The 72,089-nt window shown below is 43.2% G+C and overlaps 3 protein-coding genes across 4 annotated transcripts; all 3 read left to right on the top strand.

Moving 5' to 3' along the window:
- Positions 1 to 44,304: 44,304 nt before the first annotated feature.
- On the top strand, positions 44,305 to 48,417 carry LOC147611222 (uncharacterized). Its single transcript, XM_086785356.1, has 10 exons — positions 44,305 to 44,583; positions 44,669 to 44,899; positions 45,034 to 45,261; positions 45,321 to 45,598; positions 45,952 to 46,134; positions 46,285 to 46,397; positions 46,491 to 46,543; positions 46,640 to 47,101; positions 47,351 to 47,441; positions 48,125 to 48,417. Exons 1-10 carry the CDS (start codon positions 44,305 to 44,307, stop codon positions 48,415 to 48,417), a joined length of 2,211 nt encoding a protein of 736 aa, XP_086641482.1.
- An 11,288-nt stretch (positions 48,418 to 59,705) lies between these two features.
- LOC147611220 (uncharacterized) lies at positions 59,706 to 66,403 on the top strand. Of its 2 annotated transcripts, XM_086785888.1 has the most exons (3): positions 59,706 to 64,463; positions 64,636 to 64,715; positions 64,820 to 66,403. In XM_086785888.1, the coding sequence occupies exon 1, from the start codon at positions 62,179 to 62,181 to the stop codon at positions 63,307 to 63,309; it is 1,131 nt and encodes a 376-aa protein (XP_086642014.1). In that variant the 5' UTR covers positions 59,706 to 62,178; the 3' UTR covers positions 63,310 to 64,463; positions 64,636 to 64,715; positions 64,820 to 66,403. The 2 variants fall into 2 exon arrangements, with proteins under 2 accessions (XP_086642014.1, XP_086642013.1); XM_086785887.1 differs by having other exon boundaries at positions 59,706 to 64,715.
- Positions 64,884 to 65,744, top strand: LOC147611221 (AT-rich interactive domain-containing protein 2-like). Its single transcript, XM_086785355.1, has one exon. The coding sequence runs from the start codon at positions 64,884 to 64,886 to the stop codon at positions 65,742 to 65,744; it is 861 nt and encodes a 286-aa protein (XP_086641481.1).
- Positions 66,404 to 72,089: the final 5,686 nt, after the last annotated feature.

Genomic DNA, 72,089 nt, shown 5'->3' with positions numbered 1-72,089 from the left:
AGTCCAACAACTCTAATCGAAGACCGAAGATGCAAAGAAAGCACAAAAGAAGAACATCAAATGCTAGTACTGTGAAACCTTCGGACACATTGCTAAAGACTGCTGTAACTAGGCACTGCATTGATTACCTGCTTTTCCTACCAAAATTTCAAATCTACACTTGTGAAATCTGTACAAAATAGGATCAATACAAGCATTTCTTCGCTATGAACATCGAGATTGCCAAATTCCAAATACCCGTGCAGCACACCACAAGGGTCTAGGACAACATGCCGCACTGGACCCCCCCTAGGTTCTTTATTCACGATCAAAGTTCAGCTTTACGACATTCTTGTGTGAGCGTAATCATCTCAATAATGCACAGCCTCAAAGTACGTGAGGAAGATAAGTCTCATCCTCATTCATTTTTAGCCTAAGATTACATGTCGCAATCCTAGACTACATTCTACTCCTAACCTACCACCTAAGCTTAGCTAGGTCTCATTTAATCCTTGGACCTAGTTAGCTCCGGTCTATGTGTATGCAGCTCCTAGGTAGGTACCACCATGTGGCATGTAGGTAGCTCCGGTAGGCTCCATGAAGCTGGGGATAGTGAACCTTCTTGTATACCTGCACATTTAATCCTTGCACCAAGACATGGGACCCACTAAATGTTAGCTCTTTTTGCATGCAAATAAAATATTCATTTCTTTGACTAATCCTAGTGACTTGTGAGCATCCCCATTGCCCACATGCGTGCACACAACATAAACATATACTGGTGGGTCAATCCAACTCCATTGACCAAGGTCAAATCCCTTTGACCAAGATCAATGTCTCTTGACCGAAGTCAATACTGGGTTCTCAGGTGACCGAAGCCAATCACACAACTATCTTGAGGGCACTTTTGAGACTACAACGTTACGTGTTGGTGGGTGAGATTTTGAACTTAAGACGGGTGTGCACTCGTGTCGGATTTTTTTTTGGGCGTAATGATTGCCACACTCGTGCAATAATGGCATACAATTTGTTAAAATTCTTAGTTCTAAACACGACCGAGCTCGACACATGTCATTAGATGCATTTACTCCATGAGCATCCATGTCACAACCACTATGTATTTTGTCAAAAGCCTCCTTGTTCTGAACTCCACAGAGCTCTTCACCTATTAGTACATGAATACTAGAGAGGTTGACACACGTCGCTACATGCATTTTGTTATTCTCATGCCAACTCTTTAAGCACCATCACCTAGTCTAACCCTTGGGCTGGTTCCCGTATTCTCCCGAGTTTTTGGAATTGCTACTGCCAATCCACTGGGCCGGTAGTCTCATTTAATATAATCTGGTTCCTTGGATTTAATCCACTGGGGTCCGATTTCCCTTCACTTGGATTCCTCCAAGTTCCTTTAGGACAAAGTCAGTGCTTTGACTAAGTCCTTTCACAAAATCTTTGGTTGATTAATTAAATTCTTAATTAACAACTACCTAGGTCTCTAATCCTGAGTCAAGTCCCTGACTGGAATCTGCCCTTCTTTGACCATTAAATAATGCATTGATTCAAATCAAACTTTGATCAACTTTATTAATCCAATAATTAATTATAAGTGGTGACATCCCCTCCGCTTCTAATCAATTGTCCTCAACAAGCTTCCTTATAGATGTCCAAGATCTCTAGATGGTCAGACAACATGTCTGCATCCATCCACTTGGCATGTAATGCCGAATAGTTCTAAAATTTTACAAGGTATCTGTAAAATTTCCTACCTTGGGAGCCCTTATGTACAGTATGGTACACAATTTGTTTTGGTTGGAGGATCTCCTCCAAATCTTCCACCACTGGTGGATCTTCCAGAACCGGTTCCATTGGTTTTGGTCCTAGTACTTCTTGAGAAGACTCACATGAAAGGCATTGTGAATCCTCCAGCGATCTAGCAACTCCAATCGGAAGGATCCTGGATTTATCTCATGTATGACTTTGAATGGCCCATAGTACCGGGGGAATAGTTTAGCATACGCCTTTTCTTTACCCTTCATCTTGCGGAGCCTTGTCTTCTCAAACCTTAGAAGTACCCACTCTCCAACTTTGAGGTCAAGCTGCCTTCTATGTTGATCTGCAGCTTCCTTTTGCTTTAACTGAGACCTCTCTATGGTTGTCCGTACCTGGCTGAAAGCTGTCTCGAGATCTCTGACATACTCATCAGCTGCAAAAATCTCATCCTTTGTCCGAAGGATTGGGGGTAAAATTACTTTTCCATAGATGACCTCAAATGGAGCTTTTCGTGTGGAGCTAGGCAGTGTATTATTATAGGCAAACTCCACCAATGGGAGATACTTTTCCCACTTAGTTTTTGCTCAGCCACGTAACATTTAAGCAAATCCAATATAGTGGAATTTGCTATCTCACTTTGACCATCTGTTTGAGGATGAAATGAAGAAGAAAAATTCAACTTCGTCCCCAAGTTGTCAAACAAAGCTCTCTAGAATAGGCTGGTCATTTTGGGATCACGGTCACTTACAATGACTTAGGCATCCCATGGTGCTTAAATATCTGTGCAATAAACACCCTTGCCATATGATCTACCTTAATTGTCTTTTTATTTCTAGAATGAAATGAGCTTGCTTACTGAAGCGATCAATAACAGTCCATATCCCATCATTCCCGTTTTTCAATCTTGGCAGATCAAACACGAAGTCCATTGCTATACTTTCCCACAGTGCCTTCTAGTACTGGGAGTGGCATCAAAAGACCAGGTGTCTTATGCCTATCATACTTGACCTTTTGACAAGTTAGGCATTCTGTGACAAACTAATACAAATCTTTTCGCATTCTTGGCCAAAAGAAGTATCTTTCCAAAGCTTGGGTGGTTGAGGCAATCCCTCTGTGTCTTGCATAGGGTGGTGCATGACATTCTTCCATGATTTTCTGCCTTAACCCTCGGGTGATGCATAGGCAATCAGCTTTCATGAGATATCCATCTTTCATGGAGTACTGACTAGAGGACTGTCCCTCAAGCATTTGCTGGAAAATTTCCCCAAAGTTTGGATCCTTTGCATATTGGGACTGCATATCTTGTAAGTCTTGATGATAGGCAATAGTGACATTATGCACTTGAGGTCTCCTAGACAGAGCATCTGTTGCCTTGTTCTCTACTCCAGGTACATACACAATCTGAAAATGAAACATGGACAGCAAATTTGCCCATTTAAAGTGCTTTTCAGATAGCTTTGTCTGTGTCAGAAAGTACCAGAGACTTTGGTGATCCATCTTAACAACAAAATCAGCTCCCAAAAGGTCATGTTTCCAATTGGTGAGACCATGGATCACAGCCAATAATTCTTTTTCATAGACCCCTAAATGTAATTCTGCATCACGGGGCCTTCTGCTGTCGTATGCTACCACATGCCCATCCTACTGGAGCACTGCTCCAATGCTGTCCCCGCATGCATCACATTCAACAACAAAGGGCTTGTATAGATCAGGAACCACTAAAATTGGTCCCATGGTAAGCTTTTCTTTTAGGCTACTGAAAGCCGCTTGACCCCCCATGTAAAAGTGACATTCTTTTTCATTAAATCATGTAGAGGGGCAACTAAGGCTGTGAAATGTCGGAGAAACCCTCTGTAGTAGGAGCATAAGCCCAAAAAGCTCCGTACTTCATGCACTAATAGCAGTTCTGGCCATTCTTTTATGGCCTGGATTTTAGCAGGATCCATTGTAACTCCTTGCTTGGAAATAATGTGGCCCAGATAATGGACCTCTCCCAGGAAGAACTCACTCTTCTTTCCATTTATGAATGCTGATTTTTACGCAGCTCTTCGAATACCATGGCTAAATGCTCTCGGTGTTCTTCTTGTGACTTTGAGAAGACAATAATGTCGTCAAAGAATGTGCCAGCAAAGTGTCTATATGGCCTGAATATTCGATCCATCATCCTGTTAAAAGTAGCAGAGGGGCAATTGACAACCCGAAAGGCATCACTAAATATTCATACAAGCAAATGGTGGTCCTAAAAGCTGTCTTATACACATTCTGTGGCTGTATTCTTATCTGAGGATATCCGCTCTTCAAGTCTATCCTGCTAAAGACTGAGGCTCCCCCCAATTTATCCAATACATCATCTATGCGAGAAATGGGAAACCTATTCTTGATGGTCATCTTGTTCAAAGCGTGATAATCCACGCACATCCTGAATGAACCATCTTTCTTCTGCACCAAAAGTACAGGTGAACAAAAAGGTGAGAAACTGGGCTGAATCAGCCCTTTGGACAGCCAATCCTGCACCTGATTCATAATTTCTTCCCTCTGAGTAGCACTGACTCTATAGGGTGGTCAGTTTGGCGGCTCACTCCCTGGCATTAGATCTATCATATGATCTTCTAGCTTCTCTAGAGGTAGCTGGTTTGGTATTGCTTCAAAGAAGCAATCCTTAAAATTATTCAAAAACTAAAAATTATTTTCATCATGCACATTAAAGTCAGCATGTACATCTAGCATTGTATCCCTTACAAAAACCATGTACGCGGAAAGTGCAGATTTTATTTCTTTTCCAACAGAGTTATCTAATATAATGGGAATGGTTTCCCCTTTGTTCTTTTCCAATATCTTTCGGGGTTTTACCCTTATGTACAAACTGCAATGCTGTATTTGGAAAAGTTAATTGTACACTGTGGCAGTGAAACCACGGTATCCCTAAGACTACATCATGATGCTTCAGAGGTGACACAAAGAAGTCCTGATCTACATAGTTTTGTACATGAAGCCTCAGCTTCCCAATAAGTGGGGTGATCGGCACAGGGTCTCCATGGAACATCTGATCAGCCTCCAAGGCCCTGCACAATTCTTCCACTTTGATCCCAAGTCATATGGCCAAGTCTTCAGATATAAAATTATCGGAAGCCCCTTGGTCAAAGAAGATAAGCGCTGGCTGGTCTCTAACTTTGCCTCATGCTAGACACATTTCCCTCTCTTCTGGATTTTTATTGCATCCCAAAATATTTGGGACTCCTACAGCCTTGCTAGGTGGCTCTGGTGGCTTTTCTACCTCTTTCCCCTTCAATGTTGAAGTCCTTTCAGGACATTGGGCAACCACATGCCCTTCTAGCCCACATCGGAAGCATTTGCCCTCCTTCCTGAATATGGCAATCTGCTCTGGAGTAAACCTGGATCTACCCTTAGATCCTCTTGGTGGTAGTGGGTTTCCCCTCGGCTTTCAAGGATGAAACCCTTTCCTTTCACCCTTAGTATCTGTCTCTTTTGACTTCTTCCGAGGATGTGGAAGAAGTAGACGAGGATGAAGTACTGAATGAGGAGCTGGAATTGGAGGAAGATGATGAAGTTTTAGGCTTCTTGTGATGTTTCTTCTTTGCATGCTTGTCAAGGGTTCTTCCTCTTTTCCAACTTTTAACGTCTTGCTGTACTTCCGCTTGTACCGGAGATCTTGGGACATCCTGAGCTATAATTGGGGCCTCCTCTTGGGCAAATAGATGCTGCAACCGAGGATCTTTCCTGAAGGCCTCCATTTGTTGCATCATTTCCCTGATAGTTTATGTCTAAAGCACCAATCCAAGATTGGCCTTCGAGTGCTAGTTCCAAGAAGGGGGCTTTACACTCGGAGAGAGAGAGACCACTTCGAGAGGGAGGAAAGGGGGATTGGGAAATGGGGCAATGCTGCATGAGAGGACTCCAACGGGGAAGAAGGGAGGTGGGGATATGGGTGAGAGTACTCCTAGTTTAGCACGATTAGTGATGAAGGGATTTCTACACATTAAAGTCTGTATTATCAGGCTTGCTCATTCATCTATGTATGCACAAGGGAGGAGAGACAAAGCGGGAGAGTATAACCACACTAATAGGTCCCCTGTATTAATTTTATGGTGTGGTATAGATAGAGCATATGTCGCTTAAGTGTTGAATGGGACGTAGCAAGTTGGTTTAATTGAGGCATGGAATTAATTTCAAGCCTGTCATTATAGTGTTGTTTTCTTAGAGATCTCCAATGACTGCTCTAGGTTTGATATAGGTCATGCAATTCAAAAACTTAGCGATGTTGTAAAGAGGCAACTTTACTTTTTTTCGATATTCATGCTTAGCTGTATCTGTTACGAATATTACATGTTCTTGTCAATGTCATATTCGATTGGCTTCTTTGAAGTAAGTAGAAAGTCTTCTATTTCCAACGATTCTAGCTATCAAGCTTTCACATTGCAAAACTGATTGATCAGTCGTAAACTAAGCATTCTCTATTGGTGATTAATGCAATATATGGTGGATTGAATTTGTGAACCTCAAACATCCTATTTGTAATTTGGTTTCTCCAAGTAAAGATGATTGGTAGTAGTAAAGAGAAAGTTCTTTGTGCACTTTTTGTTTTATTAGCATTAATACTTAGTAAGTCGATCATAAACTTTATTGAAAATTATTAAGAGTATGTGATTAAAAGTTGATTATTTTGCTTATCAGGCACACATAATTCAAGTTGGCTGGTTCGACAAAGAGGAGGGGTTTTGGTACCTGCTAAGAGAACCCAAGTTCTTGTCTTTGTGTGTACCTTCTATCCCAACGCCTCAGGGGGACACACACACACACACGTAGAGAAGTAGACGTATATTATTGTCCATAGGGGGCAACAGACCCATGGGACTAGAGAGAGAGAGAGAGAGAGAGAGAGAGTTTATTAAAGTTTTTAGGAGACCGTGAAGGTCTATAAGATTAAAGGTGACTGATACAATGGACATGACGGTCGTGGTCTCAAAACGGACTATCCAGACCGTGTCTACCCAAAATATATATATATATATATTTATATATATCTATATATGTATGTATGTATGTATGTATGATGGACGGTGGGTCTAGTCTTGATACTGATACTGATCTTGATACAAAATACAAAATACAAAAAGTGTGTGCACATAATAATAATATATACTTGGTTGATCCAAAGTCAACCCATTTTGACCAAGGTCAAACCTCTTTGACTGAGGTCAAAGACCTTTGACCGAGGTCAATTCCTTTGACCGAAGTCACACCGAGTTTCTGGATGATTTAACATCAATCCCTTGGGCCGGTTCCCATTAACTTTTCCGGATTTCTGGATTTAACCACTTGGGCCGGGCCCCATTCTTGTTCTTCTGGATTTCCTGGAATTTCAACCACTAGGGTCCAGTGCCCCCCTTTTTATTTTCTTCTCCGGATTTCTGGAATCAAACCACTTGGGTCCGGGTCCCATGCCTTTTTCTTCTGGATTTCCTGGAATTTATTCCACTTGGGTCCAGTGCCCCACTCTTGGAATCCTCCAAGTTGTTTTTAACTTTGACCGGGTCACTTTTGCCTTTGACCGAGTCACTAGCACATTAAATGTGCTGCTTGGGAATCCTCCCCTTTTATACTTAGAATCCTCTAAGTCTTTCGGAATCCTCCGAATTCTCTGACTTTAATAAAATCATTAATTAAAAGTCAACATTACTTTGACCATTTAAAAGTATCCTTTGATTGAAGTCAAACTTAGTCAAAACTTGGTCAAACCACTTTATTAACCTTGGGATATCAATAAATGGTGACAGATAGAACTATCCATGTACATCCATATGTCTATAAATCTATAAAAATTTATCAATAGATAGCTAGATATCAATGATTCTCTGGTGTTGAACAGGGGTGCGTAAAAGCCATGATGGAGGGCTGTCCTCTAGAAGTCTGTCGTCGCTAAAGTCGGCGCGAGATGACTCAGCGTCGAACTAGTGCCACAAAGACCCTGGTCGGTCAGGTGTCGGAACTAGAGAAGAAAGCAGGTATGTCCGTGCGCAGAAAAGTGAATCAGTCCGCTGTCTCATCTAGCGAGGCTCTGGCTCTCAATCCCGTGTACGACACCGGGTCAGTTGGGGTGTTGGATCTGGTAGTCGGAAGAAGTTGGTGATGGGCCTCTAAGCAGGATCTGGCTGCCCCGACTGGTCACGCAATTGAGCACGCATGAGTGTGGCTCGATATTGAGTCATCTCATGTAGGAAGGCGGCGAGACATCGCTGGTCTGGGTAAAGTAGGAGCCGCGTAAGAGGTCCAAACCCGTCGCGGAAGAGGCAGTGGTATTGACCTCGGATGGCATAGTAGATGGGGCATATGGTGGTGAAATGCTCCTCGGACTCAATCTCCTGTAGATCACAAAAGGTACAAATGCGACCCTCTCGTGGAATGCCCTCTGCTCATCCGCTCTCGATGCGTAGTCGATGTGAGGAGACCCTGAACTGACCAAGAGAAATCCAAAGTGCATGAGGCAAATGTAGTTGTATGTATCCTGGCGGAATGATGAATCCCTTTGGTGAGATCTGGAGACAAGGTGTGCGGTAAAACTCGAGCTTCACTGGAAGCTTAAGGGGGGGCCAACCATGTCCTAAACCAATTGGAACCAATGCGGACACATCCTGTCACCCTCTCATATAAAGCCACTACAGCCCATATAACCTCCTGTCCATAACCCAAATCCTGGAGTCGTCTGATGAGTCGGGCGCGTGGTACTGTGTCAAATGCCTTGTGGAAGTCTACAAAACAGCAATAGACTCTCTGTCTCGTGTGTCTAGCCTCCTCAATGATGTATTAACGTCGTCAAAAAGAGCGCGACAAGAGATCTCATACAAGCCACATGGGGCTGAAACTGAAATCATTGATTAATAAAGTTTGACCAAGTTTGACTTTAGTCAATGCATGAAATGTATGGTCAAAGTGGGCTGATTCCAGTCAAGGATTTGACTTGGGAATCCGAGAGCCCAGTGGGTTGTTTAATTATGGATTTAATTAATCAACTGGAAGAGAAACATATGGACAGGGTCAAAGTACTGGCCTAGTCAAGCTGGACTTGGAGGATTCCGAGTCAAGGGGAACCGGAACCCCTGTGGGTTAAGTCCAAAGAACCGGAAGAATGGGACTACCGGCCCAAGGGACTGACAATGGTCATGCCTGAAACGCGGAAGAACATGGGACTACCGGCCCACAGGATTGACATTGGTCATGCCTGAAATGCGGAAGAACATGGGACTACCGGCCCACAGGATTGACATTGGTCATGCCTGAAACGCGGAAGAATATGGGAACCGGCCCAAGGGTTGTACTTCGGTCAACCAGGAATCCGGCGTTGACTTCGGTCAAAGGACATTGATCATGAGGATTCAGATCAATGAGAGTTGGATTGACCCAGCAGTATATGTTTTATGTTGTGTGTACACACATGTGGTCAGTGGGGACGCCCACACGTGACTAAGATTTGTCAAAGAAAAGAATTGTTTTATTTGCATGCAAATGAATGGCTAACATTCAACGGGTGCCATGATTGGTGCTAGCTTAAATGTGCAGGTACCAGGTAGGGTTGGATTACCCTCTTGTACATGGAAGTTGCTGGCGATATTTAGGTGCCAGGCGACGGCGCCTAGCTAGGGGCCGCGCACCCCTAGGGCCGAGACTAGCTAGAGACGGCTTTAATTTTAAAAGCCTAGCTAGCCTTTGAGGATAGACTTTGACTAAAGTTGAGCAATAGAGAATTGCCATGTAATATCATTCTAATTGTAATGTCTATTGTGACTTATCTTCACATAGAGAACTCTACCTGTGCATTATGGATGATCTAACTCTCCCACAGGCTACTTTGTAACTGAACTGAGTTTTCAAGTGGAATAAAAACTTTCGGGGGGGTCCAGCCAACGCGTTGCTCTGGGCCTCAGTCGGGTGTTGAGAGAGGGAGAGAAAAATCTACATTTCAACAGTACTTTCAATTCAGCAGACTGTTTCTCTAGCATGCAACTATGGATGCTTGTGCTCACAATGATGTTGCAGAGATTTCACAGGTGCAGGTATAATGGGGGCAATGATGGTGGTAGATTAGAAAGCAGGTAATACAGGGGAAAGCCCCGTCCCTCGTCTTACAGTGGCATCAGAGCAAGGTCTGCACCTTCTCTGAAAGGTGCATAGATCAAGTGTAAAATACCTGCACAAGAGATGCCTGCAAATGCTGTGGGAAAAGGGGTAAGCAATAGATGCTATCTGTGAATCAGTAATTGCTGGGAACAAATGACAGTAAGGCAGAAAGACTGTGAACAGTCAGCTGCACTTGAGAAAATACCCAGAGTCAAAGGCATGAAGTACTAATTGCATAAGAGCTGCCCAGAAATCAATTGCATACGTGTGTAAATACAGAGAATGTGGAAGATGTTTGGAAAGCAGTCGATGTGATTTCCTGTCAGGGGCAGATCAATATGCCTGGAAGTGTTTGAGCTAAGAACAATAAACGATTACTGTTGGAAGTGTTCTGACAGATGCTTGAGCAAGTTTGAATTCGGGTGAGGCAGACTGGGAGAGAACCTGCCGTGAGCTTGTGTCCTGAATTGATAACGTAAATTGGATCTGGGATAATTCGCGAGTTGATAAAATTGGATACCCCTAGAAGAAGACTGAATACCCACGCCGGATGGAACGAAGGGAATATTGAAAAGCTTGTCGCGATGCAATGATAAATTTATGCTCGCGATTTGTAGACAATCGGAAGGAGTTTCCAAAGAAGTGCCCACGAAGTGAAAAACTCTTCGCGACTGTCAAACAGAGATAGTGGTATCCAAGAATTGATCATCGCGATGGAGACGACAAGCGGAAATTGCTTAAATGAATAGTGCGAGCTGAAAACTCAGGCAGAAATTTGATTTGGAGTAGAATCTATCGTTCGCGACACCGATTATGTGTTGAGAATTCAGAACCCTTAACCTTTGACAAAGGGGAAAAGTGACTGTCACAATACACAGACGATATTGAAACAGCTTCGCGCTGTCGTCTTGCTTATAAAAATGCTCTCGTGATTGATTAGTCTGCGCCGGAATTCCCAACGTGGAACAGGCTGACTACTTGACGACCGAGTTTCCCCCGGTTAGAAGCTGTGAAATGAAGAACTCTATTAATCGATGCTCGCGTCAGGCATGAATATCCACCGAAACGATTTGTGAAGTGGCCCGTGTTAAACTGTGACAGTCGCGAAGAAAGAAATTTGATCGCGGCTTTTGGGCAAAGCAAGACCAATTCTAATTAATGATTCATTAGTACAGAGTCGATCACAGTCTTTCACTCTGTTGGAAGAAATCTAAATTGGCCGCGTGCTGGAATTCGGTCACGAAGGAACGTCAGCTTCTATTTTAGATTTGCACCATCTTCTCCACAGAAATAAAAATCAAAATCGTGGAACTGTCACGATCCAACCAAGTCCAAGACTGATAGAAAATTCTTGGAGGAGAAAAGATGAGGCGAAAAGCCCCTGGTGATGGAATTACCTATCTGCACAACTGCCCGCCTAAGCTATACAGTATATTCTGATTACAAAAAAAAAAGAAGCAGAGAAAAGCTCCTCGTTGAAAGGGTGATCATTATAATCACAATTAGAAATTACTGTCAAAAAGATACCTTTGGCCAACTTAGTCCTTACCTGAATGTACCTACTGGTACTGTGTACAGCTTGCATAGAGACACAGGGAAGACAAATAATTGTGAAATCCATAAAAGAAAACCAGTAACTGCACTACTACTGTCAGGGGTATTATCCTTGTGTTACAGCCTGCATATGCCTGTATTCAGTGGATAAACAAAAAAAGTATAGTTTATTAAAAAGAGGGAAAAAGAAACGGTTTTGTGAAATCTACACAAAAAGGTATAGTCCTTCAAAAGTACAGTCAGAAAGTATAGTTACAGTAAAAAGGATGGCCGGGAAAGACAAGGGTAAACAAATGCCTAGTCAGGGTGCTCCTGCTGCACCAGAGGTGGACCCACAGATGCCAATGGAGCTGGAACAAAGAGTGAAAGAAATGATGCAACAAATGGAAACCTTCAGGAGGGATCTGAGGTTACAACACCTGTTTGTCCAAGGAGAGGCTTCAAGTACCGCCTATGATGTGCCTAGGCCACCTGTGCAAGTGGAAGCACAGCCTGAGTCCAGCAGAAAAAAGGAAAAGAGGGTCCCGTGCTCGGACCAAGAAGAAGAAGAAGAACACGTGCGGACATTGATGGTGGACCTCCTGGTTAGGTGGATCCGCACGTCTACACTTGGCACGTCGGTGGTTATCATGACTCTCACATGACCACTGACTCATCACTTATCATATTTGGTTTGTTACACCTATCTACAGCTGTGGCATAGTTATAGCACCAGTCGACTAGTATAGTCGGTTATGCACTATTTGACCTAGTAGGTCACTTTCCTTTATGTTGTATCTTATCTATACTTTGTGTACATTGTAAAGTGTGTGGAGGAAGAAGAAAAAACCAGCAAGATAACGTTTTGGCCTCCATCTCTCTTTGTGTGTTCTTGAGTGAGCTTCTCCTTGTGAGTATTGTGTGTGTTTGATGCAGCAGCTTGAGCAAGTCCCCCCACCATGCGATTCTTGACATGGTATCAGAGCCTCACCACTGAGAGAGGAGAAGCAAGGATTCGAGCGAGCAAGCAACGGGTAAAAAGCTCTCCCATGCTCCCCTATTTCTCATGATAGTGCCTGCGAAGGCACCCGAAGCAGGGCAGAGCAAAAATCTTAGATTGCAGTGAGATTTAGTGTGCAAGCAGAACGGTGTATATTCCGGGGGAGAGCTCGATAGGGCTTGTTGTCGTGTTTTTGGCCATTCGAGGCCATTTCAGGCCCCGTTTCAGACCTGCAAGGTTGTAGACAACAGTTTCAGGGTATGCTGGAATTTCGATCGTGTTGACCAGAAGTGTGTGCACAGGTTACAGATTTCGAATCTGTAAGTTCTGAGGTGTTTGTCAAGAAGCAAACACAAAGTATATGTGCAAACAAGTTGTAGTTTGTATGTATTTTTAAACAGTCAGTGAAAAAGACAATCTGGTGTATTGCTGTGCACTTCTAGTAAAAGGGTGCAGAAGACTTGCTTGTTGTTTGGTATCAGACTTTGGTATGATGGCAGATAACAGCGAAAACCCCATCATTGAGAAGCTGAAGTGAAGGAGAAGAAGCAAGGATTCGAGCGAGCAAGCAACGGGTAAAAAGCTCTCCCATTCTCCCCTATTTCTCTTGGATAGTGCCTGTGAAGGTACCCGAAGCAGGGTAGAGCAAAAATCTCAGATTGCAGTGAGATTTGGTGTGTAAGTAGAGCGGTGTATATTCCACGGGGGAACTCGTTAGGCCGTTTGAGGCCGTTTCAGGTGCCGTTTTGGACCCGCAAGGTTGTGGACAACAGTTTCAGGGTATGCTGCGATTTCGGTCGTGTTAACCAAAAGTGTATGCACAGGTTACAGATTTCGAATCTGTAAGTTTTGAGGTGTTTGTCAGGAAGCAAACACAAAGTATATCTGCAAACAGGTTGTAGTTTGCATGTATTTTTTGAACAGTCAGTGAAAAAGACTGTCTGGTGTTGCTGTGCACTTCTACTAAAAGGGTGCAGAAGACTTGCTTGCTGTTTGGTATCAGATTTTGGCATAATGGCAGATAACAGTGGAAACCCCATGATTGAGAAGCTGGACAAGAATAACTACCCATCTTGGAAGTTCCGTGTGACCAACTTCCTTATTGGGAAAGGCCTCTGTGAGTTTGTTTCAGGTGAAGAAAAGGAGCCGGAGCTGAGTGAACCTACGACTGCAGATGACCTAAAGGCATGGAAAGAGTGGAATGCGAAAGACAAGAAAGTGATGTATTGGCTATCTGCAATCATTGATAACACTATGTTGGGGCATATCAGAAATGCAGAAAGCTCACATGCAGCTTGGACCACGTTTGAAAATATGTTTTCTGTAAATACAAAGGCAAGGAAGATTCAGCTCAAGCAAGAGCTGAATACCTTGAAGAAAGGAACTTTGACTGTCAATGAGTATGTATTGAAAGTGAGGAGCATTGCAGATGCATTAGCAGCAATTGATGCAATGCCTGATGATGATGATTTGGTATCGTCTACCTTGGGTGGACTTAACAATGAAAAGGCTTGGAAGTCCTTTGTTACTTCTGTATATGTACGGAAGCCATTTCCAGACTTTGATGAGTTGATCTCTCTAATGATCACAAAAGAGATCAACATGCAGGGTGAGTCTTCAAAAAAAAGTAGTGAACAGGCCCATGCATTCTATTCCAGTTCAGGAAGGGGACGTGGCAAGTTCTCTCCAAGAGGCCGTGGTATGGGACGTGGTGGTGATAACTAGCAAAACAGGTTAAACAATCAGTTTGGTGATATGCAGGTTTCAGGAGGCCATGGTAATTTTAGAGGCAGGGGGAGCTCGAGAGGAAGAGGTGGACGGCAGAATCGAGGATCTAATAATTCTGGTATTGTGTGTCATTATTGTGGCAAAATAGGCCATATTACAGCCCAATGTTATGCTAAGAGAGATGATATTTGCAGTGGTAAACTATAGCAAGGAAACTATGCATCGTCTTCACGAAAAATGAAGACAGAAAAGAGTATTTGTTTGTTATGCAGCACATGATGAATGCTGTTACAAGAAAGGGGACACAAGATGATGTATGGTATGTTGATTCGACTAGTCATGGTGAATGGTTTGGAGAGATGTAGGATTTGGAGAGATGCAGGATTTGGAGAATCCAGGCTATGTGCAAACCGGTGATGATTCGTGCCACCCAATTACCCAAAAGTTACCTTGGCTTTGCATGATGGAAAGACAAAGAGTTTGTCAGATGTATTGCATGTACCATCCATTACAAAGAACTTAGTTTCTGTTGGTCAGATGGTAGAGCAAGGGTTGCAAGTCAGATTTAATGCAAAGGGCTGCTTTGTGGAAGATTTTAATGATAAGTGCAGGTTGGTGGAAAAAGGAAGTAGAATTGGCCGCACGTTTACTTTAGATGCTGGAATTCCTACAATGAATGCTGCTATGTATGCTAAAGGCAAAGGAGTTGTTGCAGATATTGACATATGGCACAAATGCATTGGACATGCAAATGTGCAAAGGCTGAAATTAATGCAGTCTAAAGGGTTGGTTAAAGGTTTGCCTATGTCTAAAGTTGCAGCATTTCATAAGGTTTGTGAAGCATGTCAGTTTGGTAAGCAGGCAAGACAACCCTTCTCAGATGATAGAGATGTAAGCAAAAATGTACTTGATGTTGTGCATACAGATGTTTGGGGACCTACGTAGAATGTATCTCTTGGTGGCAGCAAATATTTTGTCACGTTTATTGATGACTGTTCAAGAAAGTTGTGGGTGTATTTTATGAAGGAGAAGAGTGATGTGTTTGAGCACTTCAAAGCTTTCAAGGCTGTTGTTGAAACAGAAACAGGCTTGAAATTTAAATGCTTGAGGTCAGATGGAGGGGGAGAGTATCTCTCTAATGAGTTCAGTAACTTCTTGAGGTCTCATGGGATAAAGAGACAGTTTACATGCAAGTATACCCCACAGCAAAATGGGGTTGCAGAAAGGAAAAACAGGCATATTGCAGAAGTTGCACGAGCCTTGATGGCTGAAAATATTATGCCTAAGCATTTTTGGTCTGAAGCTATTCACACTACTGTATATATTATGAACAGAACCCCCACAACTGCAATTCATGAAATGACTCCCGAAGAACGGTTTACAGGTAAGAAGCCTGATGTGTCACACCTGAAAGTGTTTGGCTGTATTGCATATGTCCATGTGCCAGATGAGTTGCAAAAGAAGCTTGACCCAAAGGCTGAAAAATGTATTTTCATTAGATATTCTTTGGAACAGAAAGGATATCGTTGCTATAACCCTATCTCACAGGTGAGTTTAGAGTGAGCAGGGATGTTATTTTTGATGAGATGAGCAGTTGGTATGCATCTAGTGGTGATGCATTGAAGGAAGATGATGATCATGACAGTTATATGCAAACAGAATAGAAAGAATCACAGAGTCTTAGTGGTCTAGAGACACCATCGAGTAGTAGACCGACTGTTAGTCCTTGGTCTGGGAGACTAAGGAACAGTCCTACATCTTCAAGTGCATCTACTAGTGTTGTAGGTAAAGACAAAGGGAAGAAGAAAATGTCAGATTGTATTGATGCAGTTCTTGATGGAGATTCCAGTGGTTTAGAGAGTTTAGATGAAGAACTTGGTATTCCTTCAGTGAGGACTCCAGGTGTACAGAGAGTACAAAGTAATGTAAAGACTCCATTCAGGGATCCTGTGATACGCAGGTCTAGTAGGGCGAGATACCTTGTTAAAAGATTTGGCTTTGAAGGTTATGCAGCTCATCATTATGCCTATATGGTGAAAGTGGTTGAGGATGTTGAGCCTACTTGTTTTGAGGATGCTGTTGGTCATGCTCATTGGGATGCAGCAATGAATGAGGAGATGGCTGCATTAGAGGCAAACAAGACATATCTTGTATTGTTGCCTAAGGACAAGAAAGCTATTAGCTGTAAGTGCGTTTACAAAATAAAGCATAATGCAGACGGATCTGTTAGCAGGTATAAGGCCAGGTTGGTTGCGAAGGGTTATGCCCAGACATATGGCATAGATTATGATGAGACATTCAGTCTAGTTGCTAGAATGGCAACTCTTAGATGTAAAAAATGCTTTCTTACATGGTGATTTGCAAGAAGAGTTGTATATGGAGCAGCCAGCAGGTTATGAGGATTTAGAGCATCACACATATGTGTGCATTTTAAAGAAGGCGCTCTAGGGCTGAAACAAGCACCAAGAGCATGGTCTGACAAGATTGGAGAATATCTTGTCAACATTGTATTTTATGTTTCTGATGCTGATCACTCACTTTATGTGAGAAAGGGAGATGCAGGTTTGATCATCATAGTCATCTATGTGGATGATCTGATTCTTATAGGTGACAGTGACAGTGGGATTGCTGAAGTTACAGGTTTTTTGAAGAAGAAGTTTGAGATGAAGGATTTGGGTGAGCTGAGATACTTCCTTGGTCTTGAAGTGATCAGATGTGATGATGGTATATGGCTGTCCCAAAGGTAGTATGGCTTGGATATGTTATCCAAGTATGGTATGATAGCATGTAAGCCTCTTTCAGTGCCGTTGGAGCAAAATGTGAAGTTGAGTACTGATATTGGAGATGAGATAGAAGACCCTACTATGTTTAGGAGGATAGTAGGGAGTTTGATTTATATGACTATCACAAGGCCAGACTTGAGCTATGCTGTTGGTCTTGTTAGTCAGTTTATGCAGATGCCTAGAAAGCCTCATTTGGATGCAGTTAGACGCATATTGAGGTATGTGAAGTCCACTTTGCATTATGGACTTTTTTATGAGGCAGGTAACGAGATATAAGTACTTGGATACACAGATGCAGATTGGGTAGGTAGTATGTATGATAGAAGATCTACCAATGGATTCATGTTTTCCCTTGGTAGTGTAGCAGTTACCCAACCTCCATAGTTATCACTACCTCCTTCCAATACTTCATCATGAACTACTTCAATGGCTGATGAGCCGATAAATGATGGAAGGGTGGCATGAAGCTCTTCTTGGAAGCGGGGTCAGAAAGTACTTATTAACCTTTTGAGCAATACCTTGCACTTGTGCCATAGTAGTAGGCTCCTCATACTTGAGCTTCAATCGAAACTCATCTGACACTCCATTGGTCAAGCAACTCAATAAATAAGTGGTCATTCCTACTTGGAACACTTCATTATCTGGTTGCATGGTAGTTAGACGATCAAGTAGCTCAGTCGCATGGTCCACATATCGTCATGCTGACTCTTCCTTTGATTGTCCTAGGTTTGCCACCAACTGATGAACATTCTCGCATTCCACCTCTGTCCGAAAATGCTCCACCATTGCTGCAGATAGCCTTGGCCAACTTTGTCGTGTAGCCTCCAATTGTTTCTCATACTAAACTTGGGCAAGGCCCTCCAAAAAGGTTGGTAAGATCACTAACCAACGATCTTCAATCAAGCAATTAAAAGAAACACATTTGCGTTTAAATGCCACCAAGTACTCTTTTGGGTTCTCATCCATCCTCCCACAAAATACAGGGATGTCTACCATCAGAAAGGAAGGAGAAAAAAAGGAGAGAAAAGGGAGGTGAAGTTTTATCTACCAGCAAATAATAGAAAGAGGTAGCTTCAACTGAAAGTTAGGTGAAAATGCATCTACAAAACACACATAGGTAGGGTAGAGTGTAACTGGCCTATTGTGATATACTATACAAGAAGAGTTTTCAGCAAAGAGTAGCTAACTACCTTGAAAGGACCAACCCTTATTGGTCGAGGCACTGTATTTATTCCAGACTGGTCTTCATATGTGAGGATTAGGGGCACGGCATTGCATAAGGTTGTTCATCAAAGCAAACAAGAATGCCATTACAAATGTCAACAATTGAAGAGCTTGCACATCACCTTCAGCTTCCTCTAGCTCTTGGAGCTGCTAGGGGTGTGCGGTTTGGCATTCTTCTTTTGAGCAATGTTCATGAGGACTTTCCTGATGATCATCTGAAGTTGGTAGACTCGCATCAGATACGCATAACACTTAGTTTCCCGATGGACACAGCCTCCACACTCTTTACAGATGATTATCCTCATTCGTGGCTTGCAGCTTCGTTGCGGTAGTGCTACCACTCGTTTCATGTGCGATCAATGTATAAGCTTCACGTGCTAAGAAATCAGCAACTGAATTTTGAGATCGAGGGATGTGCTAAATCTTTACCTCTGTGAATTGTTTGCAAAGTTCTAGAGCTTGTTGATGTCATGGAAGAACCACACCTTCACTTTGTACTTTCCACCTCCCACTAACTCGTTCACACACAAGTTGACAGTCTCCTCGCACCTCGAGTTGTTGGATGCGATAATCTTAAGCTTTCTATAGCCCAAAGATTAGTGCTGAATACTCAGCTTGGTTGCAGGTGCTTGCAGGCAAAGATCTACTATAACAATATACCTCTCCTCTCGGTGAAGTGAGCTTTACACCCATGCTAGTGGCCTTTGTTGAGGGCTTGTAAGCTCCATCAAATTGCAATATTCAAGATGACATTATACCAAAACCAAAATGTGGACATCCCAAGTTTCACGGTAGTCGAGGATAGAAAGAAGGAGAGGATGGGGGGATCTTAAAACCTCCGCAAGATGTTCTGCCCCAAAGAGACTAACAATGCACAGTTAATGATTAATCTTCAATCTAAAAAGAATTACAACATGAAGTTCAAAATGTGGTTGGAAAGATTGGTTGGGTACAAAGGGATTCCTTGGATGGAACATCACCAACCATATCTGATTCCTAAGAATCGTTGAAGTGAAGTTGAAAAGAAATCATCCAATATAAGCTTGTCTATAAGAACTAACAAGCAAATACACAAGATTTCACTCCAATCTTTAGGGTCATTCTAGCCTTGGCAGAAGGTTACCCGTTTGATTACTTTGGAGGCTGCAAGAAGCTCGATGATGGTGCAATGTGTAGACATGAAGTCAAAATTCTCCCAATGTATCACGAGCTCACCACCATGAACCATCCACGACGAATAATCCCATCCATCATCTCCAGGAGAAAGGTGCTCGATTATAACTTGTTGGAGGTTGATGTGGAGATTCAGGAACAAATCACGCCAATTGGTTCCATTGACATGCTGGGGCCCAAGTACCAAGTCTTTGAATTCGGCGAGAAGTGACATGGAATTTCACCCTCCTCATGTTGCGTGTGTTGAAGCAGTGATCTTGAAAATTTTTAAAATATATTTCAACACTTGAAGAAAGCACATAAAATGAAGCACTTTGCTTTTTACATCAAGAGGAAATTCCTCATGGTTAAAAAGTTATGGTTCCAAGAGCTTCACCATATAAGCAATATCCTCCCAGTTATATCACCAACACCTAGCTAGCCTAGTGGTAATGTAGGCTTTTGGCATTTGGGAGGTCATGGGTTCAAATCCCACTCTACTTAAAATCCTACTACTTCAATATATATTTAGTTATATATATAAAAGGAGAGGAGAGCATAGGAGAAGAGAAGAAGAAGAAGATAGTGGGGTGAAGGAAGTGTAGAAATCGGCTGAAATTTTTTTCCTACAGGATCCACGTGCACCTTGCCACACAATCATAGTCACTTAGTGCAGAATAGTTTTGAATCCGTAGGTGAGATTGTAGTCGTGCAGTCACCTCACGTGGTCATGGGAATGCAATCGTTGCTCTGCGCTTTAGCTAGCCGGACCATCGCAGTCGCAATCCTGCACTTCATAGTCGCAGGAGACATTTTTCTCGTCAGTGTTGTTGGCCATGGAGATTACGTATCCTAGTAGCCACAACAAAAATGTGGATGCACAACATTATGGTGGCATTGTTGCAAACATACACATTCAGGATGCCGTAATGCATCATGACGTATGAAGTGCCGTCAATTTCAAGTTACAATAGATGAGGAAGAGAGGGAAGGAACATGATACAAATGTAAAAATAGGAAGTGACTCAAAGGATATTCATAGAGAAACAGTACTGGCATGAAACTATATTCATAGAGAAGGGTGGCTCATGTACAATGGAAAGGAGTGGATGGAATACAAGTGAAGTGAAGTGATGGAGCATTCTATGTGGACATAGGAAAACTAAGTGAAAGAGAGAGAGCATCAAAGGAGATGGGTATGGACTAAGGGAGTGGAGAGGAGCATGGCTACAAGTGGGATGTTGGGTGTCAAATGAGGAGTGTGTGTCCATTACAAAGAAAATAGCCTTCTTAAATAGGCAAGGTGAGGTTGTAACCCCCCAAATATAATAATGCTACTTTTCCAAGTTTGTCCCATTCCTAGCCTTTTTTGTGAGTGCTGCCACACATTACGAGTGCTTCAATATCACTCATCCATCTCTCTTGCTCTCTTGCTCCCATTCCTATTGTATTTGGGATTATTGGTCCCTAAGCTGAGAGAAAAATTAAAGATAATGGTCAAATATGTTGAGAACATTCATATGGAATTGGATCGTATTATACAACAATTTGTATGAGGTAAGGCCAAATTTGAAGACTCTCCCAAACTTTGGGCTTTTGGGACAATAGTGACCTTAATACCTTGTTGTCATTATTTTTTTGGAAATGGATAGTTAGAAGTGGAAGACAAAACCTTTGTGTGAAATTTGTTTCTTTCACGAGGACTCATGATTTCTTTAAGTTTTTCATTTATATGCCCAAGGGATGATGTGGCAGTTTAGAGCACTTCCATGGATTGTTTATCCACCTACGAATAGAGTACTTACTCTCCCACTTGTTGTAAAATTTGTTTTGAATGGAATAATTGATCAGTTTTTGCTTTCAAAAGATGCTCTCCAGAATTTTGGCACTCTCCACCATTCTCCAATAGTTTGTCTTCTATGCCCATGGAATTTCTCTCTATTTTATCATTTCTCTACCCATTACAGTAAGTCTAAGCTAGGTGAGTGGAAAATCATATACAAAACAACAATACAAACCATCGGATCAAACAATCAGTAGTTTTTCAAAACAAGTTCAACTTGGATGGTTTAGGACTATCAAAAGTATGTTGACTATAAGTCCAAGCTAGCTTGATGGGAATTCAAAAAATTTATACCACTAGGCTAGTTCACGTAAGTCCAAGCTAGCTCGATGGGAATTCAAACAACTTAAACCATTGGGCTAGCTCATCCACCTGTGTTTGTTGCTCTTCCACCATCGGGCTAGTTCAAGACAATCACACTAAGTCCAAGTTATCCCCATGGTAAATTAAAAACTCGGAGCATTTATGACATTTAAAGTGAGTCCAAACTAGCCCAATCAGAATTCAAATATAGAACAACCATTTAAACCACCGAGTTGGTTTATCCACCCATGTTTATTGCTCAATCACTTTAAGTCCAATCTAGCTCGATGAAAAATTAAACAATGAAAAAAAATGATGTCAACTTGGATGGTTTACAACATTTACAGTGAGTCCAAGCTATCTAGGATGGATTTCAAATACTAAAAAATAATTTAGACTACTAGGTTGGTTCACTCACCTCATTTTTGCAAAATTGCTTCCTATTGTTTCTCTGTAAGGGATCTTTTATTTTCAAGTTGTTTCTCCCTCTCTTTACCTTTCCTCACACCACCTACTTCTCCTTGTGATCGTAAATTAGTAAAACACCAAAACAACTGGTAGAATAGATTGAAAGGAATAAGATGAGTACAACTTACCTAAACCAACAGAATGGATTCAAGGAAGATCATGAGTGAAATGAGAAAAAAAAAGGGAGGGAGTTTTGAAAGTGTGCACAAGAACAACACGTCGAGTCCAACGTGAGTAAGCATCGGAATTCAGAAAGTATGCACAAGAAGAAGAAACAATGTTGCACATATGTTTCAGGTATCAAATTTGAGATTAGACAAAGCAAGAGGCATGAAATTTTAACATTTCAGTGCTCATGCTTCCCTCCTCTAGCAGTACACATCAATAAATTGGAAATGCGAGTGGGTGTAAGGAGGTTAATGTATTATGATTTTTATGCTTGAAAGCACATTCCAAGTGCTTGTGTAACTAGTATAAATGTCAGCTCTATTATATTAATAATGCATAATCATTTTGGTATGCTTTGAAAGTAGGACATGTCACATTATAGTGTTACAAGCTGTGTAGTGACATCATAACTTGGATGTGGTGGAATCTCATCATCAATTGTTGCTTACTAGTGTCTTGCACTAGTGCAAGGATAACACACAAACTCACAAAACAATAAGAATCTAATTGCAAAGGAAAAACCAAACATTCTGCCTTCAAACTGAAATGGAGAAGAGCAAAAGCGGGAGCAAGAGAAGAGTTGGAAGGAGCCTTCATGAGGCATGTCTCGCTCTCAAATAAATTCTACTTTGTCTCTCAATATGGTGCAACAATATCTCTCTTTTATTTCCTCATCCATGCAACAGAATCTTTCTTCTGAATGAATCTCTCTCTCTCTCTCTCTCTCTCTCTCTCTCCCCCCCCTCTTCCTCTCCCTTCCTCTCCCCCCCCCCCTCTCTCTCTCTCTCTCTCTCTCTCTCATCTTCATGTAGTATAAGTGGACATGATTCAAAGGAAAGTTTCAGGTCTGATATTGAATAATTAGACATTTCTTGTATATGGAATATTATCCTTGTGTGTGTGTGAGTGTGCGTGTGCATGCATGCACATGTGCACCCACATCCATTTATATGGAAGTTTACTATTTGCTTAAAAATTTCAAATGGTGTTGGATTTATTGAAAAATTTTGCACCTTAATGAATTGAGTATGATCAAATCCATACATTCCATGGTAATTTTGGATATTAATTTCACAAAATTTCAATGTTTCAAAGCCATTCTGCAATAGTTCCACAAGTCTAGATTCCATTTTTTCAATACATCCTATTTTTCATCGCATTTAGAGAAAGTTATGGAGTGTTCGATTGAATGGGTATGCAAAATTTTAGCATGAAATTGGAGGCCCCTTAAACCATGCCAGATGTTCTCAATTGGATCTTTCCTTTAGTTGAGGAGAAGCTCATGTAGTGTATTTTAATATCATTCCTTGGTTTCATGTATGTGTAGAAAATATTTTGATGTTTTTGCAAAAATTGTTATAATATATACTAACTTTTTGATGTTGAGGGAAAGTGTAGTTGTAGCCTCCTACGCATAGTGCTTGCCATGTAGGAATTGGGCCTTAAGAGTCCATGCTTACATCTAGGATAATAATTATGAGTTGGAGGGGTACATGTAAGCATGAGAACCTCTTGGATCATGTAGACTATATTGCTAGGTAGGAGAAATCGTTTAGCTTAGTAAACCAAGTGAATTGTCTCCCTTCCATGAAAGGGTGTATGAGAGAGGGGATGCTATAGGCACATGGGAGAGGGATGCTATATCAAGATGGTGACATGCATCATATGTAACACTATTGAAGTGGGTAAGATTGCACACAAACGAGAACTAAATAGAATATTCCTTTTTCAAAAGAAAAAATTGATACTTTTTTATCATAATGAAAAATACTATTACACAATATCATAATGGAAAAAAATGTATTTTAAAAAAGGTCCTACATTTAAACATACATTTCTTTAAAATTTTCAAATATGGCAAAATGTCAGTGGCCATACACTATAGGAGGGGCTCTTGAAACCAAATGGGTTCACACCATCCATATCCAATCCAAGTCTCAAGTTCTTGAGTTCTTCCTTGAGACTTGGCCATGTCTCATCAATATGTCTCCAAGCTGGAATGTTTGCAACTAATCTCCACTTGCCATCAGTTGATCGATAGGAGGAATGCCATGACATGAGCTTGGGAATGGATTTTCACTTGAACATATGTTACATGTGAGGGACTATGGGAAACACTACACATTACAAGGCACATCTAGAATTTTGAGATATGCTCTATATCTTGCCTCACCCATAGAGAGCACACTCTTAAAAGCCTTATGTGCTCCACAAAATAATCCTCTTATCATCAATTCTTTATGTTCAAAAGTGCTTTCGTTCACACCATATAGCATTGAACACAGTGCACTAGACCAAAATAGAAGCAATATTTGTGTAAGCAATGTGAATAAATATTAAAAGCAAATGACTTACAACTAATGCAAAACATTAGTTCTATGTACCTTTAACAAGCATCCTCATGCATACTCCCATTCTTCCACCATGATATGCATCCCCTCATCTTTCTCTACTCTCTCCATTTCCTCATGCAACCAATCAACATGGATATCATTCGAAAGTGTTGCTAGATGCTTAGGGTATGCCTTACGAGAGCCATGTTGCCTCTAAAAGAGAGATCTTTTTGCTTGCCTTCTTCCCTTTGCATCCTCATGTCTTGTAACCCATCTACTCATCACATCACTATTATGGATGCAAGTGAAATTGAGATCATCAATCAATGCTCTATCAATTACTTTACTTTGTCCTTTCCCTTTTGAGGCACAATAGAGGTCATCCTCAACTCCTCTTCATTGCTCCATAGTCATGGCAAAGAATTGTCCACTTGACTAAGAAATTCTGAAATATATATAAGAGACTCTTGTATCAACCATCCCTCGGCCATGCTTCCTTCAGGCCTTGCACTTTGCCTCACAAAGTCTTTTAAGGTCTTCATGAAGCGCTCTAGGAAGAACATCCAATGTGCATGCACAGTGTCGCATAAAGCAATTTCATCCACCAAATGCACAATGAGATGTAGTTGGCTTGTGAGAATGGTTCGTAGAAAAGTTTCCTCTACCAAACAAACCACCTCCACTGCCATAACGTGCGCATCATCTTATGTGGCTAGATCAATTGCTTTGGAACTAACATATCTGAAAAACAAATGAATAGCATGTTATACCTCATGCACATTCATTTTGAAAAACTATCAAATCAAAGTGCAAGGTATAATGAAGTGTGATCTGACATCGGTTTTACATACCTCACAAGCTCGCCCATCTTATAAATACATTTTTTCAAACTCTTGTTTGCACAATGGTTGTTGATGCTAGTAGGTAGTATGAATTGCACACATAAGAGCACATGTATATATGGTTTGAGGCATTACAAAATTTAATTTCAATGTATAAGACTTGGAAAACACTTACTTGGAGCATCTTGTGCCAATCGTGGGACTTCAACCCATATAGTTGCTCAACACCTCTTTTCTTAATGGTTGTAAAGGCCCCCTTCAATGATCTCATGCATCTAGTGGGAGTACACAAATTAATGATGGTCTGCTTTACCTACTTCTCCTCTTGCTTTGATATAATCCATGGTGCACATGGAAGACAAACGTGCCCACCCTCCTCTTGTGGCCAAGCTTGATGCATCTGTCCTGTAACTCGCAAGTCCTCATGTACGCTGACATTTTCTCATTTACCAATAACATGTTTCCAAATACCAAATGCCACATTCTTGAAGATGTGCATGGGAGCAAGAAGATGGATGATCTTGAGATGAATAAAAGTTAGAATAATGAAGTCAATAGTTATAATTAATATAACCAATGGTATTAGAGTAGAGAGGTGATTATAATTCCTACCATAACAATCGTTGTATCCTGGAAAGTCATCTATTGTCTACATCAACACTGCTTTCAAGTCGAAGTGTCAAGAGGAGAGAGGCCTACTCACATCCACCACCACCACAACACCTCTCCATAGTTCCTGTAGCTCATCAATCAACAGTTCGAGATAAACATCCATGTGCTTTACTTTATGTTTCCTTGGAATTAGAAGGGACAACATAAGATGTTCGTTCTTGATCACCATTAATGGTGAAAGGTTGTAATTTACTAACACAACTAGTCACATGCTGTATGCGGTGCTTTTGAAACCAAATGGATTAACTCAATCCATAGCTAGGCCAAGTCTCAAGTTTCTGGGCTCTATTTAAAAGTTAGGCCACTCATCTTCAATATGCTTCCAAGCAAGAGTGTCTATAAGAATTCTCCACACACCATCATCCGATCGATGTGAGGAATGCCATGACATGAGCTCTGCTATGGATTTCCACTTGAACATGTGTTTGATGCGAGGAATTATAGGAAAGTGTCGCAAGACTTTACGAGGTACATCAAAACTCTTCACATCTATTCTATACCTTGCTGGGACAATGTTAAGCCTCCTTATGCATCCCATGAAAGAGAATGCAATCATTGACACATGCATGTATGCGATCATAATCCAATCCTCCAAGAGATGTCACATAGCATCTCACTATGTCTCTTGAGGTGGGTAGTCTATTCCCCTTTGGAAGCATGTTTGATAATAGCCTGCATCCAATATCATCAATTAACGATTAAAACATATTGAGATTTATTCATTGCGAAACCCTTAACCACTAATTCAAATTTGCAAGTTAGAATGCTTACTTCAATAATGCATCAAGACTTGCATTGCTCCATCCATAAACTGTTTGTAGATTGAGAAGTTCAAGTGAAGCACGTAAAATAGAGAATGTGAACCCTTTAAATACCGGTGTTCTTGTTCCATATCATCATCGTCCATACCTTTGGGATTATTCCTCAAAAGATGCCACACCATATTATCAAACAATTCCTCTTCCACGACTTTGTGGGGTGCATGGCTATTATCATCCCTTTCCCACTCATCTCTGACAATAGATCTCGAAGCTTCAGCATCATCTCATCGACGCTTCGCATGCTCACGTTGAGCGTAGGGCACCATGTTAGGGTGTGGTACTGAAAAAAATGTCCATGTCATCGATGTTGAAAAGGCATGACTAGTTCACGTAGAATTACCATGAATCACATTGATAAGTATGAAAAATGGGATCCGACAGTAGATCCAATAAGTGTTGCAAGAAGTTGATGGTCTTTTTTTATGCTTTTGCATTATGTTGAAGTTTGTTACACTCCTTCCTTTCCACACAAGAACAAACACCCCACGTGTGGATTTTGCCATATAGATGTTGTGCCGAGGCAAAGCACCAATGGGATGAGGCATCTTTAATGGGGATGGTTTTGGATGACTTTTGTGATGGTGATGGTAGCACTCCACCATTACCTCATGAGGTCATGGAGGAGGTGGCATTTGATGATATGGTTTTTTATCTATTTCTCTATGATCCCAAAGGGAGTGATGATAGTTTTGAGAAGGATCACATTTTTACCATTGTAGAGACACCAATATTTGAGGGGTGCACAAGTTTTCTCTATCTTTCATGCCTCCCTTGAGGTGCAAAACTTGTAGACAATCTATGGATGGAGCAATGCAAGTTTGGATGTATTACTCAAGTAAGCTTTCTATCTCTCAAACATGGTGAATTATGCTCATATGGATCAATTTGAATACTTTTTCTTATCAGTTACTATCTTCACATGCAGGCTATTGTGTAACATGCTCCCCAAATAGAATAGATTACTAGCACTAAGAAATATGGTGAGGCACCCAAAGGGTTGGATTATAAACGCACCCATGCATGCATGAATGATTGATTGCGGTGTCATTAGTGGCTTTGAAGGAGCCAATGGAAAAGTGGATGATTATTGTGGCACAATCCAAGACATATTTAGGCTGCAATTTTTTCGCTTCTTTGTGTATGTTTTGGATGTCAAATGGCAAATGAAAATGGTGGAAAAAGGGCCTAATGTAACAATAAAATGCCATGCAAGTGGCTACGTAACTGACTATACAAAGTTTTAGCAAACAAAGAAAGATAGGCTCGTAGTGCCACAACAATGTGAGCAGGTATGCATTTTTTAACTAATGTGTTTTATGTATATATATATCTAAGCTCACGTACCCCTTGACTTTTGATATGCTAATTAATTGTTGTATGTGTATTTGAGTAGTTTATCTATCAGTCAATGGTGCATGACACTAAATGGTGTTACGTCATCCCTGTTGCACCACATTCCAAAGGGATGTACAATACATTCATTGATATGGAGCATATGGAGAATGTAGCAGGCCGCAATGAAGATGATGTTGAACATGCCAATGAAGATGTTATGATCAATGATTAAGAAATAAGAGATGATCATGATAATGAGGATGAGCATGCCATTTCTCATGATCATGAGGATGACCGTACCATTGATGATGTCATCGACTCTTGAGATTTGCACATACACTACAAACTCCCATTCTCACTTTTTCGGGAATCTTCACATTATTAAAGTTCTTCCATAATCTACTGAAATGACTATAGCTAGCAAACTGTTCATTGCTCTCATCTCAGTACCATTATCAATGGACAGAATATCAATAGTGGAATAAAATTAATCATAGCCTTACAAATTGATCAAATGGATATTGATGTTGATCATTTCACAAGGATGGATCTTATTGAAGATGGGATCAAATCCTGACTAGTCCATCATTGTATTGTTCTAAATTGATGACAATTCTATTGTATATGTTGTCTTTTAATTATCATCTCATGATTTGTTTTTTAATATACATTGTTGTAAATGCATGTAGTGGGATTGTGTAATGACATATGTTGTAATGTACTATGAGATGGTTTAAAGAAGATGGTTTTTATTTTTTTTAAAGGTATGGATTTTTTTTAAAGAAGAGATTTTCTATGCTATCGTGTGTAATGACACGTGTATATATGCATCTATAACACATTGTTTATGCGTATATACATGCTCTGTTACATGCATTTTTGAACTCAGTATACATGCAAGTTTAGATGCCCATATACATGCACTCGATATTACTCATATACATGCGCGACCATACACGCGCCCATAACTCATCGCATGTATCCAACACGTGTATGGAAGCATTATCTTGTAGTAGTTGTGCAGCCCAACAATGGAGATGTGTTGCTATAGCAGGCCCAGTAAGAAGGTGCAGAGGGTGGTGCCCATGGAGGAGATGATGAAGAGGAAACGGATGAGCACACTGACTCTAATGATGAGTAGTCAAACCGTGGAGGCCTATGGCTTTTTCATGAATGAAGGCCTATGGTTTTTTCCTTCAGTGTATAAATACAAAAAAGGGGGGTGGATAAGGGCAAGGAAACTCCTAGCTCTAATCTACCTTTTAAAAAAAAAACTCTGCAAATTCGTCGATGTTTTCGTCGGTATAGTGTTTGTCAGTATTTTAGCATAGTCGATATATCCAAATATTAACAGCGGTATAGTGTTTGTCAGTATTTTAGCATAGTCGATATATCCAAATATTAACATCGGTATTTATGTCGCTACATATTCACATTTTGCATTGGTAATATCAATGTTTTTATGTCAATAAAAACTTGGTAGAAAACACTTGTTTATTGATGGTAATATCGATGCCACTATGGATAGTAATATTGATGTTACTATAAAGATAGTCGTTCATTCTTTTGACATTAATATGGACGTGATTCCATCGATATAAATGGAAGCACCATCCATCCCCTCCATATTCCCAACTGCCCCATCAAGGTTTTTCTCCACCTGCAATGCAACCCCAACTCCAATCCTCTTTTCCCCAAGCTCCTTTTCCCCAACCTCGTCCCCAAGCTCCACTACTTGGCAAATCAGATGCTAAAGATTCAGACATGGAGGTGCTAGACCTTGGTAAAAGGGCACGTGATGAGAAAGCTCCAAGTCATAAACCTAGTCGTCCAAAGAAAAGGTTGACGATTGCTGATCTACCCATAACCAAAGAAGTGGAGATGGCCAAAAGTTCTGTCGGCCCTAAGGTGTCGAAGACGCAAAGAAGTAAGTGGAAACCTTCTCACTTCCCTCTTAGAGAAGGACAAGAAGACTACTCAATAGTAGATGATCTTGCACATCGCACCATGAATATCACTTTATCCCAACTTGTTGCACTCAGTCCACGAGTTCGAAGAGAATTACAACAAAGCATATCCACACTGAAGTCCAAGAGAAGTGGAAAGGTACGTGATATTTCTGTCATCTCTGAAGATATCGACTGCTACCCTCATACGGTTGATATGATTATAAATAATTATCGGGTAAAGAATGTATGTGTGAATGGTGGTGGTGCATGCAATGTAATGGTACCTAGGATTATGAATGCACTCACCCTCAAGTGCACTCGGAAGTCATCAACTAGAATCAAAGTAGCAGACGGACGAAGGTTGCACACACATGGCATTATTGAGGACCTACCCATCGCAGTTAATGGTTTTACAACCACAATGAGCTTCTATGTGGTCGACATTGAGGATACTGGGAAGAACCATTCGGCGATACTTGGGAGACCATGATTGCAATGAAGTGATGTTGTTAGCTATTGGAAGACTGGATACATCTCCTTTGGGTCATCTAAAGACAAGATCCCAGTGCAACCAAGAGATGATCCTCCTGTGGAAGAAGAAAGTTCCTCTTTTGTGTCCTCTCTTTCACCCTCACCCTCATCAAAGTCAACTGGAGACACAGACAGGGGAGAGGACTTCACTGATAAGGAGGTATATGTTCTGGATGCTACCAACCCACCTGAAGAAATGGTAACTGCTACTTCCCAACACCTCCAATCTATGCTTTCTAATGACCTGAGTTCTGAGGAAAAGGATGATGTTCAAATATTTCCTAAATCTCTTTGCTACAAGCTATCATGATTTGAGACATGTGAAAGCCATTGAGCACAGATAGAGCTCAAACCCGATGCCAAGCCCGTGATACAATGCTACAGATACTTTGGACCAGATCAAACAGATGCTTTGAGACTAGACATCACAAAGTTGGTGGACATTGGGTTTATCGTACCCGTTCACAACACCAAATGGGTGTCACCGATCGTTGTCACTCCAAAAAGAAATGGTAAGTGGAGGATTTGCATTGTCTAGAAGAAGTTAAATGCAACAACCAAGAGGGATTATCACCCATTACATTTCCAAGACATCATTTTGGAAAAAGTAAGTAGGCATGAGATGTATACCTTTTGTGATGGTTACTTGGGCTTCTATCAAATACATATTGCAGAAGAAGATGTCATCAAAACCACTTTCCACTACATCGTGGGGTACATTTGCTTTCAAGGTGATGCCATTTGGGCTCATAATGCTCCTGCCACTTTTCAACGTTTCATGCAGATGGTATTTGCCCCATACTTAGGAGTTTTTATTGAAGTCTTCCTTGATGATTTTTGTATCTACTCTACACGGCAAGAGTACCTCACCAAGGTTCGCATGGCCTTCCACAGAATTAATGAGGCCAAGGACAGTCTCAACCCAGAGAAGTGTACGATTAGGGCCACACATGGATGACTTCTTGGGCATATTGTTTCTGTTGATGGTATACGCAGTGTATACACCCTAATCCTGAAAAGGTAGATGCCATTCTCAAGCTACCTCCTCCCTCCACTAAGCACCAGCAGGTTCGCTCCTTTGTCAACCTAGCTGGGTATTATCAACACTTTATGGATGGGTATGCTGCTATGACTCAACCTATTAGCTTGTTATTGAAAGACAACATTGAATTCTGTTGGAATCAAGAGTGTGACTGTGGGTTTACACAAGTGAAAAATGCCTTAGCTTCAGAACCCATTCTCAAGCATCTAAGGTTGTGAAGCAGTACCACGATGGATTTTGTGGTGGTCATTATGCGGCTGATTACACAACCAAGAAGATTTTGCATGCTGGCTATTATTGGCCAACTTTGTTAAAGGATGTCACATTGCATTGTAAAATATGTGAGTTCTGCCAGTTCTTTGGTAGGAAGGATTTGCATCCTAGATAACACCATCCTATAATCTCCATTCATCCTTTCCAGAAATAGGGGATTGATTTTGTAGGGCCTCTACCTATTACGGCTCGAAAGAAGAAGTACATCTTGGTGGCTATCCAATATGTCACTAAGTGGGTAGAAGCTTCTCCTCTTCCAATAGCAACTCAAAAAGCACTTGCTGATTTCATTTTTTATCGCATTTGCACAAGGTTTGGCACTCCTATGGAGATCATCTCCGACCATGGAGGACAGTTCATGAGTGATGTAGTGAAGTTGCTGATGGATCGTATGGGCATCAACCATCGTTTGCCATCGGACTTATATAGTTCCAAGGCTACAACAGCCTGACCACACAAAGACTCAGAGGCATCACACAAGAAAAAAAACAAAGCGCACACAAAAATCACACCAAAATAGCAAAAATGTGTTTGATCCCTAGGGATCAAACAATCATAGTCACACAACCAAAAATCTTGAGTGTGTAGTTTGGTCACCATGACTCAACAAGGATATTGGAATACCCTCACCTTGGGTCATCCTAATTACACAAAAATTGAAAAAATCACCACACAATATTTTTGGTTTTTTATTGTTTCCACACAATCACACTTGCCACACTAACACACAATACACATAGCACAACCACAAAGTGACACACCAAACCTCAACGATATACAATGGTCAAGTAGGATGCACTAATGGCATCTTATGCAAATCGATTGGAACGATGGTTGTTGCAGGTTATCGCACATAGTGGGATCAAAAAGTGATCGAAGTAGTATGGGCATACAACATCACCCATAAGACGGCAACTGGTCATACACATTTTGAGCTCGTGTATGGAATCGAAGCTGTGCTACCTCTAGAGATCGAGTTGCCTACTCTAAGAATTGCTTTTCAGAGCAACAATTGTCTGCAAATGAAAAGATGGAAGCTCGATTGATGTAGTTGGAAAGACTAGAAGAGACACGCCGACAATCTCTTCATCTTGTAGAGATCAAGCAGAATAGACAAAAGGCTTGATTGGATACAAAGATCTGCAAAGGGTGGGAACGATAGTTCAATCAAGGTGATTTGGTGTTGTGCTTTGACAATAGACTTGACCATCAGTTCGATAAGAAATTTCTTTCAACATTATCAGGTCCATATAAGGTGATCAAAGAGAGAACCAATGGTTTAGCGGAGGTGCACAAATTAGCAGATCCACATCACTAGAAAGGCTTCAACAAGAGATTTCTGAAACCATATCATACTCATCTCTGACCTACTCATGGAAATGCTATGCATTCCATGACTACCGGGGGGGGGGATCTATTAACCAATAAAATGAACTCTTATAAATGTAATAAGTAAATGTGTGAATGCATGTGTGGCATTAGTTCCATAGAATAATACATGTCCATGGTCCCATGGTTGAGGTGGCAAGGAGCTCCATGTGCCACCCTCCATGTAGGCAAGCATCTTTTCAATCATGCATACAGGTCAAGGTATGTGCATTATAATATGCATAAATGTGATGAGATGGAGGAGCATCTTGAATGGGTCATGCCTCCACCTCACCCGCATTTAATGAGAGGGAAGCTAGTCCATGGTCCAATAATAGAGGTGGCAGAGCATCTTTTGCCAAACCATCCAAAATATAAAATAATGAGGATCAAATCAAAGGATCTAAGATATGGTCTGGAGCATAGGGAAAAAGAAGCCCAACTATTGTCGCTTACAATTCATGGTGCGATCGACTATGGGCTAGGAAGAGGACAAACTTAGAAAAGTAGCATTATTATATTTGGGGGGTTACAACCTCACCTTGCCTATTTAAGAATACCATAGAAGAAGCCAATCCCTCATTTAGTGTTCAAGCTGAGAAAGAGTTATCGTGGCTCAAGTCATTTTAGGGGCCAAAACAGACACATGAGGTACTTGCTTGTGTATTTGATATAACTCCCTGGATTACTAATGTGATGAAAGCGCAAATTCAAGGGGAAAGATTGGAGGTTGAAGGAATGGAAACTTTTACCATTGATTAGCATATGGGAGGTGACTTGAAAGCAATTGAGTGTGTACCTAGTTGTGAACAATGTGCTAACACTCTTAAGCCCTATCCATTTTCTGTAAGGTTGGTAAGAGACAAAAAATCGAAGGGAGGTAAAAAGAGTATTCCTCAAAATCAAGGTGACGAGGACATAATAAATGGGGACACAAACAATTGGATTGGTGGTGTTATGTCTGCCAATATGCTAACTGAGCTAATATGCATTTGAAAGATAGAAATTGGAAACCCACTATTTCTTTTGAATTAAAGAATGTTGAATTTTGCACTTTACATGCATTCATGCAGGTAATTGACCTCCTATTGAAGTGTCACATTGATTATGCTTTTACAATGCAATGTAAAGATAGACAGCATTCACCTCTTTGAAAGGTGGAGGATCTCCTAAACTCAATTGACTGCCATGATGAAAATGCATAAATTGTTAGTGATAAGATATTCTCCAAAATGAGTTATGAAATTGCAAAAAACATATCCATAAGTGGAGCTAAGGAAAAACATTTTTTGTAGAGACCTAAAAAAATGAAGTACTCTACAAATCCTTGGGAAACATGGAAAGATGTGTGTAACTATACAACTTTTGAGTGCAACACTGAAACAAGTCTTATGGTAGCTCGTGAGAATGTTTGGTCTTCATTCAATAAAAAAGTAAAATTGATGAACAAACCAAGGACAACCTTATAATATTATAATAGTTTTCAAGAGGTGCATTGAGAATTTACAAAGGCCATGGTGGATGCATGGGGTGAAACTAGCATTACACATTACATGGTACAATTTCTTTGTTTTTCTTTGTGAACTTGCATTTAGATTGTCTTATTTATGCTTTGATCTTTTCATTACTTTTGCAACATATATTGTACGTTGCATTTCATATTTTATGAATGAATATAGTTCTCTTGACATATGGAATACATAAGAAATGGAAAAGTCACCTTATTAACCAAGAGGAGTATACTTCAGAAATACAAGACATGAAGGAGGAAAGACTCATTCAAATTTTATTGTAGAGATGTTTAATTGGTTTACATATATACTTTTAGAAGAAAATTACCAATGGAAAAGGTGCAAACAAGTAAAATAGCAACAATAGTAAGAAATGAAGCTAAACTAAGGTCATTATTATAATGGAGAGCTCACACATGACCAACACGACATGTTACATGGAGATCTTCACAAAGGTGAAGGAAAATTTTAGAAATAATTTGCCATGATTTAAAAATGTATCAATGTTTACATTGAAATTAAAAACATGTCTTCATATGTACATCGTCAAAGCTAGTCACTCTTTAGTTTCTTGACACCTGACTCCTCATCTTTTGGCATTTATTCTCAGTAACATAAGAATTTATTAAGAGTGTAACCTTGTAGGAATTCAATACTTGTCATTCCACGACCAAGGGCATATCCATCATAACATAAAAATTATCTGACTCTAAAAGGCCAAAAAGTGGGACCATATCCAAAATTATGACTTGTTGTTTCCTTGATGAGCAGGGATTTTCATTAACGTATTCATGTTTTTGTGAACATGTATTCACATCACGTGAGCGTGAATATGGAGTTGTTCACGTCGATAACCTACAAAAAACACCAAAAAAATTGGCAATTTTTACTGTCAGTTCTTTGTCTAGTACTATCAATTTTTGCATTACTACTACTGGGATTTACAAAGTAATCGGTGGTAAAATACCGGTGGTATAAACATAGGTACTGGTGGTATATTTCTTTGCACAAATTTTGCGCCTTCCTGCTATTTTGTGACTATATCATATCTGCGAAGTGGTATTTGGTGCTTGTATGACAAGGTTGTGGTTCATTGTCTTGCTCTTAATCAAGTGGGACAAATGTGGACCACGATCATTGTTGTTTCGGAAGGTGTGCGAGTATGTGTTGTGCTTGCAGATGTGGTTGGTCACTCTAATTTCTTGCATTTTGGGGTGATTGCTAACCGCATACATGAGTGCAATTGCATACGAGTACTTGGTGAGCCCTAGGGAGTCGGGACCTAACCATGATTGGGGTTGTCTAAAGACTAAGCCTATGATCAGTGATGTGCACTGTGCTTTTGGGTGTGGTACACTACTATGAGTGTGCAATGTTTTGGTGGCATTGTTACGAATAAACACATCTAGGACACCGTAATGCATCATGACGTATGAGGTGCCGTCAATTTCGAATTACGGTAGATGAGGAAAAGAGGGAAGAAGCATGATACAAATATCAAAGAGGATTTTACAAGAAATAGGAAGTGACACAAAGGGTATACATAGCAAAAGGGTAATGGCGTGAAACTATGTTCATGGAGAAGGGTGGCTCATATACAATGGAAAGGGGTGAATGGAATACAAGTGAAGCGAAGTGATGGGGCATTCTATGTGGATTTAGGAAAACTAAGTGAGAGAGAGAGAGCATCAAAGGAGATGGGTGTGGACTAAGGGAGTGGAGAGGAGCATGGCTAGAAGTGGTGTGTTGGGTGTGTCAAATGAGGAGTGTGTGTCCATTACAAAGAATAGAGCCTTCTTAAATAGGCAAGGTGAGATTGTAGCCCCCCAAATATAATAATGCTACTTTTCCAAGGTTTGTCCTCTTCCTAGCCCATAGTCGGCCGTACCATGAATTGCAAGCGACAATAGTTGGGCTTCTTTTTCGCTATGCTCCAAACCATAACTTAGATCCTTTGATTTGATCCTCATTATTTTATATTTTGAATGGTTTGGCAAAAGATGCTCTGCCACCTCAATCCCTCTCTCCTAATATTTTATGTACCTTGGCCTATGGGTGACTCATCATTTTTTTGTCCTCCCAAATTATTTATATTATTGGACCATGGACTAGCTTCCCTCTCATTAAATGTGGGTGAGGTGGAGGCATGACCCATTCAAGATGCTCCTCCATCTCATCACATTTATGCATATTATAATGCACACACCTTAACCTATATGCATAATTGAAAAGATGCTTGCCTACATGGAGGGTGGCACATGGAGCTCCTTGCCACCTCAACCATGGGACCATGGACATGTATTATTTTATGGAACTAATGCCACACATGCATTCACACCTTTACTTATTACATTTACAAGAGTTCATTTTGTTGGTTAATAGATTCCCCCCCAGTCGTGGAATGCATAGCATTTCCATGACTCGGTCAGAGATGAGCATAATATGGTTTTAGAAATCTCTTGTTGAAGACTTTCTAGTGATGTGGATCCGCTAATTTGTGCACCTCCACTGAATCATTGCTTCTCTCTTTGATCAGCTTATACGGACCTGATAATGCTAAAAGAAATTTCTTATCCAACTGATGGTCAAGTCTATTGTTGAAGCACAACACCAAATCACATTCATTGAACTATTGTTCCCACCCTTTGAGGATCTTTGCATCCTGTCGGGCCTTTTGTCTATTCTGCTTGATCTCTACAAGATGTAGAGATTGTTAGCATGTCTCTTCTAGTCTTTCCAACTGCATCAATCGAGCTTCCATCTTTTCATTTGAGATAATTGTTGCTCTGAAGCGATTCTCAAGGTAGGCAACTCGATCTCTAGAGGTAGCACAGCTTTGATTCCATACATGAGCTCAGAAGGTGTATGACCAGTTGCCATCTTCTAGGTGATGTATGCCCATACTGCTTCAATCACTTTTTGATCCCACTGTGTGCGATGACTTGCAACCATCTTCCCAATAAATTTGCATAAGATGCCATTAGTGCATTCTACTTGACTGTAAAGTTTAAATAATACTATATATATGTGCAGGCGTGTGTGTGTGTGTAATATTATATACATTAATGTAAAAATCTTTCTAATATCATAAATCTATATACTTTTTAAATTATAATTTTAAATATTTATTTGTAGAAAATATTTAAGCTTTGAGTTTTAAAAGTTTTATGTTGCATGTACCTTCGTTATTAAAATTTGAAAGAGATGGTTTGTAGTGCATATACTTGTTTGAATTGCATAGTTGTGTTTCATGGTGTTGCATCGAGTTTATATTTAATAGATTAACATGATCTATTTAGCCTTGGCAAATTCACCACATATATTCACATCAAGTTTGATGGTGTTGCATGGTGTTCACATGCCATACATTAAAATGATCTATTTGGTCTTTGCATAATCTCATCATGATGTTTTTAAATGTATTGCATGTTATCAAAGCTAAAGTACTTTTTTATTCACTGCTGTTACAATGGCGGCCTCCAGCATCTAACTCTCTCTCTCAGCTTACACACGAGCAATGATGAATACCCTTGGGTTTTCAAGTGAATGCAAGAAGTATGAATAAGCATGTTAGTTGTGGGTGGTATATCATGGGGAGAAGAGCGATTGCTCTTGTTGCCATCTCCTTGTCACAAAATAGAAGGTAAAGCTCGACATTTTCTGACACTGCGATTGGAAATGCTGGTGTGATCATTCAGGTAGATGTGATTGAAGAGGGATTTATAATAGTAAATGTACTTCACAAGAAGATTGAATGTTGCCTACTCCTTGTGTCCTCTCCTACGGGGTTCCTTGATTATTTTTAGTTCTTGCAAAAGCATTCAACAAATCAGATTTTGTAAGGTCCTCTTCATGTGCTTAGTAGCAAACTCGTTTCCTTGTTGGGAGTATGGGCATGATAGACGCGCCGAACATGTCCATGATCTCTACAGAAGTTGATGAAGTTTGTGGAACAATACTAAGATTGATAATCAATTCATTTGTTTGCTTTTAAACAATGCTAAGATTGATAAATAATATGTAGACAGCAAGCAAGCCGGTGGAAGAGTGACACGTAGAGTAGAACACTGATCAGAAGTAAGATGATATCTCAACTAGAGATGCGGGCATGATACGAATGGGCAGTAAAATGTTCTTCTTGAAGCAAGAGCAACCATAATGTTGCACTACATCAGCAGTGAGGCTCCCATTAACCATATTTTGTGTCACTCTCCTCGGAGGAGGTCGGTCACCTATCATTTTGTCTACTTGGAACTTAGATATTTGCAGAGTTTGAAGCAAATGACTATTCTTTGGTTCTCGAAATGTAGAGTTTTGTGAGGTGAAGACCAATTGAATTACAAGGAAGTGCCCTCTTTGAATAGTCTAGATGAAGCTAAGGATTGTGCCTCGTGAGATGTGTATGGGGTTTAGGACTCGGCCGTAATAGATATCCACAAAAGCATACAATAAGTTCATAGTTTCATTCATCTCCTCTCCCTTAGTAGAATGAGGACCATTCATTTCAAATCCCTCCTGTTAAAGCTTTCTCTTGCTTTTGCATGTGTATCTTTCACATATGCACACACAAGCATTGGCGAAGAAACCCTTTCATAAGCATTTGATCACACTGGTAAAGTATGAAGGGAGACATGCAAGGAGTGTAATCATTCTTTCTAATCTCTTATTCTTCACAATCTAACACTCATCCGTCTTAAGAACAAAACTCACTTTTTCACCTAGCATGTGAAGAAAAAAAGAATTGTTAGTCCTTGCTACATAAAAGTACAATAGAAGATAACAAACACTCTAAATTTACTTACATTGATGAGGAAGTCTAGAAAATAAAATCATGGCTTGTTGAAGCCGTTGCAAATCAACAAATATATTATTGAACTCATTGTAGAAATAGGCAATGTTCCCATCTTTCCCTCAAATTTCCCCCCAAGTTGCTATGGTCAATGTGTCATTGATACACATGAATTCTCCGATTTTATGTTTCAATGCATCATTGCATGTTCTTTTTGCAAATCGCAGTTTTTTGCGGACAAGAAAAATGCTCTTTGTTATATCATGTGTGCGAAGTGTATCTTTTAGCAATTGATACAATGCATTGTATCCTTTGTACTTATGCCCACTTCATCACATACATTTTGTACCTCATCATTGCTTATAAGCTTTAGTAACATCTTGTAGGACTTTGTTTGTGAAGAGCACTCGTAATTTCTTCTTCTTCCAGCGACTTATCCGAAGCTCGATCCAGTAAAGATTGTCGAGACTTCTTGTTAGATGATGACATTTTCTTCGTTGCTGGTTCTGGTTGTGGCTTACGTTGTTTTTGAGGCGGGGTTTCGTTGGGTTCCTTGGGCTTTCTAGAGTTTGGAATTTCTTTCTCGCCCCTATCCTCCTTCTGTTCTCGCACTTCTGAAGATGATTCTTCTATCTTCAGGGATCCTACTGGAATGAGGATCTCTTCCATCCTTCTACCCCAATCCTCCGTGAACTTGTGATCGGCCGTGGTTGCTTGGACATATCGTAACCATTGAAGGTCAGATTCCACATAAGCCACCCCGTCGTCACCCATGGGCGGTGTACCAACTGCATCTGCAGCTAACAAGTCGGTGACATAAATGCACAACGGTCACCCTGGCATATCACGAGTGGAGCTCGATATCTCAACACTCCCCCTCGAGCTCAATCCTAATTCCTGCACACCAAGTTGGTCTCTGAACTTGCGCAGCTTCTCTGTGCCCAATGCCTTCGTGAATATGTCAGCTACTTGATCCTCTGTGCTGACATAAACTAGATCAATAAGACCTAGTAAAACCTTCTCCCACACATAGTGATAATGCACCTCAATGTGCTTTGTTCTAGCATGATAGACTGGGTTATTTGCCAAATGTATACTGCTCATGTTGTCACAATAAATGACAACTAGCCCATCTGTAGACTGATGCATATCATAAAGTAGCTTATGCAACCAAGCTACCTCACATGCAGCCATTGCTGCACCCCTGTACTCAGTCTCTGTGCTCGACAAGGCAACTGTAGGCTGTTTCTTGCTGCTCCAAGTGACTGCAGCACTCCCAAAAGAGAACTCATATCCACTGGTAGATCATCTATCAGAAATACTACCAGCGCAATCAGCATCAGCGTATCCATGCAACTGTATCTGAACCCCAGTCTCATAAAATAGTCCATACTACAATGTGGACTTCACATACCTGAGTATGCGTCTAGCTCCATCCAAATGCGGTTTCCTTGGAGCCTGCATAAACTGACTTACCAATCCAACAACATAGCTCAAATCTGGCCTGTTAATAGTCATATAAATCAAACTTCCTACTATGCATCTGTACATAGTAGGGTCTTCTAGAAGCTCACCTGCATCTGCGCTCAGCTTCACATTATGCTCCAAAAGGAACTGAAATAGGCTTACAGCCTGTCATCCCATATTTGGATAGCATGTCCAATCCATACTGCCTTTGCAAGAGCCATATCCCACTTGGTGATCTAATTACCTCAATGCCCAAGAAATAATGCAGCTCTCCCAAATCCTTCATCTCAAACTTCTGCTTCAATAGCATTTTCACATGAAGGATATCTTCATCACTATCACCCGTGATGATCAAATCATCAACATAAATGACAAGCAACATAATACCTTTCTCTGTTCTTCTCACATAAAGTGAGAAATCTGCCTTGGAAATCTGAAAGCCAATAGTGACAAGATACTGTCCTATCTTGTCAGACCATGCTCTAGGTGCTTGCTTCAAGCCATACAAGGCTTTCTTTAACCTGCAAACAAACTCAAGATAAACAGCATGCACATAACCTGGTGGTTGCTCCATATAGACCTCTTCTTGCAAATCACCATGCAAGAAGGCATTCTTTACATCCATCTGATGTAAAGACCATCCCTTTGATGCAGCCATAGCAATGACTGCTCTTACGATTGCCATCCTTGCAACCGGACTGAATGTTTCTTCATAATCAATGCCATATGTCTGTGCATACCCCTTGACAACTAATCTTGCCTTATATATGTTCACAGAACCATCTGCATTGTGCTTCACCTTATAAACCCACTTACAGCCAATTGCATTCTTGTCTTTAGGCAAAGGCTATTGAGATATCGAGCTCCACTTGTGATATGCCAGGGTGACTATTGTGCATTTATGTCACCGACTTGTTAGCTGCAGATGCGGTTAGTACACCGCCCATGAATAATAGCTGGATGACAGCTATCCTTATGTACTCTAGTTCGTGGCTCAAATAGTATGCCACCTTAGTTAGCTAAGTTTGGTTTGAGACCCACATATAGGGTTCTTCTATTTCTTTGTACTAGAGTTCTTTTTGGCTTACACAACTAAGAAGAGAAAAACTGTTTTCAGCCTCCACCTTTGTGTGTATTCCCCCATTGTGTATGTGAGAAAGCCGCAAGTGAGACTCCTTCCTTCTCTCCCACTATCTTCACATGGTATCAGAGCCTGGTTCATGGTAAGGAGCTCAAGAAAGCAAACCAAGTTCGCGGTGTCCTGGTAAGAGGACCAGTGTTGCTTTCCTTTTTCGAGTTTGGGAGCAAATCTCTGCAGGTAGCACAGCCGGAAAGTGCAAGAGTGCATTGTCTCAGATTGAGACTCCCTTCGCGGTGTGGCGAGAGGGCAATATATGCTACGGGCAAGGGCAAAGCCCTTGGTGACTTTATTTTTCTAATTCGAGGCCATTTCGGGGCCCGTTTTGGAGGCGGAAGTTCTCTGCACGCACTCAGAAAAAGGCCCTGTTTTTACTGTGCGACCACTGTTCTGTAGGTCGGTGAAAAGTTGCCGCAGAAATTGCATCATATGCCTGTGCGTAGAGATATTGGGAGTCACAGAATCATCCTTGTTTCCTGTTGATGCAAAATCGTCACTAGGAAGTGACTGTGTGGTCAAATACCACTTTCATCAGTTTTGCAGATTTGCCCTTGTGAGGCTGAAGCTGTGTTTTTTGCAGTGACAGAATATTTTGCAGTGTTCTGTAATGGCGTCTGATTCTCTTTCACAGATTGTCACTGAAAAGCTTGACAAGAACAACTTCCAAGCATGGAAGTTTAGAATGACGAATTTCCTTATGGGAAAAGGATATTGGGAATTCATTACAGGAAATGAAGGAGAACCAGTTCTTCCTAATGTTCCCAATCAACAGGAAATGCAGGCATTTAACACTAGTTTGGTACCAAAACAGGACACTTGAGTGTCCTTTTTTGGGGGTTGCGAAAAAAATCAAACTCCTAATGTAGGCTTTAAAAACCAAAATGCTTCATTGGGCATGTAGAACATAACCCTATGCTTATGTAAAAAATGCTAAACATATAAAATACCTTTTTATTTGGAAGTACATAAGCAACAAAGTAGCATATGTCTTGAAAATGAACATTTTTCAGGATTTTTCCAAATATGCAAGCATCATTCTCTCAAAAAAAAAAATCCAATGATATCAATAGCATTTTTCCCAAGATATTTTGATAGCATACATCAGTCCAAGGAGGTAGAAGTTCACCAAAAAAATCATTTTCCTTTCCTAGAATTTTTTCCAAAAAAGTTGCATAAAATCAGCAAAAGTAACGCGTATTATCAAAACTCAATCACGCCACTAAAAAAAAATGTAGCCCTATCAATGAGAATGTTGATTATTGGTTTTCATGCTTGAGATAAGATAAATAAGCCATAATTTGATGTGTATGACACTAACTTAGCCTCCACTTAAGTAGGTTCTTATCGCCTAGTTCTAAAAAAACTGTAAAAAATAAAAATACAAAATTTGATCATCTTTTTTAAAAAACTAATCATAACTATGCTTGCACAAGTAGTCTACACCTATAGTTACAACAAATAATACACTTACACAGCTTTCCCCTTTGATGAAAATCAAAATTAAGCTCATAATTAGACATTTTATGTATTAAAAACAGGTTGCGCAAAAGGCCATGTATGAGAAGAGGCCCAAAAAGTGGCTATAAAGTTTTGAAAAATTCAAAACAAAGTAGTATTTACCCTATATAACATGGGTGCACCTCAAGTTTTACATTATTAGCTTGCATATGGAAGGAGAAAAATTCATGCTCCACCTGTATAAAAAACGTCATTTCAATATTAGCGAGTCAAAAATTTATCCAATAATTATCGTTTGATGATTCCAAGATTTAGTTTACATCATGGGATTTCCATCAAGCCAAGTTTCATGATCAAACTATGTCCCTTCTAAAAGTTATGTCCAAATTACTACTGTTTTGAAAACAGCAAAAATCATGCGTTTTATCAGTATGTGTGTAAGAAAATTAAAATATTGCCTTGCAAAAGCTAAGAAAAGTGCAATTTAAAAAATCTCAAGGATTTTTTGGGTCTTGAGGAACATCTGTGGATGTTAAGCATTTCAAAACTCTTAATAGATTGCCCACAAAAATTCAAGAAAAATGCTAACTTTCAGGACACTTTAGTGTCCAATTACAGAACTAGTGTTAAAGGATGGCATGAGAGAGCCAGAAAAGTTATGTACTAGCTGTCTATCAATATTTCAGATTCTATGATTGTGCATATTCAGGATGCAAGTACGCCAAAGGAGGCATGGGATACTTTGGCAAAAATGTATAGCACAAATACGCAAGCCAGGAAAATGCAGCTCAAGCAGGAGTTGCACAATGTGCAGAGAGAAAGTATGAGCATCAATAACTACCACATGAAGGTGAAGAAGATTGCAGATGCACTTGCTTCCATTGGGTCGCCAGTGGAAGATGATGATTTAGTTTCTGTGACCTTGAATGGTCTAGGAAAGGATTATGCACAGTTCCGGACATCCATTTCCGTCCGTGAAAAATTTTCTAATTTTGAGGAGTTGATTGCTCTTCTGATTTCTGAGGAGCAGAGAAATGGTGGTGCATCTTCTTCAGGAGGAGCTTCAAAAGAAACTGTCTTCTACTCAAATGCTGGAAGAGGTAGAGGTAGAGGTAGAGGAGGCCGATCTGGAGGCCGTGGTAGAAATCAGAATATGCAGCAAACTCAAGAAAACCAGTCCTATGGAGGAGGACGTGGTAACTCTAGAGGCTGGGGGAGCCAAAGAGGTCGTGGTGGATGGCAAAAAGGCCAAAATGCAAATAGCAATGTTGAATGCTACTACTGTGGTAAAATGGGTCATATGGCTAAAGACTGCTATAAAAAGCAGAATGACATCATGAATGGAAAATTGCAGCAAGGGAATTATGCATCTTCTAGTAGACAGGGTGATGATAAAAATGAGCATCTGTTTATGGTGCAGCACATGACCAATTCTGTGATGACAAGTGCAGAAGAAAGCAATGATGTGTGGTATGTTGACTCAGGTGCATCAAACCACATGACAGGTCATGTAGAATGGATGCAGGATGCAAGGAAAATTGAAAAACCAGGATTTGTGGAGACTGGTGATGATACTGCACATCCTATTGTGCAAATTGGTAAAATTCCTTTGTCTATGCAGGGTGGGAAAAAGAAATACCTGTCAGATGTATTTCATGTCCCGAATATCACCAAGAACCTGGTTTCTATTGTCAAATGGTTGAGCAGGGCTCGCAGGTCAGATTTAATCCTCATGGATGCTTTGTTGAGGATATGAAAAATAAAGGTTGCTTGATAGCAAAAGGGAAGAAGAAGGGCAGGATGTTTACATTGGATGCGGACATGCCTGAATTGAGTGTAGCAATGTTTGCACATGGGACCGGTGTTGCAGATATTGATATCTGGCATAAACGCATTGGTCATGTTAATGTACAACGACTTAAATCAATGCAGGCCCAAAATATTGTTGCAGGATTGCCTAAATTCAAGTTGCAAAAATGCATAAGGTATATGAAGCCTGTCAATTTGGAAAACAGGCAAGGAAACCATTTCCTAGACATGTTCAAGAGAGTAAGTAGCCATTGGAATTAATCCACTCTGATGTGTGGACTACTAAAGCTGCTGGAGGCTGTCATTATTTTGTCACTTTTATTGATGACTATAGCAGAAAAGTTTGGGTGTATTTTATGAAAAAGAAAAGTGAAGTGTTTGGGCATTTCAAAGCTTTTAAAGCTATGGTTGAAAAAGAAACAAGCCTACAAATAAAATGCCTAAGGTCAGATGGAGGGGGAGAGTACCTCTCAAATGAGTTTGCAAGGTTCTTGCAGGAGCATGGCATAAAGTAACAATATTCATGCAGTCATCCCCCACAGCAAAATGGACTTGCAGAAAGGAAAAACAGGCATATTGGAGAGGTATCTCGTGCCATGCTCAACAAAAAAGACCTGCCAGATTTTTATTGGGCTGAAGCAGTTGCTACAACAGTCTACATAATGAACAGGACTCCCATTGCAGCAATACATGGCATGACTCCAGAGGAGAGGTATACTGGTAGGAAACTAGATATTTCTCATTTAAAAATTTTTGGTTACATTGCCTATGTTTATGTGCCAGATGAGTTGAGGTCCAAGTTGGATCCAAAAGCTGAGAAGTGCATCTTTATTGGTTATTCTCTGCAGTAGAAAGGGTATAGGTGCTATAACCCTTCTATTCGTAAGTTTACAGTGAGCAGAGATGATGTTTTTGATGAGATGAGTAGCTGGTATAAACCAGTAAATGTGATTAACGATGTAGATGCACAAAATGGTAATGTTGCACAGAATTCACAGCAGTAATCACAAAATATTAGTGGACCTGGAGTGTCCTCTAGCAGTGGTTCACATTCTTTGCCATGGACAGGCAGATTGAGATCAGGAGAATCTCCTCAAAGCAATGCAGATAGTGGTATGCAGGTATCACGAAAAGGAAAAGAGAAGGTAGATCAGCCCATGTTTGATGTGAATGTAGGTCACTCTTATGTGGATGGTGAATCCAGTGGCTCAGAATAGAGCATTGATGATGAGTTGGGTATTCCTTCTGTTGTTACACCTGGAGTAAGGAAGACCAGGGATGTTTTGAGAGCACCTGGAAGTGAGCCTATTTTGCACAGGTCTACCAGAGCTAGGTATCCTGTGGATAGGCTGAAATATGATGGATTTACAGCCATTCACTATGCCTATATGGTCAAAGTGATACAGGAACCAGAACCCACTTCTTTTGAGCAAGCCATGGGAAAAGAAAAATGGGAGAAAGCCATGGATGAAGAAATGGATGCCTTGGAAGTAAATGCTACATGGGAATTGATGCCTTTGCCTAAAGACAAGAATGCAATTGGCTGTAAGTGGGTTTATAAGGTGAAGCACAATGCAGATGGTTCTGTGAACAGATACAAGGCAAGATTAGTTGTCAAGGGGTATGCACAGACATATGGCATTGATTATGAAGAAACATTCAGTCCGGTTGCAAGGATGGTAACCGTAAGAGCAGTCGTTGCTATGGCTACATCAAAGGGATGGTCTTTACATCAGATGGATGTAAAGAATGCCTTCTTGCATGGTGATTTGCAAGAAGAGGTCTATATGGAGCAGCCACTAGGTTATGTGCATGCTGTTCATCCTGAGTTTGTTTGCAGGTTGAAGAAAGCCTTGCATGGCTTGAAGCAAGCACCTAGAGCATGGTCTGACAAGATAGGACAGTATCTTGTCACTATTGGCTTTCAGATTTCCAAGTCAGATTTCTCACTTTATGTGAGAAAAACAGAGAAAGATATTATGCTGCTTGTCATTTATGTTGATGATTTGATCATCACAGGTGATAGTGATGAAGATATCCTTCATGTGAAAATGCTATTGAAGCAGAAGTTTGAGATGAAGGATTTGGGAGAGCTACGTTATTTCTTGGGCATTGAGGTGATTAGATCACCAAGTGGGATACGGCTCTTGCAGAGGTAGTATGGATTGGACATGCTGTCCAAATATGGGATGACAGGCTGTAAGCCTATTTCAGTTCCTTTGGAGCAGAATGTGAAGCTGAGCGCAGATGCAGGTGAGCTTCTAAAAGACCCTCCTATGTACAGACGCATAGTAGGAAGTTTGATTTATATGACTATTAACAGGCCAGATTTGAGCTATGCTGTTGGATTGGTAAGTCAGTTTATGCAAGCTCCAAGGAAACCGCATTTGGATGCGGCTAGATGCATACTCAGGTATGTGAAGTCCACATTGCAGTATGGACTATTTTATGAGACTGGGGTTCAGATATAGTTGCATGATACACTGATGCTAATTGGGCTGGTAGTATTTGTGATAGACGATCTACCAGTGGATATGTGTTCTCTTTTGAGAGTGCTGCAGTCACTTGGAGCAGCAAGAAACAGCCTACAATTGCCTTGTCGAGCACAAAGGCTAAGTACAGGGGTGCAGCAACGGCTGCATGTGAGGTAGCTTGGTTGCATAAACTACTTTATGATATGCGTCAATCTACAAATGGGCCAGTTGTCATTTATTGTGACAACATGAGCACTATATACTTGGCAAATAACCCAGTCTATCATGCTAGAACAAAGCACATTGAGGTGCATTATCACTATGTGTGGGAGAAGGTTTTACTAGGTCTTATTGATCTAGTTTATGTCAACATAGAGGATCAGGTAGCTGACATATTCACGAAGGCATTGGGCGCAGAGAAGCTGCGCAAGTTCAGAGACCTGCTTGGTGTGCAGGAATTGGGATTGAGCTCGAGGGGGAGTGTTGAGATATCGAGCTCCACTCGTGATATGCCAGGGTGACCGTTGTGCATTTATGTCACCGACTTGTTAGCTGCAGATGCGGTTGGTACACCGCCCATGAATAATAGTTAGTCGACATGGGGCCATGAGTGACGGGGAGGCGTGAAGTTCATCGATATCTCCTACAACCATATATAAATGCTTGCTTTCGTAGCACACTTTTGAGCCTATGTTGGCATTGTGAAAGTTTATCCAAATTATCGGAGGCTGCCCACTGGAGTCAAGTTGCTTGAATGTGCCATCCACACCATTGACTAGGCCATCGGGAATGTTTATGTTGCCTCCACAAATCTTGACTATCACCGACTTGTTAGCTGCAGATGTGGTTGGTACACCGCCCATGAATAATAGTTAGTCGTCATGGGGCCATGAGTGACGGGTCTGTGAGGGGGGTGGGGGATCTTTGCTCTAGAAACTTTCTCCAAAAGTCCTTGGAATAGCTACTAAACAAGATGTTGAGTAGCGCGTCCTCGTTCTGGTGCAGGAAGGCTAGCTTCTTGCGGCGTATTAGACGGCGGTATTTCTTGGCGAGATGTGGGTCAGCCCTTGCATTTGGTTGGGTTGTGAGTCAGAGTGTGTAGGGTAGGGTTTTAAACTCGTCATCGTACTAACTATTGGAAGGGGTGGAGCCCTTGGGGGGGGGTGAGGGGTGTGATGCGGAAGTTTGTGATTTGTGAGGCTAAAGTAGGAGATCCCATGATATAATCGACGACACTAGCTTTGCCTTCGTGTGGGAAGCATGTGAAATTGCTGGATGTAGGCCAACGGGCTGCCCCGTTGTAGATGACTATATCAGAGTGGTGGTGAGTGTCAGGCAACCACTAGCGCAATAGTAAATGGAGAGGAGCCGGGAATGGAGTAGTTAGCACAGAAGCTGGCAACATCTAAGCAATCCATCTGAGTAATGCAGTTCCACATCTGGAGGCTTTGTTCTTGGATTGAGATGTGCACACTCCCTTGTTCCGCACCTTCCTTCGGAACCTCTGTGGTGGATTGATGCCAATGTATTTTTGACAAAAAATTACCACCTGCATACACAATTTCCACAGTTGTGGCATGCCTCGGCGTTACCACCTCAAAAAGTGTCTAGAGAGCCCACGCTGCAAGAATGGATGCAACTCCAGTTAGGACCTGATCAGATGATTCAAAAGCAATTGATGGTGTGAAACCCAACAAGTAGGCTCACCCGTGCCCTCCACAGTAGGCGTTGATCTAGAGCAACATGATCTAGGGCAAGCCCATGGGCAAGGGGCTAACAGGAATACAATTGAGCCCAGTGCGAGGCAAGGTATCGGGTGGGTGAACACCACAACTATATTTGATCGTCACAACAATGGGGTTAAGGGAGTGGTATCCGACAACAACAATAAGGACTTGCCGATCATGGGGAGACCACAACAAACGCAATTGAATCCGATTCCAATGGAAACTATCTTGCTGGAATACATTCCGGTCCTTAACACCAGAGGAGAATCAAGCCTGCAATTTCAAGCCTCTTTTCTTGACCATGGCAATTATCACTATTTTGCTACCTGTATCTTTGAAGTGGAAGAGCTCTGCTCAGATGCAACTACAGGAGCAAGTTAAGATGGAATCAACCTTGAAAGACACTCAAGATTAGAGTTTTGGAAACCTCTTCATGCACACATTCTCTGCCTTGAAAAGGCACATACATGTTTCGTACAGCCTTTTTTTCTAATTGCAGGATGTGGGTTTTGTAGTCCATAGTGAGTGCCATGTGTTATGGCTAAGAAGCCAGATGACACCCTAATATGTGTGGTGCAGTCATCTAGCCAGCCACTAATTAGCTGAATACGTGTAGGGTACTATGCAGAGTAATTGTCCAACTCCACCACATAAGATCTGGCGGTGTAACCACTAATGGTTCTTGATCATGGGGGAGAGGGGGGCATGCTCCACTTTGGGGCCATAATTCCAGTTTTGTAACGGATTATTTCCGCACAAGAATGTAGTCTCTTGTATGCTGTCTTGAGAGATGATACATCTTTCCAGCAATACAGAGCACTGAGTCTTGTTCTTCTGTCTTCTGTTCTTGCAATTCAATATCAGTGTTCCTTCCATGTCTGTTGCGATAGTTGTCTCTGTGAGCACTTTAAGCATCAACAACCTGTACATGTGATCTGGAGGAGTAGAGGCATTTTCAATTTGACCAATATATTTGTGATGTCATTTGTGAAGTTGCCATGTTGTTTTCCAGTCTATACATGACTTGGGGTTTGAAGCTTGGTAGTCCTATGACATCAAGGCTACAATCTTTGCCAATCAGAACTTCACCTGAAAGTTTTCATGTTAAATTTTTCATGGGCTAGCTGGAAATAATTTGCACATAATGCAGGAGAAATATATTGGAGTCTTAATGGACCGCTTCGCAGGATGTACATGGTATCTTTGTTGTGTGCAAAGGTAAATGACAGGAATTTTTGGAAAGTGACAGACTTCACTTCTAGTTACAGTCTTTTAAAGAGCTCGGAGGTATAACAATGGTAGAGGTCCGGTATTGAAACTTTGACAGGTAAAAAGGTGCTCAATGTACGTGTTTACATGTAAAATCTTTATGACTGTTGCCTTTTTATTTTAGTTTCTTTGGAATCACTTTCACAGATCCATTAATTCCTTTGTCGATGTTAGCACCCTCCCCTCCTCTCTCTTGCCATCGCCCAGCACCTGCTCGCCATCACGACCAGCATCGACCAGCACCTGCTCGCCATCACGCTCAACATTGACCTGCACCTGCTCGCCATTGCGACCTGCACCTGCTCCCTCACGTTCAGCTCGCCGTCGCCACTGCTCCCACACGCTCAGCCCGCCCTGCTCGCGCCACTGCTCCCTCACGCTCTGCTCGCCGTCGCCACTGCTCCCTCACGCTCAGCTCACTGTCGCGACCTGCACCTGCCCGCCATCACGACCTGCACCTGCCCGGTATCAACACCTGCTCAACCTGCGCCTGCCCCTGCTCGACCATCAGCTCGCCACTCCACCAGCCCGCCATTGCCCTGCTCGACCTACGCCACCACCTGCTGCTCGACTTGCTCCATCAGCTCGCCATCGTGACTTACCTCGCCACCTGCGCCACCTACGCTACCTGCATCAACTGCGCCACCTGCCTACGCTACCTGCGTCACCTGCTGCCCCCTTACCCTCGTGTACCTGCTGCTGCTCCCCCCGGCAGCCTGTTGCCTCTTCCACTCTGATCTGATCTGTAGGTCACAGTGAATTGCAAGCTTTGGCTTGCCACTGGCCCTGCGCACCCTACAGCAATGATAAACATGCCCTGCCCCTGCAGGAAACTATCGTACACCTAAACAGGCCCCCACCATGGCCCACAAACCCAAACAGTCCCCGAAACCAATTGTGGGAGACCTCGCAAAGCGTATTTCCAGGAGTGGACTCGCAATTGATAGCCAACCAGTCCTGAAAACATCGGGTGCCATGGGCACCAATGCAGCTCTTTCTACCGCAGCTATCATCTCGACTCCGGCCACTGCCTCCCCTACCAGTGTACCCACTACCCCCGTTACCACCGCGCTCAGCCTGCCCCCCACAGGAGAGGGTCACAGTTCCTTACTCCCCACACAGCTCCCTTTTTTATCCACCTCTTATGTCCCCCCTACCTCTCACCCAGCAGCCTTTCTCTACCCCCCTGCCCTATACAGCCAGCATATCCCCCACGCCCCCCCAGCCCTACGCCATGTCCCAGTTCGCATCCCCCCGGATCCCACCTGAGACGCTTGACTACATCTTTATGGAGTTGCATCGACTACGGGATCATACTGTAGCACACGACCAACTTATCTAGAGCATGAGACAGGAGATCACTCACCTCCACCAGGAGGTGGTCTCCCTCACCGCTACAGTCACAGCGGCCTCGCGCACCACACCAGTGGTGGAGGAGCGGATCGCCACCATCCAGACCGCTATTGAGGAGACTACCAGATGGGTGGATGTTGTGAGACGGGCACCCAAAGCAGCAGTTTCAGCCACCATCGCCGAGCAGGAACAGAGGGCCAGTAAGGCTCTCAACATCCGAGTTCGAGGTATCCCCCGAGCAGATTCACCTACCCCCCTCGCGGACGCGACTGCTTTCGTGACCTCCACCCTTGGCCTCGCCGAGCATGGGATCGAGCACGCATGGCGCACGGGACGGGATCCCACACGTCCACAGCCACTTATCATTCGATTCAGGGACACTCAGGAGCCTGAGGCAAGGAGGCTGGAGCCTGGGAGCAAGGAGGTTGGAGGAGCCTGGGGCAAGGAGGCTGGAGGAAAGAGTCACAGAAATGAGTAGGGACTGACCCAGGGGGTGGAGGTATATATACCCTCCAGTAGGAGGGTCGACTAGAAGGGGGTCGGCCCTGGGAGCTGGTTGGCTAGGGCTGGCCGACAGCTGGTCGGCCAGGGTTGTGTACCGACTGGCCCCAGGTTGGGTGCCTCTGGGTGCCCCCTCTGAGTGTAGGAAGAGCCTCCGAAGGATGGGAAAATAGTGCCAGATACAGGTGCAGAATTTGGAATGTAAGAACCTCACGAGGGGCGGGCACACCCACAAAGAAGCCCTCACTCAGAGCAGTGTGCACACAAGTACACTGTAGACAGGAGATGCATATAATGCTAACACCCCCTCTCAGCTCCTGTCGAAGAAGCAGGGAGCTGGGTGTGTCCGCAAGAAGCTGGTACTGTCGATGATGAGCCGGACCGTTGAAGGATGGTGAACGGGAGAGTCCCCCTCTGGAGAGTATGTTCCCTGTTGGGGCCATGTAAAGAAACAATCCAAGACTCGGAGTGTAGTGCAAATGGGGCGATGTAACTCCGCCCACAAACCGGGGCAGCAAAAGGAGCCCAGCTTGGATGAGGAGCTGGGAAGCTGGAGGATGATCAGAGGCAGAACTGCTGTGCTCTATAGGAAGCTGGAAGGGCTGGGGTGAGCAGAAGAGGAGCAGTGACTGTCTGCAGGAGAGGATCAACCAGCCTGAAGACTAGGAGCTCTGCAAGTCCAACTTAGATCAGAAACAAATGATCAGAGCAGCTCCAAAAAGGTTTGTCAGTGAAGAGTGTTGGGTTTTATGCTGTGTATGCACCCAGAGGAGTGCTAGTGATCATTAGTAGATTACTGGGGCACTTTTTACTTCAGTTAGTGGAGGTTTTTTCCCCCAGTTTAGCTCAGTTTCACTTATATGCAGTTTATAAGTGTTTTGGTCCACCCGGCACATTTTATGGCCGGACATGTGAACACTTATCTTTAGGGTCACTATTATGTGGCTATTGTACTTCACTTTTTTCATCAAGCAATAGACTGAAGTCGTGTTCTCTCTCTCTGTTGGTTTCCATGCCTGCTTGAAGCTTGTGTAAACCCTAACCCTAACACTTCATTGCCTTCAATTGGTATCAGAGCAGTGAAGGCTTGCCATTGCAGTACACAGTAGCCTTCAGTTTCTGTCCAGCCCGTACATAAGTACTTGTCCGTACCAGTTCGCCGTACAACTCTGCTGCCCGTACTGTTCCAACTCTGCGCAGCAGATAGGTGCTTCCGTACAGTCAGCGCTGCCTTACTGTACCTGCCCGTACACCTGTGCGCTGCCTGCAAATCGTACAGCTGCCGACTGCATTTGTTCGCCTGCAGCCTGCCGTAACTGTTCGCAGCCGTCAGCATCTGTACCTGGTCGCCTCAACGCTTGACGTCCTGCTCTTGTCAACGCTGGTCGCCTTAGTGTACTCAGTCGACTGCTGCAACAGGCGTCGACTTGCTTCCGTACAGTCAGCGCCGTCCTAAGCTTCTGTTCCTGTCAGCGCACGTGTATCAACTTCGATAGACTGCGCTTGTCAGCGCTGCTGTACCTGCTACGTACATCCGTGCTTGTAAACGCCAACTGTCACCTGCGCAGAGAACCGTGCAGCATTCAGTGCTGCGTACCTTCTGCTGTACCAGTCGACTGTACTTTCTGTACATTCGACTAAAGTTTCAACACTGTACCTGCTTTGACCAGACCTGCAGAGTACCTGTTCACATTGTTCAATACAGTGCTTCGTAAGAGTACATTCATTGTACTTCAACTGTACCTGTAGTCTATTCGCATTGAAGTCAACTTGTACCTGCTAACATCACACTGTGGTAAGCATTGCAAGTTTTGAATATTGGGCATTTTTATTTTCTCTGTGAAAATATACAGGCACAATAGGCAGATTTTCTAGCTAAGAACTATACAGGTTTTTTGCACAGTTTGGGTGCAGCAAATTTGGGCATTTTTGGGGCATTTTGGCATTGTGTACGCCATTTGCTGCTCTACTCAGTCATTGGTGCATTGAGCTGCACATTCAGAGGATTGAGAGTGCAGGCATAATTGGGTGAACTATATTCAGTGGAGTACAGTTATTATCAGGGTTTCTGCTATTGGGTTTTTTGATAAACAGGTACAACATTGTGCGTAAGCATAATGGCAAATCAACAGCAAAGTGATGTATTCACATATTTGTCTAAGGAAGACAAATTGGATGGCACGAACTACTCCTTGTGGAGTTTTATGCTGAAAAATGTGCTTGTGGCAAAAGGTCTTTGGGATTTTGTTAGTGGTGATGAACCACGTCCAGGTCCATTGGCTCCAGAGACTCCTCCCCAAGGGGGTGCTCGTTGACGAGGACAACAGGTACAGGCTCCAGGACAGCCATTGCCTGTTCAAAGAACAAATGCTCAAAAGACATGGGATGCCAGGGATGCACAAGCTTTGTCACTCATTGCATTGTCAGTACAGAGGTCTATTATACCTCATATTCGTTCAGCTGGCTCTTCACAGAATGCATGGGTGACTTTGGAGCAGATGTATGCTGCTCGTAATGAGGCTAGGATCTCATTTTTGAAAAGAGAGCTGGAAAATCAAAAAATGAATGAAGGAGATGATATGTCTAGCCACTTAAACAAGCTGCAGGATTTGAGAGAGCAACTCATCAATGTGGATGAGATTATTCCTGAGACACAGCTTGTGTCCACCATCTTGCACTCTTTGCCAAGATCTTACTTGGCTTTTCATACCTCTTTGAACCTCAGCATGAGGAATGCTGTTGAACCCCTCAAGTATCAGGAACTTGTTGCTCTCTTACTACAAGAGGAGCAAATGAGGAAGAATATGAATATGAACACAAATGCTGAACAAGCATTTACTACAGGTCAAAAGGGGAAAGGAAAAACTCAGCCAAAGAGTGCAAATCAAAATTCAGGTGATGGTGGTTCTTCACAGGATACCAAGAAAAGTGATGGACAGCCCAAGAAGAAGGGCAAATGTCATTACTGTAAGAAGCCAGGTCACTACATCACGGAATGTAGGAAGAGGATTGTCAAAGAGAAGGCAAAGGAAGCTGGGATGTTTGTTAATGATGCTTCTAAAGCTCCTCCAGAGACTGCTTCTTTTGTTGAGGACAGGGATTACTGTTTTTATACATGCAGCTATGATGCCTCTTGGTCTTCACAGGCACTCAGTTTGACAGAGTATGCATGTACTTGGTATTTTGATAGTGGTGCCTCAAAGCATATCACATCTCGCAGGGATTTGTTTAGTCATGTTGGCCCTGCCCCTGTTGGCAAAACTGTTCAGTGTGCCAACAATGCTTCATATCCAGTTCGTGGCATTGGGGAGATTCAGCTCACAGCCATTGATGGCTCCATTCTCCGCCTTACAGATGCCTTATATGTACCAGGGATAAAGAAGAATTTGTTGTCCATTTCTTCTTTAGCACATTGTGGAATGCAAGTCCACTTTGATGATGATAAATGCATGGTCAGAGACAAAGCTAATGCCTTGACCTTGATGCTTACTGGTACATTATGTCATGGACTTTATCAGTTGGATGCATTTCAGCCAGTGGATCAGTCTGCTTATAATGCATTCACTCTTACTCCAGCTATGGTTGATGCGGAGTTATGGCATGCTCGCATGGGGCATGTAAATTTTGGTAGTCTTATGCTTATGCAGCGACATAACATATTTACAGATCTACCTCTCATGGAGAACCCTCCAGATCACATTTGTGAAGGATGTATTTTGGGAAAAATGCACAGGTTTTCCCTCCCACGTGATCAGGCTCTAAGAGCAACTACAAAGTTGCAACTTATACACAGTGATCTTTGTGGTCCCATGCAGACGAAGTCATTAGGTGGTTGCTTCTATTTTGCAACATTTATTGATGACTTCTCTCGTATATGCTGGGTCTATCCTTTGACACAGAACTCACAGGTATATGATGCATTTTTGGCCTTTGTAGCACTTGCTGAGACAGAGTCAGGATGCAAGGTGAAGACTCTCCGTTCTGACCGAGGGGGGGAATATATGTCACATATGCTGAATTCCTTTCTTGGGAGTAGAGGTATAAAACATCAGTATACTACTCCTTACACTCCACAGCAGAATGGGGTTGCAGAAAGGAAGAATCGGTCACTCATGGAGATGGCCAGATGTATGCTAAAGGCAAAAAGGCTACCACATATCTTTTGGGTGGAAGGAGTCATGTGTGCTTGTCATATTTTGAATCGATGTCCCACAAAGGCATTGGTTTCTATTACTCCTTTTGAGGCTTGGCATGGCCGCAAGCCTTCTGTATCGCATTTTCGTATCTTTGGGTGTCTTGCATATGCACACATACCCAAAGAGTTGAGGAGGAAGCTGGATGATAAAGCCACAAAATGCATTTTTGTTGGGTATAGCCGTGAGAGCAAGGGCTACAGGTTATATGACCCACTATCCAGGAAGATATTCACTAGTCGAGATGTGATTTTTGATGAAAAATCAGAAATATCCATGGCTGGTTATGAGGCAAATCAGGCTGAAAATGATGTGTTTGAAGGTCTACTACCCATGGAGTTTCATTCCACAGTTGGTGATCCAACTCATGAGGGTACAGGACAGCCAGCAAATGATGTAGGTGGTGCAGAAATTCAGCAGCCAAATGAGCCAGAAGCTGAACCAAATATGGGGCAGCAGGCACCACAGGTCAGACATATACCTAGATGGTATTTGAGGACATTACAGGACAGCCATTTAGAGGGTCCTCTTGCTGGTCGTACTCGTAGGGAAACAAGGACCAATGAGCATGCACACATCATGGATTTGAATCTGGTTATGGCAGCCAGTTTACAGGATGATGATGAGCCTGATTCATTTGTGGATGCACGAGATAATGTGCATTGGAACAAAGCCATGCAGGATGAGCTTGATTCTATTAAAAGGAATCAAACATGGGATTTGGTTGATCTGCCCAAAGGCAAGAAAGCAATTGGTACTAAATGGGTCTATAAGTTGAAAAGACATGCAGATGGATCCATTGACAGGTACAAAGCCCGTCTAATTGCAAAGGGCTATGCACAGAAGAAGGGCATTGATTATGAGGAGACATTTGCTCCTACATCCCGTATGTCGACACTTAGGTGTGTCATTGCATTGGCTGCACATCGTGGTTGGGTTGTTCACCAGTTGGATATAAAGACTGCATTCCTACATGGGGACCTCGAGGAGGAAGTTTATGTATTTCAGCCCATGGGATTTGCAGAACATGGTCATGAGGGGAAAGTTTGCAGGCTGAAAAAGGCCTTGTATGGTTTGAAACAAGCTCCACGAGCTTGGTATGCAAAAATAGATGCTTTTCTACTCACTCAGGGATTTGTGAACAGTCCATCAGAAGCCACTCTGTATGTAAAGAAAGAAGAAGCAGATCTGCTGGTCATCAGTCTTTATGTGGATGATCTCTTGCTCATGGGATCAAATGATGACAAAATTGCAGCTTTTAAGGAGATACTGCAACAGACATTTGACATGTCTGACTTGGGGCTTGTACATTACTATTTGGGCATACAGTTTGTGCAGGATAACAGAGGCATTGGGTTGTTGCAATCACGTTATGTTGCTAAACTTCTGGAGAAGTTTAAATTTCAGGATTGCAAGCCTATTAGTACTCCTATGGATCCTGGGATGAAATTGTCTCTACAAGATGACAGTGTTTCCTTTGATGCCACTACATATGCTCAGGCTGTTGGGTGCCTCATTTACTTGTGTAATACAAGGCCAGATATTCAGTATGCAGTCTCTCAGTTGAGCAGATTTATGCACAGCCCGCGGTTGTCACATTGGCAAGCTGTGAAGCGTGTATTCCGTTATTTGCAGGGTACCTTGTCTCTTGGATTGCTTTATCCTGAGGGGGGTGACATGCAGTTATACGCTTACAGTGATTCAGATTGGGCTGGTGATTTTGATACCAGACATTCCACTAGTGGAAATTGTTTCTTTCTTGGCTCTTCATGCATTTCTTGGCTAAGCAAGAAACAGACCACAGTGGCCACTTCGTCTTGTGAGGCAGAGTACAGAGCAGCCTACACTACTACTGTTGAGTGTGTTTGGCTGCGTCGTCTCATGACTGATATGGATATTTCAGTGGAGGAGCCTACACCTATCTATACTGATAGTCAGAGTGCCATTGCTGTGGCCAGGAATCCTGTGTTTCATGCTCGCATGAAACACATTGAGATTCACTATCATTTTGTTCGGGAAAGACTCCAGGCAGGAGATATCAGTTTGATCTACTGTCCTACAGATCAGAATGTGGCAGACATCTTCACCAAGGCATTACCACGTCCGAAATTTGAAGCATTCCGCAATGCTTTGAATTTGTTTCCTTTTGGTGGATGATGTACAGTGATCACATATCACTCCAGGGGGGTTTGTTGGGTTTTATGCTGTGTATGCACCCAGAGGAGTGCTAGTGATCATCAGTAGATTACTGGGGCACTTTTTACTTCAGTTAGTGGAGGTTTTTTCCCCCAGTTTAGCTCAGTTTCACTTATATGCAGTTTATAAGTGTTTTGGTCCACCCGGCACATTTTATGGCCGGACATGTGAACACTTATCTTTAGGGTCACTATTATGTGGCTATTGTACTTCACTTTTTTCATCAAGCAATAGACTGAAGTCGTGTTCTCTCTCTCTGTTGGTTTCCACGCCTGCTTGAAGCTTGTGTAAACCCTAACCCTAACACTTCATTACCTTCAAAGAGGTACCGGGAAGCAAGGAACCTGTTGAACAAAGAGGAACCAGAGAAGAGGATAACTAGCCCCCTCTGTTTACTGAGGTGGGTATCGGCAAAACCATCGGGGAGGGGGGGAAATAGCAAATTCGAATAGGAAGCCATCAGGAGTCGAAAACAGAGGACTTGGCTCCAAAATAGAAGAAGGGGGAAGGGGGGGGGGGGGGGGGGGGGGGAGAATCAAAACTGAGATTACCACTGCAGAGGAACCAAAGGCAGTACCGGGGGCCATCAGAAGGGCGGAGGTGTGAAATCCTGGAGCAGCGAGGAGGAGGGGGTCATGTGCCGAGAGGCCCCACTATCAACAATCCATTTGCGAGCATCGGAACTATGGAGAGCCAAAGACTCTATTCCAGAAAGTGGTACCGAATCCAAGAGCTCAAGGTGAACAAATGCAGGGGTGGGGGTAAGGGTGGCATCAGCCGCAGCGGCAGCGGTTGCGTCGGCCTGTTTGTGTTTGCGGTAGGGACAATTGCGCCAATAATGTCCTGGAGTACCGCAGTGATTGCAATTGCCTGTGGGGGCAGGACGGTCGTGGGGAGCATCCGAAGAAGACGGACTAGCAGAGGACGGAGCATTCTTGAATCGAGGTTTGGTACGTTGAGCCATGAGAGCTTCAGAAGGACCATCAGAGATTTGATGAACTGTTCCTCCTGATCCATCATCATGGGGATAAGTTCCTCCCAAGTGATGGTGCTGAGGCGGCCAGAGGTAATAAGAGAAGAATAGAATGCGGAGTATCTGCTGTGTGTAATAACATGAGATAAGAGAGTAATAGCCATATCTTCGGAGGAGATATCCTTGCCTGCATGGAGTATGTCCTGATGCATGCTCTGCATTTTATTGATGTGTTTCCGTATGGAAGAGGAAGTGGCCGGATCGAGGCGACGAAGCTGAACTTCCAAGGAGATGCGTTTCATGGGAGTGACTCGAAGATACATGCCATCCAAGAATTCCCAAATAGCACGTGCAGAGGTAAGGTGCTTGATATGATTGAGAGCCCCTGGTTGACAATTGAGAAAGATGAACGAGCGTACACGAGCATTCATCTTGTCCCAGATAAGGGGAGCATGCGGATCATCCTCAGGATCTGGACGAGGGATCCCTGGATCAACAAACTCGGCAAGGTCGTAGGACTCCAATACGGATGCCATCTGAACTTTCCAGAGAGAATAATTGGTCCCATCCAACTGGCGAGTGTCTAGAAATGTGGGAAGGGTGGGGATGCGGATAGGCTTGTCAGACTCTTGAAAGAAGCTGGGGAGACGGGGAACATACTTCTGTTCAGCAGCCATGGCTTGTAGTAACAGTCCTGGGAAAGCAATAGAGTGGCTGGAAAGGGCAGCCAACCAGCAAAGATCGGGAGCTGGAACAAGGCTGCCGACGAGAGGAAGGCAACCAAAAAAAATATGGGGTGGAAGAGAGCTCTGTAGACAGCGGGAAAGAGAGTTGCCGACGGGGAAGAGCTCCTTCTACTCCATCACCACAGGAGCTCCAAGATCAGAGAGTATGCTGGTGCTCTGATAAGCCGATAAATTCTGCCAAGAACCCCTGGATAAAGTCGCACGGGTGAAGATGGAGCTGACCCGATGCGCGATGAAGGAAGGGGGGGAGAGGCTCTTGATGAAGCAGTAGGCTGCTATTGATAGTCCGGGGTACAGTAATAGTCTGGGGTACAGGGAACGAAAATTAAAAATATAGATTTATAAAACCTGCAAGATGCCGACCGGTGCCTGGCCTCGGGGCAGGAGATGCTGGAGAAGCTCTCGACAAGGGAACGGGACAGATCTCGGGAAGAAGCACCAGGAAGGCTGCTGACCAGCAGAAGAGAGTCACACAGGTGTTGGTGGATGCTTCAGTGACGAAGAGGATGGGGGAGCACCTAGTGCTCTGATACCATGTCAAGAGTGGCAGCGGAACATGTAAACAAACTGAAGCAACAGAATCACACAGAGAATACCAGAGACAACAAGATGTGCCACAAACAGATCTGCTGTAAATCAGCCCATAAACCAGGGCAACAACTGTGATACAGTAGTCCTGAACAGGATGAGAAACAGGAGCTGCAGAAGGGGCTGAATTGGAGCAGAGGATAGGGGCACAAGGAGGCTGGAGCCTGGGAGCAAGGAGGCTGGAGGAGCCTGAGGCAAGGAGGCTGGAGCCTGGGAGCAAGGAGGCTGGAGGAGCCTGGGGCAAGGAGGCTGGAGGAAAGAGCTACAAAAATGAGTAGGGACTGACCCAGGGGGTGGAGGTATATATACCCTCCAGTAGGAGGGTCGACTAGAAGGGGGTCGGCCCTGGGAGCTGGTTGGCCAGGGCTGTGTACCGACTAGCCTCAGGTTGGGTGCCTCTGGGTGCCCCCTCTGAGTGTAGGAAGAGCCTCCGAAGGAAGGGAAAATAGTGCCAGATACAGGTGCAGAACCGGGAATGAAAGAACCTCACGAGGGGCGGGCACACCTACAAAGAAGCCCTCACTTAGAGCAGTGTGCACACAAGTACACTGTAGACAGGAGATGCATATAATGCTAACAGAGGAGCGGCGCACCCTACTCCAGCAGCGAGATGCAGCCCGTCAGGAGGGGAAGTGGGCTGTCGTCTGAGATGGCTGCCTGCTAGTTGGCCCCTGCCGCCGAGCCCCACCAGGTACTCCAGACACGGTAGCAGGCTCCCCCCCCCAAATAGGGAGACATGGTCTATGAGATTCAGACTCAGCACACAGTACCCTTGGCATGCACCATATGGAACTGTAATGGTACCTTATGGTCTGACCCTGGGAATTTCTTAGAGTCATACACTGGACGTGACATAGTTTTCTATACAGAGACACACCAGAGCCCCGAGCACCCTCTCCCCTCGGTCAGTGGCTATATCTGGGAGTCAGTATTCCGTGAGGAGACCAGAGATACTGGGGGGGTCCGAGGCTCAGGCGGAGTTGCAGTACTCTTCCGTTCAGCACTCATTAGTCTGATATCCGTGGTCAGACGAGATGTTCACGCCCGTTACCTATGGCTCCGATTTCGATGCTCCTCCACACGCGACCTTTTTATTGCAGTCTGCTACTTCCCCCCTGAGACGTCACACTTCGCATGGGTGCTGCGCGAGGATATGGGGGTATCCCCCTATTTAGATCTCTACCCCGACATTGTAGAGTTTTCCAGACGCGGAGAGGTCCTCCTAGTTGGGGGTTTCAATGCAAGGACAGGTACATATCAGACATCCCTCCTGGATTTTCACTCAGATCCGGTCCTATTACCTGAGATGGACATAGAGGACTCGGGCTTCCCCCGCTCTTCGGCCGACAGTCGAGCCCCTGTTACTGCATATGAGCAGGCTCTTTTGGATCTTGGACGTATACATGATTTGGTCATCTACAATGGACTAGATCGGTGGCCTGCCTCCTCTGGTTTCACATGTTTCCCACATGGCGGAGGAGACCGAGAGCAGTTCCTCTTTGCCGGCGACCCTGTTGAGATAGTCGACTCCTATACGTACCTGGGCGTTGTTTTCTCAGGCCCGATCTTCACGATGCGCCCGGCCATGCTGGCTAGGATCAGCCGAGGCTATGCCGCTCTTGCCAGGCTGGAGCGACAGTGCTACCACTCTCACTTTCAGGATCCGCGGACCAAGTCTCTTCTTTTTGATTCCTTGGTCCGCCTAGTAGGCATGTACGGCAGCCCATGGCGGGGGGCCGACCTCTCAGACATAGAGTGGGCACGCGTCGAGCGCCTACAGATACTGATGTTTGCCCGGATGATCCGTAGCAAACCATCGGTACCTCATCAGATCATTTTAGCAGAATTCGGCGTCTCACCATTATAGCTTGATGCGGCCTTCCAGGCTATCACCTATCTACATAGGGTCAGGGACTTCAGCTCCTCTTCCGACGGTTGCCTCCGCCTACCGTGGCTAGCCTTATCTTTCTCTATGGCCTTATCCGCTGATGGGGACCAGCGATGTTGGTATAGTCGTCTTTCCAGCTGGTTCACCCGACTGGGCCTCGACATGGACCGGTTGCCTCCTTTTCAGTACAGCCTCGACGCCCCACCATCTCCCTTCTCCCCCACTGACCAGGAGGTCAACCAGATCATCCGAGAGGACCTGCTCCAGCTTCACACCTGGAGGACCTGGTTTCTTCACCCCGAGCTTCCTGTGAAGCTCGATTTCTATCGCTGACACTGCCTCCAGATCTCACAGGAGGGTTTCATCACGCCCCCGGGTTATACACAGATTCATCTACCGCATGCGCTCCGGATTTCACTCGGCCAGTTTAGGGTCTCATCACACTGATTACGGATCGAGAACGGACGTGCAGAGGGTATCCCACAGTCTAGCTGACGACGCCGACGTGAGCGAGAGCCAGAGCCACAACAGCTACGCCAGCGGACAGACATCCTGGCCTGTGACATCCCGTCTATGCTCTTAGCCCGCCCTACCGGGGTCACCATCGCTCTCGTTCTTCACCATAGGGCCACCCGCCGCCCCCGACGACTGAGCTCGACTAGGCCACGTGACGTCAGAGGCCAATCATCCATCGCAGGGTTTTTTCGGCCTTCCATTTGACGGCCCCTCTATGATTGGCCTCTGACGACCACCACAGGCATATATATATACCTGTATCTCCCCCCTTCTGCTCCACTTTTTGTGTGCCATTTTTTGTATCATCTGGAGATAGACACACATTTTTGTACCAGGACTAGACACATCGTCCTTCATAACCTTTTTTGAAGACACGGTTGGCCGGCCCGTTTTGAGACTGCCACCGTTATGCTCATTGTACTAGTTATCTTTAGTCTCATAGACCTTCACGGTCTCCCGAAGACTTTAATAAAATTTCTTTCTTTCTTTCTTTCTTTCTCTCATCTTGAATGCAATCTTTTCCTTGCAAACTACAGGCAAATGACTGACAGCCATGCTGATTTATCTGTAAACTGTGGAATTGATTGTTATTCTATGTTTCAAGCTTCCCACAATAAGTATGTTTTCTTCATCCTGTTTCCTTTTTGTGTAATTTATGTGTGCAATGATGGTTTATGTGAAAAGCGGGTACCATGACTAGTATGAGATGGAGTAGATCTTTACCATTGCACAAGCTATTCATCATGTCATCTTTACATAAATAACCACAAACAGCATTTTTTGTTGCAGGGCAATCATGCTTCAGCTAATGTCTTGGGTGTTTTGAATCTGTTATTAACATGCATTACGAGTCCTGCATGGCCCAAACAGTAAGAATCGCATTGGAGGATGTCAATTCTTATGTTTGATTTCATTAGATGGGCTTTCAGTGGTTGTCTGACTTCATGTTCTTGACAATGTGTGTATATGATAGATTCCACAATGAACATGATCAAAATGATCGTCAAGTAAATATTCTGGATGCCTGGCAATCTAGCATGGTTGAGAATGATATTGAAAATGCATCTAACACAAAGGAACAAGAGTGTAATGGACAACTGGAAGCATGCACCATACAGAAGGAAGAGCTTGTGGAGGCTGTATGCAAGTTTCTTGAAGCTCATCATAAGAATGCAACAAGACCTTTACCTGCTCTTTTACAAGGAAAAGAAGTTGATCTCCTCAAACTCTGCATGCAAGTAAGACTTTATGGGGGTTATGATAAAGCTACATCTACTTTCATGTGGCCATCCATTTCTGAAAACCTTGGTTTTGATCGAGAGTGTGGGCCACTGTTGAAACTGGTTTATGTAAAATACTTGAAGGCCTTGGAGAGTCGGACATTGATTACACGTCAAGACAATAACGGGCTGCATTTGCATTCTCCGTTGCATACATCTGTCAGTACAGTGAACCTTTTGGCTTCCAAAATTACAGAACAGTCTTCTCCTAACATCTATCAAGGCTGGACTGATGGTACCATTTTTTTTCAATGGCCCTCCAAGGGCCATAAAGAGAGCTTCCGTGAGACCCATCCTAAAAGGGATAGGTTTTCAAATGTCAAGGTAGGGCCTCTTATGAACAGCTCTGTGACAAACAGATGGATGACACCAACGAAGGGATTCATGGGAACTGACTCACTTTCATGTTTCCTTGAATGGTTAAAGCGATTAGCCTTGAACCCAGGAGATCCAAAAAAGGGGCAAGGCCCTCGAGGATCAGAACACAATGAAGCTTGGGTAATGAAATGTGTGATATTGGCCCAGAAAGTACGAGATGTCCTTTGGAAGAGGAAGGATCTTGCATCTTATGGGTCCTCACCAGGAAGACAGGTAAGAATTAAAAGTAAAGGGCTTTGAGATAATCTTTTTGTAACTTGTGTGCATAGTCATTAGCCTTCCCTGCATGTGTCAATTCTTTACACTTCAATAATGCCTTCTGTATTTTTTGAATTTCGAGCAGGTGTTAATGATCCTATTTTTATGGCTTTTACCCAATATAGCTTTAGTTTGGATCGCATTGTGTTGCATTTTGTAAGGATGACACTTCTGCATTCAATTTAACTGGCATTTAGTCCAGTTTTTTGGGTTTGTCATTGTCATTCAACTACTCTAGAGATGAGGAATTGGGATAGGGAAAGATGCTCCCCTTATTGGAGTTCAGATACAAAAGGAGAAATAATCACTCACGAGAACTCTACACAATACATTAATTCTGTATTTTCCCTTCATCTTTTGTGTTTAGAGCAGGCATTAATGATCCCATCTTTGTGGTTTTCAGGCAATATATCTTTAGTTTGGATCTCTTTAATTCTTTCTATCTTTAGTGGTCCATATGCCCTGTCAGTTAGCCTTAGTTTTGTAATAATTCTTCCTATCTTTTTTTGTTTTTTAATTTTGGAGAGAGTAAAATGAAATAATAGAATTTTCTTTACAAGCTGTTGCAGCTTGGATGAAGAGTTGTTGGACTATGGTTTGATCAGCCTTCTCCCTAAGTGCTACCCTTCATTATGGCTGAGTCTGCCCTGCGCCTTTGGTGCTCTGACAGAATCTCATTACACAGACCTTTATATGAATGTATGCTCGTGTGTGTGTGTGTGAACATACATTTATACAAAGTTCTACACCCACTACTGGGCGCTGATGATGTGAGTGGGGATGTCATAGTAGCTGGTCGCTACTATGCATAATGAAGTCGATGGTTTATAATCTAGTGGATGACCGCCATGAAGTCGTAAGCTACACTTTTCCATGTGATGAGTTTGGGCATTTTCCCAGATTCATCTAGGTATAGGATGCCACTTCTGCATTCAATTTAAGTGGCATTACAGTCCAGTTTCTTGTGCTTGGCTTTGTCTTTCATTAACTCTAGAGATGAGGAATTGGGTAAAGTATCCTTCCCTTATTGGAGTTCAGATAGAAAAGGAGAAATAGTCGCTCACAAGAACACTACACAATGAGTTAATTCTTTGATTTTGATAGACAAATGTTTTATAACCTTTGGAGGCTTAGGTGAGTGACTTCATTGCTTATATCAAATACTGACATCACCTATAATTGAGATTCATATCTCACATACTTTGACCCTTGTACCCACTAAGAGAAGACAACACTAGCCTTTAAGGCACTTTCACACACATACAAGGTGGACATCCAGACAAGGCTCTGAATACCTACCAAATGGGCACTTGGAGTGACGGTGGTGAGTCCCAACACATGAAGGAAGGAACTACTGTGGATGCGCAACGATGTGGTGGCGTTGTTGCGAACATACACATTGGGGATGCCGTAATGCATCATGGCATACGTAGAGTCGTCAATTTCGAATTACAATGGAAGAGGAAGAGAGGGAAGAAACATGATACAAATGTAAAAATAGGAAGTGACTCAAAGGATATTTACAACAAAAAGGTAATGATGTGAAACTACATTCATGGAGAAGGGTGGCTCATGTACAATGGAAAGAGGTGGAAGGAATACAAGTGAAGTGAAGTGAGGGGGCATTCTATGTGGACGAAGGAAAACAAGTGAGGGAGAGGGCATCAAAGGAAATGGGTATGGACTAAGAAGGTGGAAAGGAGCATAGCTACAAGTAGAAGGTTGGGTGTCAAATGAGGAGTGTGTGTGTACATTACAAAGAAAAGAGCCTTCTTAAATAGGCAAGGTGAGGTTGTAACCCCCCAAATAAAATAATGCTACTTTTCCAAGTTTGTCTTCTTCCCAGCCCATAGTCGGCCGCACCATGAATTGTAAGTGACAATAGTTGGGCTTCTTTTTCCCTATGCTCCAAACCATATCTTAGACCCTTTGATTTGATTCTCTTTATTTTATATTTTGGATGGACTGGCATAAAGATGATCTGCCACCTCAATCCCTCTTTCCTAATATTTTATGTACCTTGGCCCTGTCAAGAGTGGTAGCGGAAGATGTAAACAAACTGAAGCAACAGAATCACAGAGAGAACACCAAAGACAATAAGATGTGCCACAAACAGATCTGCTGTAAATCAGCCCACAAACTGGGGCAGCAACTGTGATACAAGGATCCTCACATGGGATGGAGAACAGTAGCTGCCAAGAGGCTGAACTGGAGCAGAGAGAAGAGGCACAAAGGGGCTGCAGTCTAGGGCAGCAAAAGGAGCTTAGCTTGGATGAGGAGCTGGGAAGCTGGAGGACGATCAGAGGCAGAACTGCTGTGCTCTACAGGAAGCTGGAAGGGCTGGGGCCTGTAATGGAGAGCAGAAGAGGAGCAGTGACTGTCTGCAGGAGAGGATCAACCAGGCTGTAGACAAGGAGCTCTGCAGGTCTAACTTAGATCAGGAACAGATGATTAGAGCAGCTCCAAAAGATGTATATAATGACCCAGGGGGAGGGCACTTATATAGGCCCCAGTTGGGGGGTCGACTGGACCAGGTCGGCTAGAAGTAGGGCCGACCAGATCTGGTCGGCCAGTTGGGGGCCGACCAGATGGCCGACTGGGCCCCTTCCAAGGTGCCTTCTGGGGTGGTTTTCCGGGTGCCTTCTGGGGTGGAAACTGGCCTCCAAATCAGCAGAAAAAGAGCCAGATACAAGTGCTAAACCGGAAGTAAAGGAAGCCTTACATACGGGCGGGCACACCCACAATAGAAGCCCTCACTCATGGCAGGATGCACTCAGATATACTGTAGTCACTATAGACAGGAGATGCACATAATGCTAACACCCCCTCTCAGCTTCTGGCTAACGGCCGTGATGAACCAGGAGGCTGGGTGTGGACGCATGCATCTGAAATTGTCGATGACGAGCCACATTGTTGAGAGATGGCAAGGGGAGGTCCCCCTTTGGAGATGATGTCCCCCGCGGATGCCATAAAGATAAACAATCCAACACTCAGTGGAGTATAGTGCAGATGAGGAAGGTTTGTCGAAGAGAATCCGGTAGCTGGGAACCTGTACGAGAGAGTAGATGGAGAAGAGGATGTCTGTCCCCCTCTGAAACTGCTACTCAGGTTTGTATTGGCTTGTAGGGCTATGGAGCAAGGGCCTAGGCAACACGAGGAGTTAGCCTGGGAGTAGGGAGGCTGAGGTGGGCTGATCAGAACATGGGCTGCAAGGAGGCTGAACAACAGGGCCTGACAGATGGCAGCAAGAGGATGCGAGATCTGGATCAGCAACAGCTGGAGGAGCCTGAGAACAAAGAGGCTGGAGGAGCCTGGGGCAAGGAGGCTGGAGGAGCCTGAGAGCAAGGAGGCTGAGAACTTGTGCCTGGAGAGGGCTGGAAGCAAGAGACCCAAAGCTGATGATGAGGTAATCAGAAGATGGATGATGATCAGGAGGCAGAACAGGTGCCTGGAGAGGGCTAGGAGCAGGAGCCCAACTGATCATGAAGGAGGACCAGGAAGCAGGAAGGAGGTGCTTGGAAGAGGCTGGAGGCAGGAGCCACACAACTGGTCAAGACTGACCCATGGGGGTGGAGGTATATAACGAGATCTGAACTAGAAGAGGCCATCAGGAGTCGATATCAAAGGACTTGGCCAAACAAAAATTGGGGAATCAAAATTGGGATTACCACTGCAGAGGCACAAGGGGCAGTGGTTCACCACCAAGGGCCCTCAGAAGGGCGGAGGTAGAGAGGAAGCTGCAGGGGTCGAATCATCCTTTCTGTTGTAGACCCTCTCAAGGTATCCCCAAAGTTCTTGTGCTGACATGTACAAAGGTAGCTGATGAAGAACCGGGAATCTGCAATTACATATAAGAAAGGAGTGGACCAAGGCATTCAGCTTACTCCACATTGGTATGGCAGTGACCAATGGGAGATACAAGGGTGGATGAGTGGACTGTCCAAAGAGAAATCCTTGCAAGGAAACAGTTCAAGAACTGCGACGACGTTATCCTTCCAGGTGTCATAGTTAGTACCATCAAACTTCTGAGTTTCGGAGAAGTGGGGAAGGATTGGGATCTGTATCTGGGTGTGGAGATCCGTACTTCTTAGACAGGACTCATGATTTCTTGAGTGGCTGAGGCCCCCCATGTGTTTCAATACCAAACAGAGAACTATCCAAACCAAAGATCAAGAGCCAATAAATTCTGCCAGGAACCCCTGGATAAAGTCGCACGGGTGAAGACGGGAGCCGACCCGATGCGCGATGAAGGAAGGGGGGGAGAGGCTCTTGATGAAGCAGTAGGCTGCTATTGATAGTCCGGCGTACAACGGACAAAAATTTAAAAATATAAATTTACAAAACCCTCTTGCAAGATGCCGACCGGTGCCTGCCTTCGGGGCAGGAGATGCTGGAGAAGCTGTCGAGGTGAAAGATGTACCTGGATTCAGGGGCAGGATGGATGCCGACCAATATTGGTGCACAAGAGGCACTGCCGACCAGGGAACTGGACAGATCTCGGGAAGAAGCACCAGGAAGGCTGGATTCAGGGGCAGGATGGATGCCGACCAATATTGGTGCGCAAGAGGCACTGCCGACCAGAAACAGAGGCAAGTTTGGAGCAGGAGTAGGCTGGGGTACTGCCGACCACCACGGGGACCACCCAGAGTACTGCCGACTGGGAACAGGGGCAGATCTCGGAGCAGAAGGTGGCTGAGGTGTTGCCGACCAGCACTGGGCATGCAGGAGGCACTGCCGACCAACAAAACAGGTGCCTGGGAAGATGCCGACCAGCAAACTAGGAGCCTGCAGAGATGCCAACCAGAGGGAGAAGTGACCAAGGTGCTGATCTCGGGGCAGGAGGAACAAAGGCTGCTGACCAGCAGAAGGAGAAGGCAATGGGCTGATCACGGAGGCAGGAGGAACATAGGCTGCCGACCAGCAAGAGAGAGGCAGAGAAGAAATCATGCAGGTGTTGGTGGATGCTTCAGTAACCAAGAGGATGGGGAGCACCGAGTGCTCTGATACCATGTCAAGAGTGGCAGCGGAAGATGTAAACAAACTGAAGCAATAGAATCACACAGAGAACACCAAAGACAATAAGATGTGCCACAAACAGATCTGCTGTAAATCAGCCCACAAACTGGGGCAGCAACTGTGATACAAGGATCCTCACATGGGATGGAGAACAGTAGCTGCCAAGAGGCTGAACTGGAGCAGAGAGAAGAGGCACAAAGGGGCTGCAGTCTAGGGCAGCAAAAGGAGCTCAGCTTGGATGAGGAGCTGGGAAGCTGGAGGACGATCAGAGGCAGAACTGCTGTGCTCTACAGGAAGCTGGAAGGGTTGGGGCCTGTAATGGAGAGCAGAAGAGGAGCAGTGACTGTCTGCAGGAGACGATCAACCAGGCTGTAGACAAGGAGCTCTGCAGGTCCAACTTAGATCAGGAACAGATGATCAGAGCAGCTCCAAAAGATGTATATAATGACCCAGGGGGAGGGCACTTATATAGGCCCCAGTTGGGGGGTCGACTGGACCAGGTCGGCCAGAAGTAGGGCCGACCAGATCTGGTCGGTCAGTTGGGGGCCGACCAGATGGCCGACTGGGCCCCTTCCAAGGTGCCTTCTGGGGTGGTTTTTCGGGTGCCTTCTGGGGTGGAAACTGGCCTCCAAATCAGCAGAAAAAGAGCCAGATACAAGTGCTAAACCGGAAGTAAAGGAAGCCTTACATACGGGCGGGCACACCCACAATAGAAGCCCTCACTCATGGCAGGATGCACTCAGATATACTGTAGTCACTAGAGACAGGAGATGCACATAATGCTAACAGGCCCATGGGTGACTCATGATTCTTGTCCTCCCAAATTATTTATTATTGTTGGACCATAGAGTAGCTTCCTTCTCATTAAATGTGGGTGAGGTGGAGGCATGACCCATTCAAGATGCTCTTCCATCTCATCACATTTATGCATATTATAATGCACACACCTTAACCTATATGCATAATTGAAAAGATGCTTGCTTACATGGAGGGTGGCACATGGAGCTCCTTGCCACCTCAACCATGGGGCCATGGACATGTATTATTCTATGAAACTAATGCCACACATACATTCACACATTTACTTATTTCATTTACAAGAGTTCATTTTTTTGGTTAACAGATCCCCCCCCCCCCCCCCCTCCCCCAAGTCATGAAATGCGTAGCATTTCCGTGACTGGGTCAGAGTCGAGTATGAAACGGTTTCAGAAATCTCTTGTTGAAGACTTTCCGGTAATGTGGATCCGCTAATTCGTGCACCTCTATTGATCCATTGCTTCTCTCTTTGATCACCTTGTACGGACCTGACCA

The sequence above is a fragment of the Cibotium barometz genome, chromosome 48 (genome assembly GCF_041138505.1).
Source record: "Cibotium barometz isolate CiBa-2024 chromosome 48, ASM4113850v1, whole genome shotgun sequence".
NCBI classification, from domain to species: Eukaryota; Viridiplantae; Streptophyta; class Polypodiopsida; order Cyatheales; family Cibotiaceae; genus Cibotium; species Cibotium barometz.
The sequence above is the reverse complement of the archived record's forward strand: the minus strand, read 5'-3'. Positions and strand labels throughout refer to the sequence as shown.

What these genes read in the sequence shown, in the direction of transcription:
- LOC147611222 (XM_086785356.1), top strand. Translation starts at nt 44,305, where the DNA reads ATGATTGTGCATATTCAGGATGCAAGTACGCCAAAGGAGGCATGGGAT. An exon ending in AAAAGAAATACCTGTCAGAT is followed by an intron (nt 45,262 to 45,320) that starts GTATTTCATGTC and finishes ATGGTTGAGCAG; the next exon opens with GGCTCGCAGGTCAGATTTAA. An exon ending in TGATGATTTGATCATCACAG is followed by an intron (nt 47,442 to 48,124) that starts GTGATAGTGATG and finishes CAAATGGGCCAG; the next exon opens with TTGTCATTTATTGTGACAAC.
- LOC147611220 (XM_086785888.1), top strand. Translation starts at nt 62,179, where the DNA reads ATGGTCTATGAGATTCAGACTCAGCACACAGTACCCTTGGCATGCACC.
- LOC147611221 (XM_086785355.1), top strand. Translation starts at nt 64,884, where the DNA reads ATGGTTGAGAATGATATTGAAAATGCATCTAACACAAAGGAACAAGAG.